Source organism: Asterias rubens, chromosome 12 (genome assembly GCF_902459465.1).
Source record: "Asterias rubens chromosome 12, eAstRub1.3, whole genome shotgun sequence".
In the NCBI taxonomy this organism is placed as follows: domain Eukaryota; kingdom Metazoa; phylum Echinodermata; class Asteroidea; order Forcipulatida; family Asteriidae; genus Asterias; species Asterias rubens.
The window spans coordinates 6,948,812-7,020,900 of NC_047073.1; the positions used below are offsets into that span (position 1 = coordinate 6,948,812).

The following is a 72,089-nucleotide window of genomic DNA, read 5'->3' on the forward strand; positions in this document are numbered from 1 at the left end:
CATTTATACCTTTCTTTGCACAGAAAACAAATGCTAAGTTTAATACTTGTTAAAGCGATGTATTTTATTAGTAAAGAGCTAACTATGTGCAAAGTTTGAAGGTTTTGTGATCCTTGTGATGTTTAACTCAAGAGTAAACTTCTTAAAAGGTTAACTGGATTTGGGGAAACTTTATACGAAACAACAGTTTACTAATTTTAGACTTGTGAAGTAAATAACTGTAAAAGACTTATTTATTAAGTATTACAGAGGTTTCGCAAGTGTACGACACGGGAACAGATACAACTACGATAACTGGGATGCACGTTAGATTTTGTTAGGCATTAAATAAACACTTATTTTGAAAAGCAATGATTTGTACACAAAGCTTTACCGTGTAGCGCGCTAAACACTGCCGTGAGTGCCGGATAGAAACACCCTTCACGAGTCGATGTCACGAATCCGGCTCCCGGTGTTTGATCAAAACATAACCAATGTTCGTCTTTTTCTGGTTGCATTTTCTCACATAATTAAAAGTCATACGTATCACTGAAGTAGGTGTCCATCTCAGCGAAGCTTCGTCTTTAATTCCGTTTTGATAATTAAGCCATGAGAAGGGCGAACAGGGGAACAATTTGACGCCGAATATGATATGAGCGGACTTCAATTGTAAAATGTTGGTACACCATTAAACTAGCGCTACGTTGTAAGTACAGTGACCTGAGACTAGTCAAAACATGAATGGAAATCCCGCGTACAGTCAAACGATGCACTATTCCAAGCAGAACACACAGGCCTCGTGGACTGATAAAGGTGTGATCAATGGAGCGGAACGGCCAGCCAAAGCGCTTTTGCAGTGTACGCAGTTATCACGCGGGTCAACACATCCGTGGGCTTTATCGTCCGATTTCGACCAGAGTTTCAGGTCAAATTGGTATCATCTCTGTGGGAAAGTTTGAGCAGGATCACTCATCTATAACGGGATGCAAAATTTATGTTGAAATGTTACGTAGTTTTAGAGATCAAAAATTGTAAAATTGTTCAACTTTTGGTTTGAACCGGAAGTCAAGGTCAAATGGGGTCATTTTGTGTGTAGCGTTTTTTGAAGTTTGATCGACCTGTCCGATGATATGTAGATTGTCAAAATCCACCATGTGGTTCAGGAGTTATGATTTCTTTAAAATATTTAACTTTGATTTGTTGTAATTCAAAACCTGATGACGTCATCATGACATCATTAAGTTTGTGTGGTCTTATTATTAAGGTTCAATTGTCTGATGAGTTTCAATGTTAAATTCCATATCAATCTTGAGTTATGACAACAAATTGTCTTTTTTCACAAAAAACACAAAGGCAGAGTTTGACCTTCCGGTACGACCGGAAGATGAGGTCATACGATTTTGGCGTTAACTTTTCAAATGTTGTACAAGTCTTTATCTATGTGATGCCCAAGTATGAACATCATAGCATTAATATTCGTTGAGATACAGCGAAAAGCAAATGTCGTTTTTCAACTTTAAAAACCTTGCCATGACGTCATCAATGACGTCATCATTCCCAAAAAGTGGCGGTTTCATCTACTCACTGGTGCCTATGTACATAGTAAGTTTTAAGTTTATACAAGCTTAACTTTTGTTTAAAAGCTCAAAAGTTGTTTTTTGATGAAAAAACACGAATAAAAAAACACGAAGGCCAACTTTGACCCAGGGTAACGACCCGGAAGTTAAGGTCGTACGATTTTGGCGTTAACTTTTCAAATGTTGTGTAAGTCTTAAACTATCTGATGCCTAAGTATGAACATCATAGCTGTTATAATCGTTGAGATACAGCAACAAGCAAAAGATCATTTTTGAACATTAAAAACCCTGTCATGACGTCATCATTGACGTCATCATTCCAAAAAAGTGGCGGTTTCATCTAATCACTATAACCTATGTACATAGTAAGTTTTAAGTATGTACAAGCTTTACTTTTGTTTTAAAGCTCAAAAGTTGTTTTTTTGATGAAAAAATGCGAAGGCGAACTTTGACCCAGGGTACCGACCGGAAGTTAAGGTCATACGATTTTGGCGTTAACTTTTCAAATGTTGTCCAAGTCTTTATCTATCTGATGCCCAAGTATGAACATCATAGCATTGATATTCGTTGAGATACAGCGAAAAGCAAATGTCGTTTTTCAACTTTAAAAACCTTGCCATGACGTCATCAATGACGTCATCATTCCCAAAAAGTGGCGGTTTCGTCTACTCACTTTTGCCTATGTACATAGTAAGTTTTAAGTTTGTAAAAGCTTTACTTTTGTTTAAAATTGCTGGAGAAGGTTCGCAGGGAAAGAAGAACGCGAGGAAAAAAAAAAAACAGAACAATAACAATAGTTGTTCGGCTGTTGGCCGAACACCTAAAAAAAAAAAAAAAACAGAACAATAACAATAGTTGTTCGGCTGTTGGCCGAACACCTAAAAAAAAAAAACAGGACAATAACAATAGTTGTTCGGCTGTTGGCCGAACACCTAAAAAAAACTAGACATGGTGTTTTTTGTTAATTACAAAAACACGGTGTTCGGTTGGACGTTACGTGATGACGTAGTTCAAAAACATTGAACCATAAAGATGTTTTTTATACAATGTGTCGTTATTTTATAGTTAAACTTGTATCACACTTTTGAACGCCTTGTTTCTTCACAAATGCAATATGTTTGTGTGAGATTGGCATAAGTTTTTTGTATGCAACTTATGAAAGCCCTTTAAAAATCTAGCTCACCCCTGCACTTGATGCTGTACACAGATTTGATAATCAACAGCGCCCTCTTTGGTGGGCAAAAAGAGAGCGCTGTTGGGAATTCCCCCAAAACTTTCGCGCCATATGATTTTTACACATTTTATTGTTATTCAATACCTGATGACGTCATTATGACGTAATTAGGCCTGTGTTGTCTTAAAAATACTAAGGTTCAACTATCTATTGAGTTTCAAGGTTCAAATCGATCTCAATCTTGAGTTATGCCGTAGATAAGCTCGAAAGTTTTTTTTTTATGAAAAAAACACGAAGGCGAACTTTGACCCAGGGTAACGACCCGGAAGTTAAGGTGGTACGATTTTGACGTTAACTTTTCAAATGTTGTCCAAGTCTTTATCTATCCGATGCCCAAGTATGAACATCATAGCTTTTATATTCGTTGAGATACAGCAACAAGCAAATGGTCATTTTTTAACATTAAAAACCCTGTCATGACGTCATCATTCTAAAAAAGTGGCGGTTTCATCAACTCACTGGTGCCTATGTACATAGTAAGTTTTAAGTTTATACAAGCTTAACTTTTGTTTAAAATTGCTTGGGAAGGTTCAGAGGTAAAGAAGAACACGAAGAAAATTAAATCTATGAACAGATTGTTGATAGCTTTTTAATTTTCACAGAAAGTAAAAGTGTAAATCTATTACATTTATACCTTTCTTTGCACAGAAAACAAATGCTAAGTTTAATACTTGTTAAAGCGATGTATTTTATTAGTAAAGAGCTAACTATGTGCAAAGTTTGAAGGTTTTGTGATCCTTGTGATGTTTAACTCAAGAGTAAACTTCTTAAAAGGTTAACTGGATTTGGGGAAACTTTATACGAAACAACAGTTTACTAATTTTAGACTTGTGAAGTAAATAACTGTAAAAGACTTATTTATTAAGTATTACAGAGGTTTCGCAAGTGTACGACACGGGAACAGATACAACTACGATAACTGGGATGCACGTTAGATTTTGTTAGGCATTAAATAAACACTTATTTTGAAAAGCAATGATTTGTACACAAAGCTTTACCGTGTAGCGCGCTAAACACTGCCGTGAGTGCCGGATAGAAACACCCTTCACGAGTCGATGTCACGAATCCGGCTCCCGGTGTTTGATCAAAACATAACCAATGTTCGTCTTTTTCTGGTTGCATTTTCTCACATAATTAAAAGTCATACGTATCACTGAAGTAGGTGTCCATCTCAGCGAAGCTTCGTCTTTAATTCCGTTTTGATAATTAAGCCATGAGAAGGGCGAACAGGGGAACAATTTGACGCCGAATATATGAGCGGACTTCAATTGTAAAATGTTGGTACACCATTAAACTAGCGCTACGTTGTAAGTACATGACCTGAGACTAGTCAAAACATGAATGGAAATCCCGCGTACAGTCAAACGATGCACTATTCCAAGCAGAACACACAGGCCTCGTGGACTGATAAAGGTGTGATCAATGGAGCGGAACGGCCAGCCAAAGCGCTTTTGCAGTGTACGCAGTTATCACGCGGGTCAACACATCCGTGGGCTTTATCGTCCGATTTCGACCAGAGTTTCAGGTCAAATTGGTATCATCTCTGTGGGAAAGTTTGAGCAGGATCACTCATCTATAACGGGATGCAAAATTTATGTTGAAATGTTACGTAGTTTTAGAGATCAAAAATTGTAAAATTGTTCAACTTTTGGTTTGAACCGGAAGTCAAGGTCAAATGGGGTCATTTTGTGTGTAGCGTTTTTTGAAGTTTGATCGACCTGTCCGATGATATGTAGATTGTCAAAATCCACCATGTGGTTCAGGAGTTATGATTTCTTTAAAATATTTAACTTTGATTTGTTGTAATTCAAAACCTGATGACGTCATCATGACATCATTAAGTTTGTGTGGTCTTATTATTAAGGTTCAATTGTCTGATGAGTTTCAATGTTAAATTCCATATCAATCTTGAGTTATGACAACAAATTGTCTTTTTTCACAAAAAACACAAAGGCAGAGTTTGACCTTCCGGTACGACCGGAAGATGAGGTCATACGATTTTGGCGTTAACTTTTCAAATGTTGTACAAGTCTTTATCTATGTGATGCCCAAGTATGAACATCATAGCATTAATATTCGTTGAGATACAGCGAAAAGCAAATGTCGTTTTTCAACTTTAAAAACCTTGCCATGACGTCATCAATGACGTCATCATTCCCAAAAAGTGGCGGTTTCATCTACTCACTGGTGCCTATGTACATAGTAAGTTTTAAGTTTATACAAGCTTAACTTTTGTTTAAAAGCTCAAAAGTTGTTTTTTGATGAAAAAACACGAATAAAAAAACACGAAGGCCAACTTTGACCCAGGGTAACGACCCGGAAGTTAAGGTCGTACGATTTTGGCGTTAACTTTTCAAATGTTGTGTAAGTCTTAAACTATCTGATGCCTAAGTATGAACATCATAGCTGTTATAATCGTTGAGATACAGCAACAAGCAAAAGATCATTTTTGAACATTAAAAACCCTGTCATGACGTCATCATTGACGTCATCATTCCAAAAAAGTGGCGGTTTCATCTAATCACTATAACCTATGTACATAGTAAGTTTTAAGTATGTACAAGCTTTACTTTTGTTTTAAAGCTCAAAAGTTGTTTTTTTGATGAAAAAATGCGAAGGCGAACTTTGACCCAGGGTACCGACCGGAAGTTAAGGTCATACGATTTTGGCGTTAACTTTTCAAATGTTGTCCAAGTCTTTATCTATCTGATGCCCAAGTATGAACATCATAGCATTGATATTCGTTGAGATACAGCGAAAAGCAAATGTCGTTTTTCAACTTTAAAAACCTTGCCATGACGTCATCAATGACGTCATCATTCCCAAAAAGTGGCGGTTTCGTCTACTCACTATTGCCTATGTACATAGTAAGTTTTAAGTTTGTACAAGCTTTACTTTTGTTTAAAATTGCTGGAGAAGGTTCGCAGGGAAAGAAGAACGCGAGGAAAAAAAAAAAAAAACAGAACAATAACAATAGTTGTTCGGCTGTTGGCCGAACACCTAAAAAAAACAGAACAATAACAATAGTTGTTCGGCTGTTGGCCGAACACCTAAAAAAAACAGAACAATAACAATAGTTGTTCGGCTGTTGGCCGAACACCTAAAAAACAGAACAGTAACAATAGTTGTTCGGCTGTTGGCCGAACACCTAAAAAAAAAAAACAGAACAATAACAATAGTTGTTCGGCTGTTGGCCGAACACCTAACAAAAAACAGAACAATAACAATAGTTGTTCGGCTGTTGGCCGAACACCTAAAAAAAAACATAACAATAACAATAGTTGTTCGGCTGTTGGCCGAACTCCTAAAAAAAAAACCCAAAAACATAACAATAACAATAGTTGTTCGGCTGTTGGCCAAACACCTAAAAATTCAATCTTGATATAAAAGCCTTTTTTTTATTACAATGTGGAAACCTTTATGGAAGCAGAGTGGATTGCTTGAGTGTATTACTTCTGTTTGCATAAATTTGACCACACAGGACCCCTTGCAACGCGCCGCGCACAGCCGGCGCATGTGCAGTCCTCCTGCTCTCAACTCGCAAACTAGTCTACCGCTGTTCCGTCACAATGATGCACATTTTTGGAAAGGGAATTTGATGATTTTTTTGGCTAACAAGAGTGTTTTTAGCAGGGCTTAAATTTAACTTTTTTAGCAACTGGTCCGCTGTTTCAACCTTACAACTTGCCTGGAGGCATTTACAACTGGTTTTGTCCAACGGACTAGTGCTAGGGTCAATGAAGTGCAATTTTTTTAAACACATTTGTTATCAAAATATCCGTGCTTAAGAACACTTTAAAGAAAGTGGAAAGTAAATTTTTGTAATAAAATTAAGATTTAATGCTTTAATTAAATTCCCAAAGATAACACGTCTTAAACTGGACACATGAGGGTGCTGTTGTGCGACTCATTAGAGGAACAGAGTCTGACAGCAGCATTAAATATGTACAAAATCAAGATCCCAAATTTTGCCATAGAAAACAGCAGTCACCTTAAAATAACATTAATACTAAACACTCATTAATAAGACTCTAAACACTCATTAATAAGACTCTAAACACTCATTAATGAGACTCTAAACACTCATTAATAAGACTCTAAACACTCATTAATAAGACAACACCCAATTATTAGTGGGTTTGCTATCTGCAGAAAAGAAAAAATCTGTGATGTAGCAGCCCTGCCTTTGATGACATTTTGCTAATGAATATGCACAGTTCAGTTTGCATAAAACACAAAATTCAGCAATAAAAAGGTGAAATTCTTTTGTCAGAATGAAAACAGAGTTGTTTTAAATCTTTAACAATTATATTTCATAGGCCCTTTAAGCCAATTTTTTTAGCCCTTTTTGGCAAATGACAAATATTCTATATGTATCTTGATAATTTTAGCAAATTTTTAAAGCTTTTTGTCAATTAATAAATTTGGTGTGCTTGTTAACAAAATTTTTGCCAAAAAATAAATAAATAAATAAAAAATAAAAATTCCTTGTTACTTCTAAAATTACATTAATACATGGTGCAAATAAATTTTGTGTTGTCTTTAAGTATTTCTTCAGGTGATTTTCGGCCTGGCGTGATTTTTGGTCACTGTAACATTGCGGAAATTGCGCAGTAATCCAGCAGAATAGCGGTAATATCGTTGCATATCTGACAAACCGACGAATAAGCAAATTAGGGTGCATATCTGACAAAAAGCAAATAAGCTTTGTTTACTGCTTATTCGCCGGTTTGTCAGATATGCGACGATATAGTGTCCAGGCTTTGCAAATACTGTTACATGACAACCACAAGTAATATATCAATCAGGCTGCATAAGATTTCAAAGTTTGAACTTAATTTGAGTCGCTGGTGGTCCAGTTTAAAGCCTCGTCTGTGAGTACACACTTGATACATTCCACCATACTCTTCAAACCTGAAACATTTAATGGACGTCCTTCTCCAGAAAGGAAGATGAAAGAACGGTAATCGGAAATTATTACCTTGACCTCTTCTGGGTCGTATGCAACTGAGGCCAAAAATGCCCCAGCCGCGTTAACTTGCAGTCCAAATATGGGACCTGATTGATAGGGTAATCGCCCAAGGAGTTCTATGGCAAAATCTTCCAGTTTATTATGAAAACCACTTTTAACGGAGATGAGTAGTTTTGTTGTTAACGGCTTGGCTAAGCAGTTTACTGACATGTTCTCAAAGACCAGAATGTCCGGTGTTTTCACTTTGGAATCATCCTCAGGTGATGAGTCAGTAGTTACTGCTGCTTGAAAACTTGGACTTTGCTTGGTTTTTCTAGGTTCGGGAGTGATGTCTCCAGCTGCAAACAACTTGGACGAATGATATTCTTCTGAACTGGTGCTATCTTCACTTGAAGACTCAGATGAGCTCTCCATTTTCTTTCTTATTTTAACCACAGTTGAAAAGTTACTAGGGTGTGATGTACTCCCTGTATAAACAACCTGCATTTCCAGTGAGCATTTCTCTATGACTGCCCTTACTAGCTCACAAACACCCCATTTTCCGTTTGTGTAAGCCATATTGCTCATAAAGGATTGGACTAAAGAAGAGCACAGTTTCGTCATGGTGGCTGGAAGTAAAATGACAAAATGTAAACAAAATGATGATGTGTATCATTACATTTCAAATTCAAATTCCCTTTTTCTATACAGTCTTCTCAAAACACTAATTTAATCTGCCAATAAAATTAATTTCCATTTTTAGACCCCCCTCATACATGTACTCATCATTAAAAGTAACAAAAGCTTCTTTTTGCACAATGTGTATAGGCACATGTAGTTACGTCCAAGCAAGGATAGAGCACTTACTCATCTAAATTAACTTTGGCAAGGTTCTTAAGTTGGTTCCGTACAGAAATCATTGAAAAAAAAAAGAAGTTGTCGGTGATCTTTGACCTTGGCAACACTTACCCACCAAGATTAATTAAACTTACACCATTTGTAAACACAGGTCCAATCTACATCTGGACCAAATTTTGTTATGGAGACTCTTCTCCTTCATGGTGAGGCAGTATTTTGAATTTCGGCATTTTGCCCATTTACAGTATTATGATAATAGTTAATACACACGTAATACATAGTACATTGTATGTACAACATGATGTGAATGTACTATGTATTACAAGAAAAGAAAACCAAATCTAAGCAGGTCTGTATGCTTGGTTTTTGAAAGGGCAAGGGCACAAAGGCACCCTATCAGGACATTGCTACTCTAGCATTTCAAGGGCACCAAGGCAATGACCAGGGGGCATGGAGCCAATCGCCTTTGTTGCCTCCGTGAAGTATCAGGCCTGCTTAGGGTATCTTTTATTACTCATATCAATTTCTTATTTTTTGGTTTGCATCAAGGTGTTGAAAAGAACTAAGCCATCTTGTTTTGAGCCTGAAAGAGTCTCCATAACGAAATTTTGTCCAGATGTAGATTGGACCTGTATTTACAAATGATGATTGGAGGTAACCAAATGTGCCTACACAATACACATTTTGCAAAAAGAAGCTTTTGTTATTATCAATTATAAGTATGAGGGGGGTCTAAAAATGGAAATTAATTTTATCGGCAGATTAAATTAGTGCTTTGAGCAAACTGTAGAGGGATAAGAGGATGACTTGCACTTGTTTTGAGGCCAGATTTGGGTTATTTGAATCAAAGTCCCCCAGGTACCAATTCATAGCTTTGTATCTTATTTTAAAGGTGCTCTAAATAAAATGTCAAAATATGCAACAACATGAATTTAGGCATTTGGGGGGCGGTACCGTTATTCTGAAAAGACGGAGTTGGGAATTTCTTTTTTTGCAAGTGCTCATTACACCCATAGATGAATGTTCGAAACGAATTTCAGCCAAATTCGAGAGGTGACACGTACAAATTTTCAGAATATTGGTTGATTTGACACGGAGTGACCCACATGTCAAATTAATTTTTATGTTCAACATATTTTATTTTTGTACATTTTTTGTTCAAATAAAATTTTGAGATGTAATTGATTTTAATCATAAAATGTTCATTAAAAGGAAGATTATGTTTTTTATTTATTAATTTTAAAGAAAAACTCAGGATAAAACGTTTTGTTGCTTTTGCAAAGCCGAACTTCAAACCTTTGAATTGCTTTCAGCCTGATATTCCAAAAATTAATTGTACACTTCCCACTCTGAATTCCAGTCCCAACCGACTGATCAACCGAGCCTACCGTATTTAGGGCATATTATGGGGGCCTTTTTTTTTGGGGGGGGGGGGGGCTTTTGCAAGTATATTTTGGGGGCAGATAAATTTCATTCGAAAGAAAAGGGAGATGAACAAAGAGGAGCAAAAATGACAGTTTTTAAAGGTAAACCCCAAACGCCGAAATATGAAGCATTCAAATTTTTCCTTCAAAGAACAAAATCTTCAGCAAGCATTAGGCCTTGTCCAAATGAATATCTTCAGCAGTGGCTTCAGCCGGATCGCTGAAAACACCTATTCTTTAACGTTGTCGTTGCAGCCAACCACCAGCCGTAGCCGAAGTCACTTCATTCAGACACAGCATTATACCCCATGCCTCATCTCAACATGCTTGTAACACTAATACAGCCAGTTTTTTGACTTTTTGGGTTGGCAGAAATTCAATGACACAACAATATGACACAACAATCTCTGCACTCTCCAGGCGCGGAGAGTGCGGGGACTTGGTGACCTGTGCAGCAATTGGTTGGGCATAACAAAATGAATATTTATGATTTCCGCACTCTTCGCACGTGGAGAGTACGAGGACTAGTTGCACACTGATGTGCAGCAATAGACCGATCCATTAAGCCCCGCCCCTAAACATATTGACCAATCACATCATTGGCTACATCACTACTGTACACACATGGGCAGCACCATGTGCGTCTCTCCATAGCCACACTGCACGAAATAAACACGCGCGCTATGAGTACGCGCACGCATGTTTACATTTTTCCAATAGGATTTTATTGTGTCAGACTTTTGTCGGACTTTCAGTGGAGAAGCCAAGGCTGTGATTAGTCAACACGTAATGGGGCGGGGCTTAATGGATCGGTCTATTGGTTGGGCATTTAACACAATAAATATTTATGATCGCCACAATTTTCACGCGTGGGAACACTCCCGGACTGTCAAAATAATCATTCTCCCGCACTTCCCACATGCGCAGTCTAGTTTCTTTCTTTCGTAACTGTAACAGTGATCACAGGTATACAATACCAGTATTGTGGTGATGAAGTAGTGATTTGGTAGTGGTGGTTTATCAGCTAAAGTGTACTAGGCCTACTACTTTTTCCTGTGACAGGTATAGAGCAGTGGGAGACTCTCCAGGATAGGTGGCAGCAGACCTACTGGGTTTTTCCATTGTTTTTGAAGATTATGCGCATGCTCACAATGATGTAAACAATGGAAATTTACCCAGTAGGTCTGCCGCCATCAGTGTCTGAAAGTCTCCTATTAAAATTCTACCCCTGCTATGAGTGACACTTATATTAGACTTACCTGTCTCAGTGACTTCCCATAGGGATGTTGTCCTTTTTTTCCCCCGACCTGCTTTTTTTAAAGCAACCAATCCCTTCAATTGCTCCAGTTCAGTAAACAGTGATTCAAGCGAATCTGAGGCACTCTGAGGTGGGTCTTTAGTCACTACAGAAACTGCAGCGTTTATCACGGTGTTTGAATTATACTTGGTGAATTTCACTGTTTGGAAGTTTCTGTAACCTTGATACTCTTGTGTAGATGGCTTTAAGAGAGTTATCTTGACACAGTTGAAATCGTCTTTCTTAAATCCCCACATAGAGGTAACCTGAAATTAAACGATTCAAATGTTAAATGGTCGCATGTTTTGAGGTGGGCATGGTACAAAGGTGGTGATGTTACACTTTTCCGCATGGTGGCATACATGTATATATAAAACAATGAATCCTCACAACCCAATCTGTTGATCTCCTATTGAGCTACTTTATGTATCATTGGGTCATTCCATGTCAAATCAACCAGTGGTTCCCAGTGACCCACTCAGATTTTGATGAAATTTTATCAGAATGATGGAATGTGGCCCAAATGAACACATTAAAAAAAGTAAAATCATACTGCTCATCATTTTCGTGATATGGTCAATTGTTTTTTGTGATATTTTCTGACTTTGAAAGCTCGTACATGTAGTGATCACAGGTATACAATACCAGTATTGTGGTGATGAAGTAGTGATTTGGTAGTGGTTGTTTATCAGCCAAAGTGTACTAGGCCTACTACTTTTCCTGTGACAGAGAGAGCAATTGAAATTGCAATAATTGCTAATATAAATTGATTGATAATGACAAAAATGTAAATAATAGCTATTTGGTTCGGTAGCCTACATATGAACAAAGCAGAATACAATAGTTAATTAAAATTAAAAAAATTAAATAAGATCACTAGTTTATAAATTGCAATAAATGCGATTAAATTTAATGATATTACGGTAATGTGCTATTGAACAAAGCTTGCGTTAAGTAATTGTAATTGTTGTCTACATAATTAGAAAAATAGAGTAAAGCGAATAAAGCAAAGAACTGTGGGTTTTGTACAAGCATGAAATTTGACACATTTGTAGACCATTGCCCAGGTAATTTTAAGAATGGGAGCCACCTGAAAAAGGTCAAATGTCGGCTATGTCAACAGTCCTAATATGGGACGTGAATCGCAGTCGTCATCAACAGAAATCATGGCTGAGCATAACGCGGTGCAAACTTTTGGTAAAAAAAAAATCGATTTGGAGCCCTGATAATGTTCGTGAGTACAATTGAATGACTAAAACACTGTATCACACAAACAACATCTTGAGAAGCCTGTAACTGTAGGCAAATTTCAAGCCGTTTTGTCATGCCTTTGTTGTAGCTTTGGATGTTGGAAAACTTTTTGTCATAGATTTTGTAGTTATTTAGTGGGGGGGGGGGAATTTTTAAAGTGTGGAATGGTCAAGGTGTCTACTTTATGTTTCTTGTGAAAATGACATGGATCTGTATGTGAGTTATATAAAACAAATATTGAGTGGCTTTAATTCGTGGAATGGGAGGAATATTATCGCTTGGTAAAATTTGGACTGTTCCATTTTACTCAGCTTCGCCTCCTGATTTGTACATGTTCGCGTGTTATTTCAAGTATAATTTTCACCGAAAGTGAACGCAGATATTTAAAACCTATTCCAGGAGTAGTTCAAAGTACATACTGAGAATAAATAAACGGACTTTCAGCTTTTACCATCAGGTAAAAATAGGTGAAAACAACTCTTGTAATTTTGGTTGCATTTTATTTTTAGCGACCCCTTCATACCCAGGACGTCAGTGGCAGTGCAACGGAGACTGACGAGTGACGTCCGACCAGGGCTAGGGATAGGGCTGGGCTCTAGCCCAGGTTGGACTCCGTCCGTTGCATACTGCGACGGAGTTCAGGGTATAAAGTTCCCCTGCCATTGCAAACAAATGTATAACTAAATATTTTCATATTCATACCTGATGGAGGAAGCTGAAACTATGTGTACATATTCCCTGTGTCGTGAATTCCAAGAATGGTGGGTTCAGAATTGTTCAGATTTATTAAATAAATCAATATGTGACATTATTTCACAAAATAAAGTTGAAATTGACGTCTCCGTTGGCTTCTGTGCCGAAATCGTTTTGAACACCCACGTGCGCTTGTGCAGAGATATGCATGCGTGAGAGGCGGTCCGGTTTCTATGCATTTCGCGCGTGCGCACATGTGCTCACACGAAAACTGCACTCAACATAATAACTGTCGTTAGCGTGGATCTGCGATTTATTTTCTAGAATAATATCATCCATGGATATATTTGTTGTCTGTAAACCCATCAGAAGTGTAGTTAAGGACACCAAAAGTAAATGGACGAAATGTCAGCTTCTTAAATCAGGTAAAAATAGGGAAAAAACCTCTTAGTCTTGTAATTTAGTTCGCATTGTTGAGAAGCTTTATACCCAGGACGTCAGTGCAGTGGCACTGACTGTTTCAATATGCTATGCTTCATACTTTAGTTAGTAAACAATGATTTAAGGTGCACAAGATTGTAGACACGAGCACTGGTTTAAGCTAACATCCGGGAACGTTTAATGCAACACACGAAAGGTCAAAGGTCAATAAACAACTTTATGCATATTGCAACATCCTCCTCTTTTTGAGGAAGGAGCATTTTTGAAAGCCACAACAATTTAACTCCAACTTGAACACTGGGAAAAACAAGTTATTTTAGACATGCATTAAATCATGTTTTCTCCAAAGAAGAAAAAAAAAAAACAGGTGGAAAAATAGAGAAACAATTTGTTTTCTCTAGTTAAACAAAATGAGGGATTTCTCCTAACTTTTTTTTTTTTAGTGAGAAACCAAAATACCCTCTCAACTGTGAAAGGCATACAACTGCTTAAAACACCTTTTTTGGTTTGAACAAAAACAATTTTTTTTTAGATATATATATAAACTCAAGCAACTGTTGTCAATTTGCGAACAGCATCTTGTTTTGCTTTGAACTCAGTTCTCAGTATTTAACTTAGTCCTTTAGTCTGCTAGGTTCTTTGATCATTCTACCAGATCTGGTTTTTGGCAAGTCTTTCAGTTCAATTGTCTCTTGTTGAGGGTTTGGGTCAATTGTTTGATGCATTCCTGGGGGGTGTTACATTTGAGGGATGCGTGTGGGTTGTTTCCGTGTGGGTTGTTTCGGTGTTCCAGACCCATCAGATACTTGTGGGTCTGGGTGACTCTGTGGTGGTAGGATGGTTTGTTTTGTAATGCATTGGTCAGTGGGGGTCGGGGCATGCAAGTGTCTCATGTTTGTGTGACCATGCATTACTGGTGGTTCTTCACGCGTTTTCTTCAGGTCAACACGATTGCGTCTCAAGGTCTGTCCTTGTTGGGTTTCGATTTCGTAGGATCTCTTGTCCAGTCTCTTGCTTACAACAGCCCGTGGCCATTGTTTTTTTCCAGAGCGGAATGGTTTCAGTCGTACAACATCTCCTTCTGCCAACGATGGCAAGTCTTTTGCATGATTGTTGTAGTTGTCCGACTGTTTTCTCTGTAGATGTTTCATTTTGGCTCGCTCACTTTCCATGATGTCTCTTCCTCTTGGTACTAACAGGCTGTTAGATGTGGGTAGAAGGGTTCTGGTTCTTCGGCTATGCAGTCTTTGTGCAGGACTGCTGCTGATTCCTTGAGTTGGAGTATTTCTCAGTTCAAGAAGTGCCATGTATGGGTCAGAGTTGGCTTTCTTGCACTTCTTCAGTAGTCTTTTTGCAGCCTTCACTGCAGACTCCACTTTACCATTACTGTAGATTGGCTATGTTTGGGGGAGATAGTGAAATGTTCAAAATCCCAAACTTTGGAGAATTTCTTGAACTCATCGGACGTGAACTGAACACCATTGTCGCTGATTACCGAGTTTGGTATGCCATATCTTGCGAAGTGAGATTTCAACTTTTTTATGACAGTTTTTGAGGTCAGGTCGTGGAGTCTGTCTTTTTCCCAGAAGTTGGACAAATAGTCAACAGTGATTAGGTAGTCCTTACCATCATACTCTCGAAGATCGGCTCCAGTTTTCTCCCAGGGGCGGTTTGGTAGATCATGAGGCATGAGTGTTTCCTTCTGGTTTTTTGTCTCATATGATCTACAAGCATCACACTTTGATACAACTGCTTTATCTCAGCAGACATGCCTAGCCAGAATAGACATTCCGAGCTCTCCTGAGGGAACTTTCAACACCAAGATGAGAGTTGTGAACTGTCTTTATCATTTCTTTCCTGAGTGAGCTTGGTATTACGATGCGCTCCCCTCGGAACACAAGACCATCAGAAAGGGAGAGTTCGTCACGAACGTTGAAGTAAGGTAGTGTTTGGGATGGAAGCAAGTCTTTCTCATCGGGGCACCCTTGTTGGATCACTACTTTCAGTAGTTGCAGTGATTCATCTTTGTCCGTTTCTTCTTTTATTTGTCGTAGTCTGTCTGGTCCCATGCTAAGGCTATCAACCAGGTTGACCTGAGCAAAGTCATCTGATCCATCAGTGTACGGTAGGTAGGATCTGGACAGCATATCTGCAAGATGCATTTCCGTGCCTTTCTTCCAGAGGATTTCTATGTCGTAGTTCAACATTCTCATCAGCATGCCTTGGAGACGTCTTGGGGCACGATGAAGTGGTTTCTTGACAATTGTCTCGAGCGGTTTATGGTCACTTTCAACTAGAATTTTTTGACCAAAGGTGTACTGGTGGAATCGTTCAAGTGCGAACACGATTGCAAGAGCCTCTTTCTCAATTTGGGCATATCTCTGTTCAGTTGGGGTCAATGCCCTACTTGCATAAGCAATGGGAGACTTTCTGGGACGATAGAGGGCAGCAGACTTACCGGGTAAATCCATTGTTCTCAGAATTATGCGCATGTTCAGAACTACGTAAACAATGGAAATTTACCCGGTATGTCTGCTGCCGCCTAGCGTTGGAAAGTCTCCTATTGGTTTTCCTTCTTGTAGGATAGCCGCACCGAGACCTGTTTTACTGGCATCACATTGTATGGTTACATCTCTCTTTGGATTGTAGTAGGCCAGTATTGGTGCAGTTGTAACCAGTGTTTTTACATCAGACATTGCTCTGTTGTGTTCTTCAGTCCACTGCCATTCTGCACCTTTTCTTGTGAGTCTTCTGATTGGTTCAATTACCTCGGATAATCTTGGGAGGAATTTGGCCAAGTATGTGACACTTCCTTGGAGTCGTTGTACTTCTACGGGGTTGGTTGGATTACTCATTTTGGTGATGGCTTCAACCTTTTTTGCATCAATTTTTAGACCTTCACTGGTGACAATGTGTCCTAGGAAGGTGATGCTTTGAGATTTGATCTCAGATTTTTCTCCATTGAGTTTGATGCCTAGTTTACTAGTTATCTCTGCATCTCTGAAGGAGTTGTTTTAGCCTTGCATTGTGGCTCTGTTCTGCCTCATCGGTTGTATCGCCAACACCAAAAACAATGATGTCATCGGCAACGCATTCAATGCCGTCAAGGTCAGCAATCGCTTGGTGGAGGCGTTTCTGAAATATTTCAGAGCTGACTTTCAGACCAAATGGGAGTTTTTTCCAACTGTATCTGCCAAACGGTGTCATCATGGTAGTGAGCAGACTACTCTGGTCGTCAAGCACGCAATGTAGATATCCAGATCGGAGGTCCAGTTTAGAGAAAATTTTAGCTCTGGAAAGTTCTGGTATTAAAGTTGTCTTCCATAACGGGCAATTCGTACAACTCTCTTTGTAGTACTTTGTTCAGTGGACGGGGATCGATACAGTATCGCAGATCATTCGAGGTTTTCTTTGCTGTCACTGCCATGCGACTACACCATTCAGTAGGTTCATCAACTGGTGCAAGAATGTCATCTTTAACCAGTTGTGCTAGTCCTGTCTTGACTTTGTGTTTTAGTGACACTGGTACTTTCTTAGGTGAGCATTGCACTGGTCTTGCGTCTTCTGCAATGTGGAGGTGGACTAGTCCTGGTAGAGAACCTGGAAACGTTTGCCTTTGAATACATCATCATCTTCTGCAAGAATGCCTTCAGTGGATGTGACGTTTACTGAGTGCAGTAGTCTGAAGTTGTCATAGTTGACCGTGATCAGTGACATGCGTTCAGCAGCATTGCGGCTAAGGAGGGGAGTGAAGGAGTTTGGTTCAATCACCACAAATTCAACCCTGTATTTCTTCTTATTTTGGGGGTTGCGCAAGATGACTTTTGTCTTGCCAACAGCTTTTAGCGTGGACAGGTTGTACATGTACATCTTAAGTGTGAGGTTGTGTGGTTGAACTGTGGATTCAGTCACATATTTCCTTGGCAAAACATTGACGGTAGCTCCTGAGTCTATTTGATACTTCATTGATTTGCCATCAAGCATCATTTCAGCAAAGAGAGCACCTTTGGTGTTTTCTACAGCATTGACAGCAATCTCTACACAGTTGATGGATTCAGTGCCACAAGAGTCTAATGATTCATTAGAGCCATACACGTGGGCGTCATCTAGTGCGTGAACTTTGAGTGTCTCTTTGTTGAACTTGCAGCATTGCTTGAAGTGGTTGTCTCGTTTGCATAAGCTACAGGTTTTTCCCCATGCAGGACTGAGTTCTTTTTTTCTCAGATGTTTGCGAGCACAGAATTTGCATGTGATGGTGGGGAGTTTCCCTGTGTGTTTAGCTGATGTATCCTTCTTAGTTTTCCAGTCACTAACTTTGTGGACAGCCTCAGTTTCGGTTTCACCAAAGGATTTCAGCTGAAATGTGGTTGCTTCAGCTGACTTGCAGATGTCAAGAGCCACCTTTAGAGTGAGTTTGCGTTTCTGTAGCAGCAGTTTACGTGTGTGTGAGTCACGGATCCCGAGAACAATTCGGTCACGAAGTAGGCTGTCTTGTAAACAATCACAAAAGTTGCATGTTTTGGCAAGTTCACGGAGAGTTGATAGATAAGCCTCTATAGATTCTGATGCTTCTTGGTCCCTCTTATTGAACATATATCGCTCATATGTTTCATTTACTTCACCAATGATGTAATGATCAAGTTTCTGCGTGATAAGGGTGATATCATCTTTATCATCATCTTCAGAGAAGGTCAGGCTATTGAAGATCTTTACCCCAGCAGGGCCCATAGAGTGAAGGAATACTGCCTTTTGATACGCCTTGTCATGTTTGCTCAGTTCAGTTATAATGCAGTAGTTGGAGTACATCTGTTTAAGCATTTTCCACTCTTCGATTGCATTTTCTTTGAGCTTTAGTTGAGGTGGGGGAGACACATGGGTGAGGGGTTTAGCACAAGCCATTTTTTTTATATATATTTTTTTTATGCCAAAACAGTAACGTAGATACGAGCACTAGTCAGTTGCGTAGATGTCAGTGAGCGGTACAGATGTAGTTTACAATGTTCATGAAGGGACCCCTCTCAAGTCGAGAGTGTGTTATTTTTTAGCATGATGAGTGAAAGTACTAAGGAAGGTATGCATTTATCATCACTTTAGTGAGATTCAGATTGCATATTTCTTGTAAGTTTTCCTACTATTTTAAGTACAATCACTTTCCCGTCACTTTTGTTGGTTTCGGTGACTATCAACATTGCTAAACATCAACACGGTTTTTAAAAGAGTTTAAACTACAACTTGCGGGCGACGTACACATCCACGGACGAGTGTCGGTCCTACTAAAAGCCGACAACTCGCCGACAACACGTCCAGAGCGCCGACAACAAGTTGCAGACACCTTAAAAACAGCAAATAAAACTATGTGCACTATTTTATATTAACATAAATACAACGGCTTTACTTCACGAAAAGTCGTAGTTTGTTACCCGGAAAAAAAGCGAACTTCCGCGGAGCACGGTTGGACGCCATCTTGGCCTACAACCCGTATTGCGACCATTCCATTATGATACAGGGGTGATACAAGATCGGGGTGGGGGGGGGGACCAGTGCGCGGGCGGGTGGGGTTGGTTGGCATTGGCCCGGTTTTATGGTAACTAGATTTATCCTCGCCTCATTCGTGACATGATTAAGATAGGGATGTTGATGATTATTATTAACAATAAAAAAACTTAGCCTACATCCAATATGTGAAATTTATTTTATTAATTTTACATCCAATTTGTGAAATTTATTTTATTAATGTTATCAATTTTTCAGAGTCACAGAAAAATTATAGGAGACAAGAAAATTGCATGTGAAAGAGCAGCATAAAAACGGTAAACTTTATGATTACTGCTGATCTTCCGATAAAACTTCTGAAAGAAATTAAACAATACTTCAACTAACAGAGAAATATCCATCTTTTTAACAAAAAAATTAAATAACAATAAAATAAATAATGATGCTCGGTAAGGTAGACCAGGTTGTTGAAAATTGCATGCACGTTTCCCAGCACAAGTAATTCAATATTTTTTTAACGTGAAAACATTCTTGTTGGTTTTACATATTTCACACAATGGAGGTATAAACACTTTTAAAATTATTTTAGGATATTACCATTCGACGTATATATTGTCAACCCACATTGGTGTGTATTTTTCCGTTCCCTCACGGACCAAATACAACCTATGTCCTCCTATAATTACTCAACTCACATTTCTTAAAAAGAACTTGCTATTGGCAGACTTCATCAGCTTTCCAGAAATGAATACCGCAAGTCATGCACTAATTAATACCTTTTGGTTCCTAGTTTAATTTTAAAAAGTGAGGGATGGCAGTCACATAACCCCAAAACTTATATTAACGGGTCTTATAATAGTTGTAAAAATATCCAGCTTATACCTTTTTTGCTATAATCTTGTTACTGTGACGTCCGTTCCTATAACTACTGACAAATATTTGATTCAACTTTCAAGTTTGAACACAATAATTAATATAAAAATATAAAGAACATCTATTTCCAATTCATTGATGTCCGTCCCTCACGCATAAAGAAAGCCGTTTAAAAATCATTTGAAACTTAGCATTGGTGGAAATACGATATGCAAAGGTTTTCATGTAATGACTATAATAAATCTTATTTTAACTATGACTTGGATGACGCTTAAGACTTCATCCAGCTCAAATTAATATAAAACACTTCGAAATTTGAACATGAAGAAATCAGCGGGCCATTGACAGCTGTCAGAGTGGCATCAACATCATCTGTCCCGTCAATCATGAATAACTATAGGAGCTCATTGAAGCACTTTGATTGGCCGAAACCACTTTAGTGAACAAACTACGCCGTGTGACCATGATATGTTGTGTAGATTACTTCTCAAGTTGGCTAAATCAGAAATGCCAAAACTGTTTCTTTTTCTCACTAGACATGCCACGGGTCCTTGTGCATTGTCTTCAGCATTGAATGCTGGTCAAAGAAAATAAATATTAACAATATTAACTATTTTATTTCAATCATTGCTAACTTATATGTTCTACTATGTTTAAGGTTACTTCTCGAATTGTATTTAAATGTAATTCTGTGTGAAGTGAATTAATGAAAAAATCGAATTCCATAAACTTTTTCATTTCAATTGTTGCCAACTTAGTTCTCGAAGTGGATTAATCTATCCTTTTATTTCACTTAGTTAACTTATATATACTACGGGTATAATTTTTAAGATTACTTCTCAAATTGGCTAAATCTAATTGTTGAATTTGATAACGCTCCATGTTACTAATTTGCTTATATTTTTGATTAGAAACAAAAATATTCAATTATAATAAAACAATTACAAAATTAATTTGAGTGGATTTTCAAGTGTATCTTGTATGTGCCTCCACCCCCACCAGCTTTGAAAGCCCTAAATCAAATAGCCGACGAATAAACAAAATAGTATTAATACTGTTAAAATAGTCTACAAACAACAAGGATCTCACCTGTTGGTAACTCTTTCCACAATTGTGAAAGCCCTTGAAATAGATCAAACAAAAATAGGTAATGTAAGTCTTGTTTTGTTATCTAGTCATGTAAAACTGACAGTGCGAGACAGAAGCACTTTCTAAAGTTTTTCTTACCATGACAAGCACTCAGCTGGAAATGCCAAACTATTGAATGCTGTCAAATCAAGTAGGGAATCCTAAGATTAAGAAAGTAATATTTATTTAAAAAATAAAAAATTTAAAAAAATAAAATAAAAATGTGGAAAAGTAAAAATATTAATAGAATCTTTAAAAAACTCAACTGAGAAACAAATTGGATTCTCCACCTGGCCCACAAGTCTTATCCCGTTTAATTAAAGGTATTTTCAAATTCTATCTTATTTCCCCCCCCCCCCCCCAAATAAAAGAGAAAAAAAAACTATAAAGTATTTTCTAAAAAAAAAATATTCTGCACTGTTCTAGCTAGTCTAGGACTCTAGGGGGATTAAATTAAACATTTAACTAATCAAGAATTTATGTATCAAAAGTTGTCTGGTACTTACAAATCCACACACACTCACACACAACAATGTGCCATCTCTGAACTGCTGCTGTGGTTTTCACAGGACGCCCGCCCTCTGTTGTTATGGAAGTGCTAATTCATCTCACCCCTGTATCATAATGGAATGGTCGCAACACGGGTTGTAAGCCAAGATGGCGTCCAACCGCGCTCCGCGGAAGTTCGCTTTTTTCCGGGTAAAAAACTACGACTTTTCGTGAAGTAAAGCCGTTGTATTTATGTTAATATAAAATAGTGCACATTGTTTTAATAAACCGTTGGTTAGTTTGCTGTTTTTAAGGTGTCTGAAACTTGTTGTCGGCGAGTTGTCGGCGCTCTGGACGAGTTGTCGGCGTTGTCGGCGAGTTGTCGGCTTTTAGTAGGACCCACGAGTGGAGTGTAGTGCAGAACGGTGGTTCACGGACGCATGTAGATAGATGGGCTCACGGACTGATCGGTTGTCCTTTTTTGCTTTTCTCCTGGACGGGTTCTCTTCAGTTTTTCATTATAGAAAAGCGTAACTTAGAGTTCTATGATGAATACTTCACCGCTGCCACCATGTTTCAATATGCCATGCTTCATACTTTAGTTAGTAAAACAACTTTATGCATATTGCAACACTGACGTCCTACCAGTACCAGGGCTAGGGATAGGGCTAGCCTTCGCCATGAACACTTAAATAAATTCAAAAATTAATTATTATTATTACTATTTTATTCGCCATAACAGTACAAAACAAAATACATTGACAACATTATACCCCAACCAAGATGGGCAAGGGACAACAAAAGCAAATACATACTATGTTTTATGATCCGTAGATCTGTTGCCCCACATTTCAACTAACCTTAGGTTTTCTCGTTGCTACTGCCATATTTTGCTGAAAACGGAAGTCGAAAAACTACATCCACTCAGCCTCGAGCCAGTCAGTTTCGGCAAATTTTTCAGCGCAAGGAATGCCAGGACCAAACGTACACACAGGGACGCGATTATACCAAGCTGAAGCTAGCCGCGAATTCTCTCAGCCGCGAATTCCCAGCCGCTAATTCGAGTCGCCGCGCCAGCCGCGCTTTTCCCGTTTCACGAAGCGACAACATTTCCTAAGTTGTTCACCCACACTTTAGCCACTGTTTCTTTAGTTTGGTAAATTCATGGCAATTTTGAATATTGGTTTTGTAAAATTTCGTTCATTATAACAAAATGGAGGCCAAATTAGGGTAAGATAATTGATTGTTTAATGCTTTATTCGATCCATCAATCTTTATTAGTAACGTAGTCGACTCTCTGCAGTTGTTTTGAAAAAGACAAACGTTAAACCAAAGTACCGTACGTAATTAACAAATAATTTAATCATTAAGACCATTTCATAACACATCTAAATATTCCGTTGAGCTAATTAGAACAACAAATTTGTTCCTAGTTTTACCATTTAATATATTGTGTGAGGTTTGTCTATTTTGAAGGGAATTTTTACTAACTAAATCAACGTACTTAGTCACTTTAAAACAAAATGTACCTCACATAATTGACAAATAATTAATTTTGAGTGTTTGATCATCAAGACCATTTCATAACACATCGAAATATTCCGTTGCAGCTAGTTACACCATCTAATTAGTTCTTAAATAAACCACTTTATATGTTGTGGGTTTTGTCTCATTTGAAGGGAATTTTTAGCAAAGAAATAATGTAAGTAGTCACTTTAAAACAAAATGTACCTCACATAATTAACAAATTGTTAGTTTTTAGTGTTTAATCATTAAGACCATTTCATAACACATTAAAATATTCCGTTGAAGCTATTTACACCAACTAATTAGTTCTTAAATAAACCACTTTATATGTTATGGGTTTTGTCTCGTTTGAAGGGAATTTTTATCAAAGAAATAACGTAAGTAGTCACTTTAAAACAAAATTTACCTTACATAATTAACAAATAGTTAATTTTTAGTGTTTAATTGTTAAGTCCATTTAATAACACATCGAAATATTCCGTTGCAGCTAATTAGACCATGATTAGACCAACTAATTGGTGCCTAATTATACCACTTTAAATGCGGACCGCAATTTTAAAGCGCTATTTACGTTATTTCTATGATATAAGAATACGCTTTAAAAGAGACAAACCCGTTACGGGTTTGTCTCTTCTATGATATAAGAATACGCTTTAAAAGAGACAAACCCGTTACGGGTTTGTCTCTTTTAAAGCGTATTCTTATATCATAGAAATAACGTAAATAGCGCTTTAAAACAAACTGCACTTTACATATGGTTTACAAATGGTTAATTTTTAGTATTTAATCATTAAGTATGGTGGCTTTAAAGGGACATCGCAAATATATATTGACGCCAATATTGACGCCAATATTTGCGACTTTTACCCCAAGTTGCAAATATTGACGCCAATATTGACGCCAATATTCACGACTTGGCCCAAAGTCGCAAATATTGACGCCAATATTCACGCCAATATTCACGACTTGGCCCAAGTCGCAAATATTGACGCCAATATTGACGCCAATATTCACGACATGGGCCCTATGTCGCAAATATTGACGCCAATATTGACGCCAATATTCACAACATGGGTCAAATGTCGCAAATATTGACGCCAATATTGACGCCAATATTCACGACATGGGCCCTATGACGCAAATATTGACGCCAATATTGACGCCAATATTCACGACATGGGCCCTATGTCGCAAATATTGACGCCAATATTGACGCCAATATTCACGACATGGGCTACATAACCCGAGTTTTTGTATGCTGTATGCAACTGCAAGTCAGGATGAGATGGTTGCCAACTTCTTCCACTATACAGCTTTTATTGGTAATGGTAACAATCTTTTTTAAGTCTTCTAGTGTACTGTATTACCATGATTACTAGTATAGTACTACTACTAGTTGTTATAAAAAAATTGTTATTGTTTGTCATGTTTTTTTATGTTAACGAATGTATACATGGTATAGGCCTACCTAGTTTGTTGTAGTGTACCAGAGTCCCTATACCAAAGGGAGGTGTCGTGGCCGAGCGGATAAGAACACTGGACTCAAGCTCTGGTGTTTCTGATCAGCACTCAGCAGAGTGTGGGTTCGAATCCGGGTCGTGACACTTCTTGTGTCCTTAAGCAAGACACTTAACCTCTATTGCTTCGTCCTTAGGATGGGGCGTAAAGCCGTAGGTCCCGTGTGTTGTATTGAGATTTAGTAATGCACGTATAAAAGAACCCATAACACTCTTCGATAAGAGAAGGGGGTTCGCCCCGGTGTTTCTGGCAGTGCGTTTATCTTCAGGTATTTAAAGCTGCACTTTAATGAAGAAAGGAAGGAAATGTAGGAAAGTACTCTTTCCTTGACCTTTTGCTCAAGTTGGCAGTAGACCCTCCCCCTTCCCCCACACACAATCAATCATTCTATTTCAATCCTGGATGCATACAGAATTTAAATTAAGGTTGTGCCTTGGCGGAGAAGAACACTGGACTCAATCAAGCTCTGGTGTTTCTGATCAGCAGTGTGTGGGTTCGACTCCTGGTCGTGACACTTTCGTCTTTAAGCAAGACACTTATCCATAATTACTGTGCCCTTCGGATGGGTTGAAAAGCTTCCGATCCCGTGTTTTGTGAAATGCATGTAAAAGAACCCAGTGAGTCGAATGACACTTATTGCAAAGAGGAGTTCACCCCACAGTGTACCTGGTTGGTTGATTGGCTGCATATTGCACCACTGCATCTTGTAAACTGTTACATCGTGCAATGTAAAGGAACAGGTCTTCAAAAACGTACATGTGTGTAACTCATCATACCTTGCAGGAAAAACATCAAAAGGCCCATGAGTTCCACTTCCATGTGGTGGATACCATACTAACTATTGTGGTTGTGATACATGTATACTATTTTACTGTAGGCCCATCATGTTAATCATTTTTTATTTTACGTTTTATTTATTTTTTCATCCTGGGGTGGTGGTGGTGGGGGGGGGGGATGGTACATGCATGCCGCATGGAAATAATTACTAAAACGTTATAATACACATAACTACATACTTGTTTCATTAGTGCACTGCATTGGGAGTAGTAATGGTGGTAGTAGTAATAATAATAATAATAATAATAACCAGTTTTATATAGCGCTTTATCACAGTATACTGTATCAAAGCGCTTCTGACACTTTTACCCCTGCTCACAGGGCCATTTATTTCATTCCTTTAAACCATCTCAGCTCCGTGGGGAGTATACAGCGGGTGCTGCGAGTAACCGCGCTCCAAGCTAATCATTCACATAAACCATCTCTGCTCTCACAGGTACCCATTTATTTGTGGGTGGAGAAAAGCAATTACAGTAAAGTGTCTTGCTCAAGGACACGAGTGTCACGACCGGGATTCGAACACACACTCTGCTGAACAGAAATCACCAGAGCTTGAGTCCGGTGCTCTTATTCGCTGGGCCAAAACACCCCATCTAGCATTGATACATTCCCAACACAGTGTAAAAAGTAATAATACAATATAAAAACAGCATATAAATTTGACTACCACAGTTTTGTTACATTGTGCATCTCATTAATGTTTGCGGACATTTGGTGCATACATTTGTTATTGTATCAATTGACCTTTGCAATTTAATTTATAATGTTTTTACATTGTGACAGATTTATTCTTCATTTTCTTACACATAGCTTTTGCTGTTCATGTTGGAAGTTGAAGGAGTTCTCCCAGTGTACTGTCCGGCTGCTGAGGAAATGGAAGTGGGTCATGCTGTGGGTATCGTTCGATGTGTCAACGACTCCAAAGATATCATCACCTACATGTAAACCGGTAAATATGGTGTAGTTATTGAAAACATTGGCTGGGGAAGAGGTTGTCTTATTGTAGTTATTATTGTATAACACAATAGACTACTTTTAACAAGTTTATTCACATTTTTTAACAGTTTCTTAATCAGCACACAGTCTTTCAAATCTGGTATAAATGTGTTTTGTATACTAACAAAATTCTTTTTTGCACCACCCTGTTACTTTAAGTTTGCCCGCCGTTACATAGTCAGTTCTTTACATGTTCTAAGAAGACATTTTATCAATATGGTTTACCCACAAATACTTCACAATTATTGCTTTCCACCATGCATTCAAAGCTTAAAATCCATTTTTAAGCTAATCTGTTTCCTTCACTCACCAATCTGATGGAACCCAATAGGTACCTTTCAATGTTGTTTCCTAAAATGAAATGTACACTTATGTAAATGTTTTGCAAATCAAATCAATAGCCTCATTTAAATTTCCATATCTGTATCTGTTTTCAATATTTTGGGTGGGACAGAGAAACTGTTAGTCAGTTCTTGCAAGTGCTTGATCCACAAGGTGTGGAAGCTCGGAAGCACCGTCGATTTCGCAGAAGGATGTATTTCAATAAAGGACCCCACTACCTCATCCACATTGACGGATACGACAAGCTTAAGCCCTATGGTTTTGCAATTCATGGTGCTATTGACGGGTCAGTATATTATGTTTATCCTGTAAAAATTGTATTTTTCCACTAATTGCCATGTATTTACCCATTGAATGGCCACCACGCCTGATACTTCACTGAGGCAGCAATGGAGCTGATCTCCTTATAGACATTTATCACAGGTGCAGCCATCTTATTTTGTTGCCATTCAAATCACTGTGAACAAATCATGGTTGGAGGGACAAGTAGAGTCTGGTACCTTCGACATTATTTACTATATTAGTAAATGGGCATACATAGAACAAGACATAAAAGCTTACAGTATCACAAAGTTCTTTTGCCTTGATGCCCCCTTTAAAGTATTCAAATAGACCTCTATATTTTCCTCTTGGAGGTGCCGTGCTAGAATGAGATATCATATGACTTGACCATGAATACAAGTAGGCTGTGTCAGTGAAGATGTTTGCTAGCATCTAGGAAAAGTTTTTTTTTAATTTTACACACAAATATTGACAGTGCAACCATACTTTGATTTTTTTTCCCTTTAGGTTTTCTCGGCGAATCCTGTGGCTTGAGGTTGGACCGACAAATAATGACCCAAAGGTTGTTGCTCAATATTTTGTGGACTATATACAACAAATAAAAGGTAAATTGTATTCTTAAAATGTGTTGCATGGTTACATGCAAATGCAATACACATTGGTTCATGTTTTTGATGGGACATTATGCAAGTTTCAAACATAGTGTTAAAAACAATTGAAAAAAGGAAGAAGAAAAAATGTGATTAATTGAGTGTGAAGGCCATTTCACATTTGTTTTTTACCAAGCTACACAGTATGTACTTGTTTTACAATATTATTTTGTGCAGCAAAAACAGGTTTCTGTTAATATAGAACATTATTAGTTGCACTGTTTATGCAAGAGCTTCAGCTACAGGATTATGTATTTGCCAGCCTCATTTCTTTGGAGTGTCCTGGCTCATTATTGTGTATTACCATACATACAAGGTATATGGCCTAATGTCTCATCTGAATGATGGAGCAATGATAGTAGTGTGTGTTAGTTAAGCACACCAGTGCAATGACTGGGCCAATATTAACCCACACTATAAAAGCACCAGATTTTTGATCCAGTGCATTAGCTTATCCAGTAAGCCTACAATTCTGCGGCAAGCTAAGACGTAAAAGTGGACTGGTTGATCAGTTGCCATCCTCCTCTAATAGGTTTGTCATTTCTTGTTTTGCTCGATTTTTTATAGGGGTTCCACATGTCATAAGGACAGATCGCGGCACAGAAAATACACTGATTGAGGATATACAAATAGCATTTCGCTACTACCATGAAGATGAGCGAGCAGGATTCAATAGCTTCTTATACGGGAAGTCAACCTCAAACCAGGTGTGTTTTCTCTTCTACTTTTAAATTGGTTATAGTCTGTACAAAACCACCGAGTGTCACAATTGTTTGTAATAGTATTTCAAAGGATTCATGTGATTGAGCATTTAGGTACATGTATTTTTCTGCTAAATACCTTTGTCTGTAGCTATCATGGGAGGAGGCAGCATAATGTATTTCCCAAGTGTTTTGGTTATGAGAAACCTTAATGAAATGTTATATCTTATACATGAAATGATCTTGATTTATTGTAAATAAGAAAACACATCCTCATTTAGTGTGAAATTTCGTTTTACAGCGAATTGAGCGGTGGTGGGGTAGTATGAGACATGGTTCAATTGATTTCTGGCTCATGCTCTTCAAAGATATGCGTGACTCTGGGCTTTTGGACAATTCATCTGCGTGGCAACTGTAAGTACCTCAGTCTACTTTATGGTACTTTGACAGAAGTTCCTTAAATTTGTTCAGTATAAAACTATGACCAGTTCTGGCTACTTTTCGCTTTGAATCTGATGCCATTGTAATTTGAGATTGCCTTATTCCAAGTCATTTACGTTTTAGTAAGTTGAAATGGTTTTATTTGATGATACTCATTATTCTAGTTGTCATTTTGTTTTGCTTTTTACAATTCAGAGAATGCATGAGATTCTCTTTCACTGGGTTGCTGCGTGCAGAACTGCATCAAGTTGGGCAACTATGGAATGAACATCACATCCGTCCATGCCGTAACACTGTTGCTTCCAGTGGGAAACCAGATGAGATGTATTTCTTACCAGAACTTTATGGTATGTAAGCCTTCTGCAGGTCAATTTCAAAGTTTCAACACAAACACAATTAAGTGGAGTTTACAGTACCAATTAAAATACATAATCTCAACAATAAAATGTTTTTATCATTTCAGTCTCATTTGCATAACTAATGATGGAGTAATTATACTTGTGGAATATAATATTTGTTCACTCCACACATTCATGTATTCAAGGTTGATTTAGCTGTAAATGATCAGTCTATGTTAAATAAAACTGACTGTGTATACCCTGCATTAGCCATTAAACTGTTGCAGATTAACATTAAAAAATGCGAACAGTCAGTGAATCAAGCTGGCATCATACCCTATAGGGTTTTTACTGTGAACAACTGTTTATTGTTGTCTTCTGAACATTCTGGTATTGATTTTAACGATAACAAGAATGACTTTATTATTCAAATCATAGATACCCACGACTTCAAACATAATGTACCAATGACAGATGTGGAAGCAGTGCAAGGCATCTGTGTACGACTTGACAGATTTGGTTGTTCTGAAGACTTTGTGGAGGTAGCAGAATTTGTCATGCAACATAAGGGACTTGTCATGCCACATACTCCACAAGAAGGTGTTCGTTTTTATTTAGATATAAAAGAAGGAATTCTCAATTTGGCACGTTGAATGCAAAGAGAGATTTTCATTTTGTTCCTCTGTGTAAGCCATCTTATCTGTAAATTGTTCATTTGTTTTACTTGCGACTTTGTTATACTCAGTTTACAAAACAATAGAAGCAAATACTATACTTGGGCTACACAGAATGTTAAGTAGTTACTACTGATATACCCTTAGTTGAATCTGTTCATAACAGAGCCACACAAAATATTCTTTGAAAAATGCCTGGTCTGTGCACTGGTAGGAACATGGAGGTAGAAATAGGAGATACAGATACAGACTACAGCCCATTTGACATCCTCACCCACTCGTAGTTCTGGAGTTAAGAGCTCTCCTCATTATATTGTATAACAGTGACAAATGGGAAACTATGGGCAATTATTTGGCAGGATTTTTGAGGGCCCATGTCATCCCCGCACTGAAACTTTGATGTGGAGCAGTTGTCTTTTGTTTATTACAAATTCCACATAAATGTAATGACCATGACGTGGAGTTTAAACCTTTGATCTGTTTCAAGTTGTGTCTCCTTCTGTTTCTACCTCCATGGTATGATATACTGTTTTTTTTTTTTTTTAAACTTTAATAACCGACAATCATCTGGTGTTATTTGTATTATAGGCCTTCACATACCCCATGTCCTGACACAGGATTTGCGGTCAGTGATTAAAGGAGCCAATTTAATGACATTTGCCCAATAATATTAAGTATGGACCTAAAAAGGCTTGGACAATTTTTTATTTGAATTCTTTGTACCTATTTTCAAAGTTAGAATTATAATTTGTATTCCTCAATCTATTTGATCCTTGTTTTTCCTTTTTGGTTTGTTGGTGGGGTTAATAGTCAATGAGAACAGTTGTACAAGAAAAGCAAGCATTTTGTTGCCACTTGATGTTGATGGCGATCCCATTGCAGTATTTCATGACTTATGATTGCAAAACTTATTATTTGCAGGCGTGAAGGTACTCAAAAACAGGTTAATAAAGTTTTACTTCCCAAATATGTTTTTTCAGATTGTATTTTTTTATTTTTTCGGGGGCATATTGTTTGTAGAGTGTACTTAAATGCAACAATTTGCAGTGACTGGCTCATATGACAAATTTATATCTGCAAATGCATTTTTGTTACAAATGGTATGTAATGAAAAACAGCAGGCTAACAGTAAGTTAAAAGAAGTGTTTTTACAATGATACTGACGGAAATTGGAACTTCAGTTAAAAATAAAACACTTAACACTAAAAAAAAAATACAAGAATATAAAATGTTCAAAAATATCAATCACAGATTTTTGAGTATAAAAATATAATTTACTGATCTAAAAGTCACTATAATTTTTTCATATCAGTGTCAGAAAATAGTTATAAATTTTAGTGATTAAAAACATGTTAATAAAGTTTGATATGTAATATAAAACATCGGGATAACATTTGGACAAGTGACTGTTACTAAATGTAACAGTGTGAGCTGTAACACAAATTGATCAAATCAACTTACTTTCAGAAGACTGTCTAAATCACCAACCCCAAAAGGAACATTCCACAAAGAAATATACACTGCTAATCGACTTGTGCACATGACATGAAAACCCCCCTGCTTACTTACAGGGCCCAACCATAGAGCTGTTTATGCTTAGCACACGACTTTGCTAAGTACAGAACAATTTTGATTAGCAGAATGAGGTTCCAAACCAAAATCTTAAGTAATATAATATTACATGTAGTAACAAGAATCTAAACCATACATGTATACAGGACCATCTGTGAAACAGTTAACAAGCCACTTTGACAGATTTAGTTGTCCCAAATTTACTGTTCCGTGAGAATACCTAGGGGAAATCTGCCATTTTGAATTTCAATATGGTTGCCATTTCTAATCTTGTTCTGGTGCCATCAATTTGTGTCTGTGAGCAATGTAGAACAGTAAAATGTTGTAAATACCCATGTATGTGATACCAGGGATTCCATTAAAACCACTGCCTTACTTGTATCTAATTTTTTTTTGGCCGCCCAAACTAACTTCAAAATGTGGGTGCCATACATGTATTTTATACACTTTTGCTTATAATTTACCGAGTCGGGTAACTAAAAAACCTTAAAATTGTTGTCTTTGATTGACAATCCAAAATTAAACAGAGATACCATTTTTACCATCAACTTTATGCATCAAATGTTGAATCTCCAAATTGCCACAACTTTAGTATTTTCTAAAACTTCATTCATTTATAATTGATTGTTTATTTTTTCCTTTTTAGGGAGTGGAAACTAAAAATGTAAGATTTCCCATGGATTTTTACTGGATAAAAAATTGTTGAAAAACTAAAAGCCCTATATTACCTAAATCTGTCAAAAGTGGCATGTTTTTATTTTTCACAGATGAAATTAGATTATATATGACTGTAACTGGATCCCAGGTAGATTTGCTAAGTGAAAAAATGTATTGAGTTTTATTTTTCTGCTTAGCAGCTCTATGAAATTATTGTCGTAAACCAGTCTTCACACTGAAACTGAACACATATTACCGAAACTTAACACATATTAAACATCATTTTCATCTAAGTATTTGGCAAAGTATAAAAACCATAACTTTTGTAACTGGCAGTAAAAGAAACAAAACAAATAATTAAATGGAGGTGCAGTAATACAGTGTAGGTAAAACAAACAAAAAATCACAAGATGATCTGACATTGGTTATAAATAATCTGAAATTATTGTTTTTATAGGCAAGGCATGGGGCAAACTGGATCTTTTGGACCACCATAAAGCATTCCGTAATTGAAGATTGTTATGATTTCAAACAAACATGGTAAAATAACAAATTTAATAGCTTCAATACACTGTACCACTGGATATTTGGAGACATACGGGCACTGTAATGTTGTACATTGAACGACTGTTGTCCGCTGTGATGTGGTACATGCTGTTTTGGACAACCTCGGGGGCAGATGGCACCCTCGGCTACACCTTGGGCGCCATCTGCTCCCCGTGGGTGTCCAAAACAGCATGGACCACATACACATATCATAGCATACAAGTTTTGTTATACCATGGTATTAGATTGAAGGATTGTTAAAAAGGCCCTTAATAATTTATTTTGACATTAAAGCTAAATTGGTGGATTATCTCAACCTCATTTTTTTATTGCAACAACTTAACAAGTAGTTCATTTTTTCACATTAACATGTACTGGTCCCTATCACGAGCATCATATCGAAAGTACAGGACTGTGTATTACCAGTGGTTGCATACCTCCATGCATATAGTAACCTCTCTCTCAGGTAGTACCACTAATGTGTTTGTGTAGATCAATGGGGATGATGAAACAATGTTCTGAGAACGATGTAGGCAATGTACCCTGGCACCATTACCTACCTCTTTATCAGGTGTATTGCTAATTTTAATGTCAATGGGGACAATGAGATGAGATGTTCGCAGACGATCTAGGTAATGGACCCCGACAACATCACTTTTTTGGCAATACATGAAGTTTTGTATTTTTTCACGTGATTGGTTCTCGACCAATAAAAGATCAAAATCTTATACCAGGGTATAACAAGTATGTGTGTGCAGTAACTGTATCATTTGTGCATGCACAACATCAATGTTCAATGGGAGTTACTAACATGAACTTAAAGGTTCACTGAAATACAAAGTATTGATGCTTTTATGTTTCACCTTGTAATTTCTGTACAATAATTCAGGTGAAAATAATCATTTTGTGCACTCTTGTGTATTTTCACATGATTTATTCATGAGCTATTCCAGTGAACAGTTGTTCTGTGGACAAGGTCGGCCAAAGGAATGACAAATATGTGTTCTTTCTATTGACAAATTCACAAATTATTCCATGTTATGCAATGCATGTGATGTCACTGAGAGAATCTGTGATGTCAGCAAGTGCCCTGCTTTATGAAGACTATTATTTCTAAATCAAAGAAATCATGTAAAAATACAAAGAAGTACAAACAATTACTTTTTCTTAGGTACTGAATCATTTTACAAATTTTTCAAGGTGTAAGATAAAAGCATTAATACTTTGTATTTCTGTGAACCTTTAAATGGCATAGTTAGAGTGGCTTTAAAGGGACATCGCAAATATGTATTGATGCCAATATTGACGCCAATATTCACGACATGATCGAGCCCCAAGTCCCAAATATTGACGCCAATATTGACGACTTGGCTTCAAGTCGCAAACCCACTCTGGCATGAATATTCAATATTCACGCCTGTGCGGGTTTGCGACTTGGGCAAAATCATGAATATTGGCGTCAATATTAGCTGCAATATTCACAACATGGGGCCCATGCTGTGAAAATTGGCATCAATATATATTTGCATTGTCCCTTTAAAGCCACCATACATAGGTCCATGGGCCCAGATCCTACACAATGTACATGCCCAGATCCTACATGAGTGGCATTAATTCGAAAGAAGGTCATAAATTTACAATTTAATTTGGGAAACAAATTCAGAAAAATTCAACATAAAAATCACTTTAAAGGAACTTGTCTGAGATAAACTTAAACCTGTCCAAAGCCTTTACAATACGAAATGGCTTGGGCAAAGGCTGTCTGAAATGAGATATATGTCCTGAAGTGAAGCGGGAGCGTCAAGATAAAAGTACATGTTGAAGCAGTTGGATAACAATTGCAGGGTTGGTCTTCAAGAGAAAGGTGGCTCACGAAGCAATCATGTTTAAATCTAACAGTAGGTTGTGCTGGCCATCCTGTCACTGGGCAGCATGGGGACCCAGTCAAAAAAGACAGTAAATCTTTCATGAGTACTGATTTTCCATCAACAGTGATTACCCCTAAGGTAAAACAACATAAAAAGGGTGCCGTTGAAACCACTCCGCTCATAATAACATTCCAAAGTTACGTTCAAAAGTGGGAGTCATCTAACAGGACTGGACATGAATTTTTATTGAAAAACTCGGGTCAGTACTCACTGGATTGGAAAGGAAAACTTTTGAACATCATCTCTGTTATCTGAGCAGGATTTAACAAGGTGTGATCAGGCGGTTTACAGTGCCACTGCCTGTGAGTTTTCTGAAAAAGAAATATCCTACAAGATTCTTGTGTATACCCTAATGTATTGCAGAATGTGTCAAAGTAACTAAGTGAGAAACTTTGAGTTATAAAATTTGTCCAATATCTCAAATTTTATAAGAAGCAAATGGTCCCGGTCAGTCCCTTCCAGGTGTGTAGTGACATGCTATAATGGATGCCCTTATGGATCCCCTCAACCCTCCCCAACACACCTACTAGAAGAAATAATGACCAAGAACAAATAATTTAACAAAGTAATCCTAGGAAGCAAAAACAATAAAGTATTTACATTCTCTTCAGCAGCAACTTGGAGAGTGGTACATGTACTTGTGGTTGTAGAACGAAGACCCTTTTTAGATTTCCTTTTACCAATTTGGCTTATTAAACCCAAAATGTCTTTTGATGGGGATGAAGTCCCTGGAAAGAAAAACAAATGTATTCCATTATAATAAACTTTGCACCTGCGGTTCAGTTAATAAGGGTTCACTTGTTTGATTTTGAGTACATCTATAATAATAATAATGGTAACTTATATAGCGCCAGTATCCGACAAAAAGGCGTTCATGGCGCTTTTGTATAAATTTACAACAAAGAAATATTTATAACCAAATTAGATTAAACACAAATAAATACATAATGAGAGAGGAGTCATATGAGCAAATGTCAAATATAAATATTATGTCCACCCTCAAGCCTCAGTCGAATGCTTCCTTGAACAAGTATGTCTTCAACCGAGTGTTGAAAACAGACATGCTAGTTAATGTCCTAAATAAAGAGTTCCACAGTTTGGGCGCTGAATTCATGAAAGTTCTGTCCCATATTGGGTGTTGGTGATCTGTACCTTGAAAAGGGCTTTGTGTGACGATCTGAAACCACTACGAGTGGGCGGTAATTTTCTACTAAATCGTCAAAATATGAGGGTGCTTGACCATTGAGAATTTTGAAAATGGTCAAGCACAGTTTGTATTTAATACGTTGCTCAATTGGCAGCCAATGTAGATCTGCCAATTCAAGTGATATGTGTTCAGATTGCTTTGTAGACGTTGTAATTGTGTCTTATTAATAGAACTTAACTACATTAAATGTAATCAAGTTCTATTCCAAAATAACAATATTTTAGCAAGCATTTGACAAACGGTTGTCCGTATCAGGAAACCTTGAACATGATGATATTAATAAACCACCTGTAAATGTCACACACTCAAACGACGCCCCTATAATGAGGCAAAAACAAGCAGAACACTAGACGACAGCTGCCTGGTGTAAAAAAAAGTGAACATGACATCAGCATACCAACAGTGCTGCATATTATGCAAGGGTTATCCAAGGGGGTCTATTGTTAAATATCCCTCTTCCTTGATGAAAACTCACCTACAGCTTGGCAATGTTTTCTCAATTCATATCGATCACCAATCTTGATCACTCCCAGTGATTTTAATTCATCATCGGACATAGCGGGAACCATAGAGGAAGTCACCTTTAAGAAGAACAAAATCTTTAGTAAACATGCTGAACACAAGCCACCGAAAAGGGGAATAGTGGATGAGAAGGGGATAGGAGGTAAAAAACTACTTCACTTATGCATCGTGGGAACTGTCACTCAAGTCCAGGCTCGACTTCACAAAGGGCTAAGATTGATCTTAACTGTGAATCACTCTTAATTGCTAAGCAAAGTGTGATGTCACAATACAAACTACTATGGTAATACTGACAACTCATCTTAAGATGAATCTTAGTGCTTTGTGAAACCACCACAGGACTCAGCCTCAAGTTGCAATTTTGATGACTTGGACTCGACTTAAGTCTTGAGTTATGTTAGGCGAAAGACTCTGACTTGACTAGTATGACTCGAACTCAACACTAAGTGACATTTAAAATGTATTTGCCTTTTAAACAACCATCTCAAAATTTTGTCTATGATTTCACATCTGAGAGCATCAGCAGCATTGTGAACATAACTATGACTTACGAGTACTGTACCTTGCACTGATCAAAATGGAACAACCTAAAACATATTGATGGGTTTACGTACTTCAAGTTGGGGGCTGTCATCTCGTCCCCCGCTCTCACCACAGCAAGCTCGGCCCAAACAAGAAGTCGCCCCCAACTAAGTCGCCTCCAAACCAGCTGGTTTAAGGGCGAGTTTGTTGGGGGCATCTTTGTTGAGAGCAACTTTGTTGGGAGCAAGCTTGCTGGGGTGAGATGACCAGCATTCTTCAAGACAACATGTGTGTGTAAAAACGTGGTTCTGGTAGGCCTAAAACTCATCATAATAACACACACACACACAAGTGTGTATTCACCTGCAATCGGGGACCTCCTATTGTCCCTCTTTTGTTTGTACTCTAACTTTTTAGCAACAGCTCCCATTGGTTTTGTACACGATTTCCAACTTGGGACCTTTTTCCAACCAGGGACCCTATTGTCCTCTTTTGTTATTATAAGTCCCCGGTTTGAATGTACATACACATGTACATGCACACACAACCACACAACATTGACATACCTTTTGCTCTTCAAACTTGTGTAATATATCCTCTAAGCCCATTTGTAGAAGAATATCAGCAATCTACGCAAAAATCATAAAAAAACATAGCTTTAAAAAAGTTAGAAGCAAATAAAAAAACACAAAACAATTAGAATTTGTTGAAGAAACCAGGATCTGTTTGACTTTGGGCAACTGAGTATTAAAAAAAGTTAACTTAAACAAACACTTACTGAAAGACTTAACTAAAGCCTGCAAGTCAACAATGATGGGGGGGCGGGGTGGCCGGGTAAATGAAAGTAATGATAGTGGGCTTTAATAAGAAATACAATTATATTTACCCGATTTTCAGTCTCCATTTTTGTTAGTCGAACTTACATACTGGCAGTCGTCAGTGCACGCAAATCACAATGCTGAACGATATTATTGTCAGAGCGCGCGAGCGAGATCGGGACCAGTGCGCCAGACTATTTTCTTGCCCACCCAGCTACCTAGGTTGCTAAAAAAACAATGAATATTCACGCCTGAGCAGGTTTGCGACTTGGGGCCCATGTCGTGAATATTGGCGTCAATATTGGCGTAAATATTTGCGACGTGTAGCCCATGTCGTGAATATTGGCGTCAATATTGGCGTCAATATTTGCGACTTGGAGGCAATGTCGTAAATATTGGCGCCAATATTGGCGTCAATATTTGCGACTTGGAGGCAATGTCGTAAATATTGGCGCCAATATTGGCGTCAATATTCGCGACTTAGGTCATGTCGTGAATATTGGCGTCAATATTGGCGTCAATATTTGCAACTTGAGGCTATGTCGTAAATATTGGCGCCAATATTGGCGTCAATATTCGCGACTTAGGTCATGTCGTGAATATTGGCGTCAATATTGGCGTCAATATTTGCAACTTGAGGCTATGTCGTAAATATTGGCGTCAATATTGGCGTCAATATTTGCGACATTTGACCCATGTTGTGAATATTGGCGTCAATATTGGCGTCAATATTTGCGACATTTGACCCATGTTGTGAATATTGGCGTCAATATTGGCGTCAATATTTGCGACATAGGGCCCATGTCGTGAATATTGGCGTCAATATTGGCGTCAATATTTGCGACTTTGGGCCAAGTCGTGAATATTGGCGTCAATATTGGCGTCAATATTTGCAACTTGGGGTAAATGTCGCAAATATTGGCGTCAATATTGGCGTCAATATATATTTGCGATGTCCCTTTAAAGCCACCATAATTAAGACCACTTCAAAACACCACTGATGTCTGCCTTATTGTTGACATCATCTTGATATCGTTAAGAAGCATCGTCTTGGTCAGGATACTCGTCAACTTTTCGGTCGCTAGTGTACCTTCAGTTAAAACAACAAGATTATGTTATATCATTACAAATAATTGTACTGTTCTCTGCTGCAGAAGAATGCCTCTGGTCCTCAGTTATATTAAAATAGCGAATAAAGAGAAGTGTACTTACTTGGCTTCATATATTTTTTTTTGCGATCGCCATCCAGAATGTCGTGCTCACAGTTAGGATACAATTCTGAATGGCCATGGTGAACTCCTTGAATGTGGTTTACTAACGAGAGCCATTTGGCAGCACGCAGTGCCGACTGGTCATCTGTGGTGCTGGATGCGCACCAGTAAATATGGTGGTTTAAACTCTTGGACCATTCAGTCACTGCCCCACAGTTCTTCACCTTTGAAAGTTTATCCACTTTTTTCTTCAATCCTGTGAGAATAATACAATCAATGAACTGTTCACGCGTACCTTTGGCGATGTGCCACACGTCAAACATGTGGCTGATGTCAGTTTTCTCCCGCACATATTTCGCAAGCTGCCTGTGCCTGTCTGATACCAGCTTACTAACAACTAGCCCACTGGTGTTGAGCTTCTCTAGAGTTCGTTTGAAGCCTTCTAGCTCCATATGGTAGCTCCCTTTCACTTCGTTGCTCTGAATAAAAAGTAAGAACAATAACATGAATAAAAGTAACGGGAGTTAAAAACTTTACTTTGCTAACTTGCACACAAACCATGAAGTAATTGTTTATTTACCTGTACCAGTTGGATATCAAGAATCTTGTTCCGTTCGAGATCAAGGGCTGTGTATGATCCATACTTAGCGCTGTGTCCAGGGCTGTCTGCCCTACCATCCCCTCCAATAACCAGAGGGTCACCCTCTGCTGCAATTTCCATAATCAGTCTCGTCTGCTTACTGACAAATACTGCATTCACAGCTGGAAGCAGGAACTGCTTCTGATGCTTAAAGAAGTTTCGTTGCGTCATGGTAGCAACACCCATATATTGGAGCACACGAAAAGTCTGTGCTACTGTTCCACCTGCAAACAAGATGGATGCTGAGAGAAGGATGTTCCCAGCCGGTGTATTGTTTAACCAGGGCTGGCTATCCCAGGTGGTTCTGTCGTCACACAACTCACAGGACTGCCGAACCCTTAACATCCCTCCTTTCCTATAGCTCTTCATTGTCACCAAACAACCACCACAGGAAATGCATCTGTTGAACAACTTCATCAGTTGGGATTCAAACACGATGAACTTTCTCTCCTTGTGGATATTACTGGAGCTGTGAAATGAAACGAAGACATGACAATCACTTTAAATGGCACGTGATTTTTATAAATTGCTGTCTGTTTTTATGTTGGTGTAAAAAAGAAAAAAATAAAGAAAATAAAAAATAAAATAAAATTCTCATTAATTTTGTGTTACAAAAAGCAAGTTGTACAAATTTGGTTCCCAGTTAATTTGCATTTAAAAATCTTAAAAGGAAGAAAAATCATGTAGTGATCCGTACCCTTCATTATTGTGAGTGGAACTTGAACCATCCGAGTCTGACGATGGACCATCATAACAGGGCTGGTATTCTGGATCTCTCCCATCATCATCATTGCTGCTGTCTGAACTGGACTCCTGAGTTGGGACATCATCAAGAAGTTTACAGATGACTCCACATGAGACAGTTCTTGGCTGAGCCTGGATCCCCGTACAATGCATGTGAGCAGATGCTTGCACCACTTAAAAAAAAATGCATTGAAACTTGTTGAGCCAAAACATTGATACATTGGTCAGTAAATTTTTGGTCATACAAATAATTGGATCCAACGTATTATCAAGCCTCACTAATCATGATTGTTAATATGAATTTCCTTAATGACAAATTCTCTTAGAAAACAGCACCTCAAACACGGTAAATTTTGCGAGCTGTGCTAATTTACTCCGTAGTTTTTGGGAAACATGTTTCAAGGTGCCACAAGCTTATCGGGAGACTTTCATGCAAATTAAACTGAAAAAAATAAAATAAAAAATAAGTGAATAAAAATAGTTGCATTTTACTTTTAGGGAGACGGGTTTGAGTTGCAACGTGTGTGGTGCATGGTGTTGTCTGGCATTGTACGGATACACTGTGTGAAGCTGAAGCCACCTAAAACAAAAGGATTGGAAATCAAGAAATTACATTCAATGAATATGTAGGAAGATGTATGTAGTTTTTGGTAAAAAAAAGGAACATGATATAAAAAATAAAAAAGTGTGCAATTGTTCAACCCCAAAAATCATTTGCAATATTTTTCAAACAGATTATTATAAATTCAAGTTTTTGATTCATCGTGTTTAAAAAAATTCTCATTCCATAAATTGTTTAATGCAGAATGCCAACAATTGTCCCACTTACCGAGTTATTTTCGTTATTTGATTGCTTCCCCTTTCATTCTATTGTTTCAATTTAGCCTTAGCTACAATCATGTACATTATTGTAATAAACAAGGTTCATAGTATATTATCAACAACAAACATCCACGGAATAAGTAAATGTGCAAGTCTTGGCAGCTGTATGATAGATGAGATATGTAGTCTAGTCAAATGTACAGAGTATAGCATTCTTTCAGCAGGTATACTTACATGATCAATTTCTCCATAACTTTGATCTGAATCCATGTCCTGATCTGTGGAAGTGGATGAGGTGCATGCTGACGTGGACTCTGCAACAGGACTTAGTTGCGATAATCGTAACCCTCCATCCTCCCGACGGTCGGAGACCGGAGGGTTACGACACAAGACTGATATTATCGGTGTAACTAGCAGTTTTGACCAGTTTTTGCCAGACTTCGTGATCAGATTCGTCCTTTTTTTCCACTTTCCAAAATCATGACAGACATTCTAAACACATGGAGTTGATCTTTATTGTATGACAACGTCATCTGGAACCCTTAAAACAACATCATGAAAATATTTGGCAGAAAAAACGACAAAAACTTACCAAAAGACTGACCGAATAATTTTTATATCCATAATCCATAGCGGGGTCAACTAGTGATTTTGAACGTCGCACTTGCTTGGCAACAACCAATCAGCGTGACCCAACCATGTGGGGGTATGGAGCAGCACACGGTACTTACGAGCTGTATAGTTTGTGCACACACGATGTTCATACAGTACATGTACATGTACATGTACATGCCTGCATGCTGCGCAAGTACCGTGTGTTGCTCCATACCCCCACATGGTTGGGTCACGCTGATTGGTTGTTGCCAAGCAAGTGCGACGTTCAAAATCACTAGTTGACCCCGCTATGGATTATGGATATATTCGGTCAGTCTTTTGGTAAGTTTTTGTCGTTTTTTCTGCCAAATATTTTCATGATGTTGTTTTAAGGGTTTCAGATGACGTTGTCATACAATAAAGATCAACTCCATGTGTTTAGAATGTCTGTCATGATTTTGGAGAGTGGAAAAAAAGGACGAATCTGATCACGAGTCTGGCAAAAACTGGTCAAAACTGCTAGTTACACCGATAATATCAGGCTTGTGTCGTAACCCTCCGGTCTCCGACCGTCGGGAGGATGGAGGGTTACGATTATCGCAACTACAAGAGGACTGAGCAACTCTTTCAGGAGCTGAAATTAAATAATGATTTTATGATTACTGGGCTGGAAAGTCAGTGTGAAGTTATGTAGCCAACAGCCAGCAAAAAAGATGTGCTGAAAGCTACTTCAACCTTCTAGATGTATTTTATTTGTACTATTTAATTAACAGGTTGGAAATAAAAACTACTGTACTATGGTTGGTGCATTTTTTTTTTTTTTTTTTTTTTGAAAATTTCTTGCATCCTTTAAATTTACCACCAATCAATTAAAAAAAAAATAACAGTTTCATCAAATCTATTAGTTTTCAATCATTAGTTTCAAGGTCTGGTTGGCATTTCCAACAAACTAAGCGAATTGTGTGCGACTAAAGCTGGCCGCGTATTCCGGGAAATATGAAGAAATAGACCCCATGCAGTAAAAGGTGGTACAATTTTGGTCTCCCATCCTTTCTGATTTTAACGAATTTTTTAATCATGTGTAATCAAAATTAAATTGGATTCACATTTCTGAAAGAATGTATCAATGAGCAAATCCAGAGGTTGAATAGGAATAATTGGTTGCGTAATAAATTAGTAATTACCCGCCGCAATTAAGACATCATAATACAGACCATAAAAAAACAGCTGATAAAAAACTTGCACTCACCCCAAAGTAAATGTACCCTTCATAATGCAAAAAAAGTTTTTTTTTTTTTCAATAATCTTATAGATCATACTTCTGGGCACACTTAGTTTTGGAGGAAGCTAAATCGGTTCACTAATTAGTACCCAATTAGCCACTTGAAGACACGCCTTTTTTCACCATACGTTAACCATATAGCACCTGTACAGTCATCATACTTTTAAGACTGCCTTCACAGTAAAGTAAATGTACCCTTCATGATACCGAAAAAGTGGAATTTTATTCCATTATCTAATAGAACATACTTCTGGGCACACTTAATTTTGGAGGAAGCTAAATCGGTTCACTAATTAGTACCTAATTAGCCAGTTGAAGACACGCCTTTTTCTACTTTACGTTAACCATGTAGCACCTACACAGTCATCTTATTTTTAAGACTGCCTTCACGGTAAAGTAAATGTACCCTTCATGTTGAATAAAAAGTGGAATTTTATTACATAATCTGATAGACCATATCACTGGGCACACTTAATTTTGGAGGAAGCTAAATCGGTTTACTAATTAGTACCTAATTAGCCAGTTGAAAACACGCCTTTTTCTACTATACGTTAACCGTATAGCACCTGCACAGTCATCTTAATTTTAAGAATGCCTTCACGGTAAAGTAAATGTACCCCTCATGTTGGATAAAAAGTGGAATTTTATTACATAATCTGATAGACCATACCTCTGGGCACACTTAATTTTGGAGGAAGCTAAATCGGTTCACTAATTAGTACCTAATTAGCCAGTTGAAAACACGCCTTTTTCTACGATACGTTAACAAGATAGCACCTGCACAGTCATCTTAATTTTAAGAATGCCTTCACGGTAAAGTAAATGTACCCTTCATGATACCGAAAAAGTCGAATTTTATTCCATTATCTAATAGAACATGCTTCTGGGCGCACTTAATTTTGGAGGAAGCTAAATCGGTTCACTAATTAGTACCTAATTAGCCAGTTGAAAACACGCCTTTTTCTACCATACGTTAACCGTATAGCACCTGCACAGTCATCTTAATTTTAAGAATGCCTTCACGGTAAAGTAAATGTACCCCTCATGTTGGATAAAAAGTGGAATTTTATTCCATTATCTAATAGAACATACTTCTGGGCACACTTAATTTTGGAGGAAGCTAAATCGGTTCACTAATTAGTACCTAATTAGCCGTTTGAAGACACGCCTTTTTCTACCATACGTTAACCGTATAGCACCTGCACAGTCATCTTGAACTTAAGAATGCCTTCACGGTAAAGTAAATGTACCCCTCATGTTGGATAAAAAGTGGAATTTTATTCCATTATCTAATAGAACATACTTCTGGGCACACTTAATTTTGAAAGGAAGCTAAATCGGTTCACTAATTAGTACCTAATTAGCCGTTTGAAGACACGCCTTTTTCTACCATACGTTAACCGTATAGCACCTGCACAGTCATCTTAATTTTAAGAATGCCTTCACGGTAAAGTAAATGTACCCCTCATGTTGGATAAAAAGTGGAATTTTATTCCATTATCTAATAGAACATACTTTCTGGGCACACTTAATTTTGGAGGAAGCTAAATCGGTTCACTAATTAGTACCTAATTAGCCGTTTGAAGACACGCCTTTTTCTACCATACGTTAACCGTCTATAGCACCTGCACAGTCATCTTAATTTTAAGAATGCCTTCACGGTAAAGTAAATGTACCCCTCATGTTGGATAAAAAGTGGAATTTTATTCCATTATCTAATAGAACATACTTCTGGGCACACTTAATTTTGGAGGAAGCTAAATCGGTTCACTAATTAGTACCTAATTAGCCGTTTGAAGACACGCCTTTTTCTACCATACGTTAACCGTATAGCACCTGCACAGTCATCTTAATTTTAAGAATGCCTTCACGGTAAAGTAAATGTACCCCTCATGTTGGATAAAAAGTGGAATTTTATTCTATTATCTAATAGAACATACTTCTGGGCACACTTAATTTTGGAGGAAGCTAAATCGGTTCACTAATTAGTACCTAATTAGCCGTTTGAAGACACGCCTTTTTCTACCATACGTTAACCGTATAGCACCTAGACAGTCATCTTAATTTTAAGAATGCCTTCACGGTAAAGTAAATGTACCCCTCATGTTGGATAAAAAATGGAATTTTATTCTATTATCTAATAGAACATACTTCTGGGCACACTTAATTTTGGAGGAAGCTAAATCGGTTCACTAATTAGTACCTAATTAGCCGTTTGAAAACACGCCTTTTTCTACTATACGTTAACCGTATAGCACCTACACAGTCATCTTAATTTTAAGAATGCCTTCACGGTAAAGTAAATGTACCCCTCATATTGGATAAAAAGTGGAATTTTATTACATAATCTGATAGACCATATCACTGGGCACACTTAATTTTGGAGGAAGCTAAATCGGTTTACTAATTAGTACCTAATTAGCCAGTTGAAAACACGCCTTTTTCTACTATACGTTAACCGTATAGCACCTGCACAGTCGTCTTAATTTTAAGAATGCCTTCACGGTAAAGTAAATGTACCCCTCATGTTGGATAAAAAGTGGAATTTTATTACATAATCTGATAGACCATACCTCTGGGCACACTTAATTTTGGAGGAAGCTAAATCAGTTCACTAATTAGTACCTAATTAGCCAGTTGAAAACACGCCTTTTTCTACGATACGTTAACAAGATAGCACCTGCACAGTCATCTTAATTTTAAGAATGCCTTCACGGTAAAGTAAATGTACCCTTCATGATACCGAAAAAGTCGAATTTTATTCCATTATCTAATAGAACATGCTTCTGGGCGCACTTAATTTTGGAGGAAGCTAAATCGGTTTACTAATTAGTACCTAATTAGCCAGTTGAAAACACGCCTTTTTCTACCATACGTTAACCGTATAGCACCTGCACAGTCATCTTGAACTTAAGAATGCCTTCACGGTAAAGTAAATGTACCCCTCATGTTGGATAAAAAGTGGAATTTTATTCCATTATCTAATAGAACATACTTCTGGGCACACTTAATTTTGAAAGGAAGCTAAATCGGTTCACTAATTAGTACCTAATTAGCCGTTTGAAGACACGCCTTTTTCTACCATACGTTAATCGTATAGCACCTGCACAGTCATCTTAATTTTAAGAATGCCTTCACGGTAAAGTAAATGTACCCCTCATGTTGGATAAAAAGTGGAATTTTATTCTGTTATCTAATAGAACATACTTCTGGGCACACTTAATTTTGGAGGAAGCTAAATCGGTTCACTAATTAGTACCTAATTAGCCGTTTGAAGACACGCATTTTTCTACCATACGTTAACCGTATAGCACCTGCACAGTCATCTTAATTTTAAGAATGCCTTCACGGTAAAGTAAATGTACCCCTCATGTTGGATAAAAAGTGGAATTTTATTCTGTTATCTAATAGAACATACTTCTGGGCACACTTAATTTTGGAGGAAGCTAAATCGGTTTACTAATTAGTACCTAACTAGCCGTTTGAAAACACGCCTTTTTCTACTATACGTTAACCGTATAGCACCTACACAGTCATCTTAATTTTAAGAATGCCTTCACGGTAAAGTAAATGTACCCCTCATATTGGATAAAAAGTGGAATTTTATTACATAATCTGATAGACCATACCTCTGGGCACACTTAATTTTGGAGGAAGCTAAATCGGTTAACTAATTAGTACCTAATTAGCCAGTTGAAAACACGCCTTTTTCTACTATACGTTAACCGTATAGCACCTGCACAGTCGTCTTAATTTTAAGAATGCCTTCACGGTAAAGCTAAATCGGTTCACTAATTAGTACCTAATTAGCCGTTTGAAGACACGCATTTTTCTACCATACGTTAACCGTATAGCACCTGCACAGTCATCTTAATTTTAAGAATGCCTTCACGGTAAAGTAAATGTACCCCTCATGTTGGATAAAAAGTGGAATTTTATTCTATTATCTAATAGAACATACTTCTGGGCACACTTAATTTTGGAGGAAGCTAAATCGGTTTACTAATTAGTACCTAACTAGCCGTTTGAAAACACGCCTTTTTCTACTATACGTTAACCGTATAGCACCTACACAGTCATCTTAATTTTAAGAATGCCTTCACGGTAAAGTAAATGTACCCCTCATATTGGATAAAAAGTGGAATTTTATTACATAATCTGATAGACCATACCTCTGGGCACACTTAATTTTGGAGGAAGCTAAATCGGTTAACTAATTAGTACCTAATTAGCCGTTTGAAGACACGCCTTTTTATACCATACGTTAACCGTATAGCACCTGCACAGTCTTCTTAATTTTAAGAATGCCTTCACGGTAAAGTAAATGTACCCTTCATGTTGAATAAAAAGTGGAATTTTATTATCAAATCTGATAGACCATACCTCTGGGCACACTTAATTTTGGAGGAAGCTAAATCGGTTCACTAATTAGTACCTAACTAGCCGTTTAAAAACACGCCTTTTTCTACTATACGTTAACCGTATAGCACCTGCACAGTCATCTTAATTTTAAGAATGCCTTCACGGTAAAGTTAATGTACCCCTCATGTTGGATAAAAAGTGGAATTTTATTCCATTATCTAATATAACACACTTTTGGGCACACTTAATTTTGGAGGAAGCTAAATCGGTTCACTAATTAGTACCTAACTAGCCGTTTGAAAACACGCCTTTTTCTTCGCTATACGTTAACCGTATAGCACCTGCACAGTCATCTTAATTTTAAGAATGCCTTCACGGTAAAGTAAATGTACCCTTCATGTTGAATAAAAAGTGGAATTTTATTATCAAATCTGATAGACCATACCTCTGGGCACACTTAATTTTGGAGGAAGCTAAATCGGTTCACTAATTAGTACCTAACTAGCCAGTTGAAGACACGCCTTTTTCTACCATACTGTGACGTGAGACGGAGTTCACGTCTATTTTGTCTCATTTAATTATTGTGTATTTCTCCCTAAACAAGTAGAAAACTTACCTTTGAGATGTAAAATTTAATTCATGTAAAAACAAGTGATATAGATCCGTACAATTCTCATAGATTACTTTAGTTCTATGCGACGAGATGATCGTTGTATGGGCGCCGACATTGCACACTCAGTTCATTAATATTCATTAGGTCTAGGACTCGTGATTCGTCATACCAAATAAGGGAGACGCTGTTAGGACTTTCTTTCCTTAAATTAAGCTTGTAAAAGTGCAGAAAGACCTGGGGTTATTCATAAATAAGTTCACAATCATTACTTGTCTTAATCTCGATTTATAAAACCTTACAACTTTCCTTTTATTAAGGGTTTTATTGCAAATGTTGTCTGCTTTTTTCGTAGCGCGCGAATCCTATTTTGCGTTCAGCCAATCAAAAGGCGGTAAGAAATTCGCGGCCTATATAAAGGGAAAGTTTTACAATGTATGTTCAGTTGCTGTAATAGAAGCTGTCCTAAATTATCAGGTTAGTGTTGGTTTGCTTATAACTTGAAATGAAATGCACCCAAAATGATTTATTTACGACAAAATGTTTGACGATTGCTGGAAATTATAGTGTCATATTATTTTACATCTCAACACTCAATATAAAAGATTTGTGGCTTTTTGTGTGCTGTATTTTACGTGAATATTGCTTAAATAAATCTCTCTTTATAAATATTGTGTGCTGAATTATAGGATATTTTGGGCCACTCTTTACTGAATATCAGGAGAAAATTATCGGGTTATTGTGCATAAATTATGCTAATTATTTAGTCAGTTGCTGTAATAGAAGCTGTCCTAAATTATCAGGTATGGGGACAGTGGCAGCAACTCACTCACTCACCCTTAAGTACGGACTCCGCATTTGGAGTTACTCAGCAACCGACTCCGCATTGCGAGTCGTAATATCAACTATATGCTTTGGGGCCGAACGTTAATTTATATACAATGTATCAACTCTGCATCGAGTCATTTAGCTACTATGGGGTCGGCGAAGCCACAGTATAAATCCAGCCGGGGGCTGAAGGTATAGCTTAGGCTAATACTCGTCATAATGACTCCGCATCAGTATCATTAACTACTATGGGGTCGGCGGAGCCACAGTATAAATCCAGCCGGGGGCTGAAGGTATAGCTTAGGCTAATACTCGTCAGTAATGACTCCGCATCAATATTAACTACTATGGGGTCGGCGGAGTCACAGGATAGTTGCAGGCGGGGCTGATACTCGTCATAACTTGACCCGCATCGGTATTATTATAACTACTTGTTTAACGGCTCAGGGAGTCAAGGTTTAATTCCAGTCAGGGACTGAAGGTGGAGCTTGGAGCTACTACGCGTTTAACGACTCGGGGAGTCAAGGTTTATTCCAGCCTGGGGCTGAAGGTATATTAGTTATCATAGAAACTATTAGTACTCGTCTTTTACTCCGCATTTTGAGTCAGACTAGATGATTCGGCGGAGTAAACACAGTTAATGGAAAGGGGATCGGCACTAGCCATCTATAACCAGTCCAAGAACTAGAAGAGAGTAATCCCAGCAAGGAGCTGATAGTAATATGAGTCAAGGTTTAATTCCAGTCAGGGACTGGGTGAAGGTGGAGCTTGGAGCTACTACGCGTTTAACGACTCGGGGAGTCAAGGTTTAATTCCAGTCAGGGACTGAAGGTGGAGCTTGGAGCTACTACGCGTTTAACGACTCGGGGAGTCAAGGTTTATTCCAGCCTGGGGCTGAAGGTATATTAGTTATCATAGAAACTATTAGTACTCGTCATTTACTCCGCATTTTGAGTCAGACTAGATGATTCGGCGGAGTAAACACAGTTAATGGAAAGGGGATCGGCACTAGCCATCTATAACCAGTCCAAGAACTAGAAGAGAGTAATCCCAGCGAGGAGCTGATAATAATATGGGCGGAGTAACACGTCCTACACTTAGTGTGTGCCAGTGGTTTTTATTATAAATGATGTAAATAGAGAGACGTCTCACAGCAGTTTCAGAGTTAATAATTTTGATGGTTTTATGAGTTAAATAAATAATTGTTGAAACTGTTAGACATGTGTCAATTCCAAGTTTTTGAGTCCATTTCTTCACTTAATAATTGTAAGCTGCCTGGTTATATATTTTAGCCCAACGGACTTGGGGAAGTTAAATTTATTTGTATCACGGTGTTAAGTGGTAGGAGATACTGTAGAGAGAGACAGCGCCCCCACCGACCGCCGCGTCACAATACGTTAACCGTATAGCACCTGCACAGTCATCTTAATTTTAAGAATGCCTTCACGGTAAAGTAAATGTACCCCTCATGTTGGATAAAAAGTGGAATTTTATTCCATTATCTAATAGAACATACTTCTGGGCACACTTAATTTTGGAGGAAGCTAAATCGGTTCACTAATTAGTACCTAATTAGCCGTTTGAAGACACGCCTTTTTCTACCATACGTTAACCGTATAGCACCTGCACAGTCATCTTAATTTTAAGAATGCCTTCACGGTAAAGTAAATGTACCCCTCATGTTGAATAAAAAGTGGAATTTTATTATCAAATCTAATAGACCATACCTCTGGGCACACTTAATTTTGGATGAAGCTAAATCGGTTCACTAATTAGTACCTAACTAGCCGTTTGAAGACACGCCTTTTTCTACTATACGTTAACCGTATAGCACCTACACAGTCATCTTAATTTTAAGAATGCCTTCACGGTAAAGTAAATGTACCCCTCATGTTGAATAAAAAGTGGAATTTTATTCCATTATCTAATAGAACATACTTCTGGGCACACTTAATTTTGGAGGAAGCTAAATCGGTTCACTAATTAGTACCTAATTAGCCAGTTGAAAACACGCCTTTTTCTACCATACGTTAACCGTATAGCACCTGCACAGTCATCTTAATTTTAAGAATGCCTTCACGGTAAAGTAAATGTACCCTTCATGTTGAATAAAAAGTGGAATTTTATTATCAAATCTGATAGACCATACCTCTGGGCACACTTAATTTTGGATGAAGCTAAATCGGTTCACTAATTAGTACCTAACTAGCCGTTTGAAAACACGCCTTTTTCTACTATACGTTAACCGTATAGCACCTACACAGTCATCTTAATTTTAAGAATGCCTTCACGGTAAAGTAAATGTACCCCTCATATTGGATAAAAAGTGGAATTTTATTACATAATCTGATAGACCATACCTCTGGGCACACTTAACTTTGGAGGAAGCTAAATCGGTTCACTAATTATTACCTAATTAGCCGTTTGAAGACACGCCTTTTTCTACCATACGTTAACCGTATAGCACCTGCACAGTCATCTTAATTTTAAGAATGCCTTCACGGTAAAGTAAATGTACCCTTCATGTTGAATAAAAAGTGGAATTTTATTATCAAATCTGATAGACCATACCTCTGGGCACACTTAATTTTGGATGAAGCTAAATCGGTTCACTAATTAGTACCTAACTAGCCGTTTGAAAACACGCCTTTTTCTACTATACGTTAACCGTATAGCACCTACACAGTCATCTTAATTTTAAGAATGCCTTCACGGTAAAGTTAATGTACCCCTCATGTTGGATAAAAAGTGGAATTTTATTCCATTATCTAATATAACATACTTCTGGGCACACTTAATTTTGGAGGAAGCTAAATCGGTTCACTAATTAGTACCTAACTAGCCGTTTGAAAACACGCCTTTTTCTACTATACGTTAACCGTATAGCACCTGCACAGTCATCTTAATTTTAAGAATGCCTTCACGGTAAAGTAAATGTACCCTTCATGTTGAATAAAAAGTGGAATTTTATTATCAAATCTGATAGACCATACCTCTGGGCACACTTAATTTTGGAGGAAGCTAAATCGGTTAACTAATTAGTACCTAACTAGCCGTTTAAAAACACGCCTTTTTCTACTATACGTTAACCGTATGCACCTGCACAGTCATCTTAATTTTAAGAATGCCTTCACGGTAAAGTAAATGTACCCCTCATGTTGGATAAAAAGTGGAATCTTATTCCATTATCTAATAGAACATACTTCTGGGCACACTTAATTTTGGAGGAAGCTAAATCGGTTCACTGATTAGTACCTAATTAGGCGTTTGAAGACACGCCTTTTTCTACCATACGTTAACCGTATAGCACCTGCACAGTCATCTTAATTTTAAGAATGCCTTCACGGTAAAGTAAATGTACCCCTCATATTGGATAAAAAGTGGAATTTCATTCTATTATCTAATAGAACATACTTCTGGGCACACTTAATTTCGGAGGAAGCTAAATCAGTTCACTAATTAGTACCTAATTAGCCGTTTGAAGACACGCATTTTTCTACCATACGTTAACCGTATAGCACCTGCACAGTCATCTTAATTTTAAGAATGCCTTCACGGTAAAGTAAATGTACCCCTCATGTTGGATAAAAAGTGGAATTTTATTCTATTATCTAATAGAACATACTTCTGGGCACACTTAGTTTTTGAGGAAGCTAAATCGGTTCACTAATTAGTACCTAATTAACTGTTTGAAGACACGCCTTTTTCTACCATACGTTAACCGTCTAGCACCTGCACAGTCATCTTAATTTTAAGAATGCCTTCACGGTAAAGTAAATGTACCCCTCATGTTGAATAAAAAGTGGAATTTTATTCCATTATCTAATAGAACATACTTCTGGGCACACTTAATTTTGGAGGAAGCTAAATCGGTTCACTAATTAGTACCTAATTAGCCGTTTGAAGACACGCCTTTTTCTACCATACGTTAACCGTATAGCACCTGCACAGTCATCTTAATTTTAAGAATGCCTTCACGGTAAAGTAAATGTACCCTTCATGTTGAATAAAAAGTGGAATTTTATTATCAAATCTGATAGACCATACCTCTGGGCACACTTAATTTTGGATGAAGCTAAATCGGTTCACTAATTAGTACCTAACTAGCCGTTTGAAAACACGCCTTTTTCTACTATACATTAACCGTATAGCACCTACACAGTCATCTTAATTTTAAGAATGCCTTCACGGTAAAGTAAATGTACCCCTCATATTGGATAAAAAGTGGAATTTTATTACATAATCTGATAGACCATACCTCTGGGCACACTTAACTTTGGAGGAAGCTAAATCGGTTCACTAATTATTACCTAATTAGCCGTTTGAAGACACGCCTTTTTCTACCATACGTTAACCGTATAGCACCTGCACAGTCATCTTAATTTTAAGAATGCCTTCACGGTAAAGTAAATGTACCCTTCATGTTGAATAAAAAGTGGAATTTTATTATCAAATCTGATAGACCATACCTCTGGGCACACTTAATTTTGGAGGAAGCTAAATCGGTTAACTAATTAGTACCTAACTAGCCGTTTAAAAACACGCCTTTTTCTACTATACGTTAACCGTATGCACCTGCACAGTCATCTTAATTTTAAGAATGCCTTCACGGTAAAGTAAATGTACCCCTCATGTTGGATAAAAAGTGGAATCTTATTCCATTATCTAATAGAACATACTTCTGGGCACACTTAATTTTGGAGGAAGCTAAATCGGTTCACTGATTAGTACCTAATTAGGCGTTTGAAGACACGCCTTTTTCTACCATACGTTAACCGTATAGCACCTGCACAGTCATCTTAATTTTAAGAATGCCTTCACGGTAAAGTAAATGTACCCCTCATATTGGATAAAAAGTGGAATTTTATTCTATTATCTAATAGAACATACTTCTGGGCACACTTAATTTCGGAGGAAGCTAAATCAGTTCACTAATTAGTACCTAATTAGCCGTTTGAAGACACGCATTTTTCTACCATACGTTAACCGTATAGCACCTGCACAGTCATCTTAATTTTAAGAATGCCTTCACGGTAAAGTAAATGTACCCCTCATGTTGGATAAAAAGTGGAATTTTATTCTATTATCTAATAGAACATACTTCTGGGCACACTTAGTTTTTGAGGAAGCTAAATCGGTTCACTAATTAGTACCTAATTAGCTGTTTGAAGACACGCCTTTTTCTACCATACGTTAACCGTCTAGCACCTGCACAGTCATCTTAATTTTAAGAATGCCTTCACGGTAAAGTAAATGTACCCCTCATGTTGAATAAAAAGTGGAATTTTATTCCATTATCTAATAGAACATACTTCTGGGCACACTTAATTTTGGAGGAAGCTAAATCGGTTCACTAATTAGTACCTAATTAGCCGTTTGAAGACACGCCTTTTTCTACCATACGTTAACCGTATAGCACCTGCACAGTCATCTTAATTTTAAGAATGCCTTCACGGTAAAGTAAATGTACCCTTCATGTTGAATAAAAAGTGGAATTTTATTATCAAATCTGATAGACCATACCTCTGGGCACACTTAATTTTGGATGAAGCTAAATCGGTTCACTAATTAGTACCTAACTAGCCGTTTGAAAACACGCCTTTTTCTACTATACGTTAACCGTATAGCACCTACACAGTCATCTTAATTTTAAGAATGCCTTCACGGTAAAGTAAATGTACCCCTCATATTGGATAAAAAGTGGAATTTTATTACATAATCTGATAGACCATACCTCTGGGCACACTTAACTTTGGAGGAAGCTAAATCGGTTCACTAATTATTACCTAATTAGCCGTTTGAAGACACGCCTTTTTCTACCATACGTTAACCGTAGCACCTGCACAGTCATCTTAATTTTAAGAATGCCTTCACGGTAAAGTAAATGTACCCCTCATGTTGAATAAAAAGTGGAATTTTATTATCAAATCTGATAGACCATACCTCTGGGCACACTTAATTTTGGAGGAAGCTAAATCGGTTCACTAATTAGTACCTAACTAGCCGTTTAAAAACACGCCTTTTTCTACTATACGTTAACCGTATAGCACCTGCACAGTCATCTTAATTTTAAGAATGCCTTCACGGTAAAGTTAATATACCCCTCATGTTGGATAAAAAGTGGAATTTTATTCCATTATCTAATATAACATACTTCTGGGCACACTTAATTTTGGAGGAAGCTAAATCGGTTCACTAATTAGTACCTAACTAGCCGTTTGAAAACACGCCTTTTTCTACTATACGTTAACCGTATAGCACCTGCACAGTCATCTTAATTTTAAGAATGGCTTCACGGTAAAGTAAATGTACCCTTCATGTTGAATAAAAAGTGGAATTTTATTATCAAATCTGATAGACCATACCTCTGGGCACACTTAATTTTGAAGGAAGCTAAATCGGTTAACTAATTAGTACCTAACTAGCCGTTTAAAAACACGCCTTTTTCTACTATACGTTAACCGTATGCACCTGCACAGTCATCTTAATTTTAAGAATGCCTTCACGGTAAAGTAAATGTACCCCTCATATTGGATAAAAAGTGGAATTTTATTCTATTATCTAATAGAACATACTTCTGGGCACACTTAATTTCGGAGGAAGCTAAATCAGTTCACTAATTAGTACCTAATTAGCCGTTTGAAGACACGCCTTTTTCTACCGTACGTTATAACCGTATAGCACCTGCACAGTCATCTTAATTTTAAGAATGCCTTCACGGTAAAGTAAATGTACCCCTCATGTTGGATAAAAAGTGGAATTTTATTCCGTTATCTAATAGAACATACTTCTGGGCACACTTTATTTTGGAGGAAGCTAAATCGGTTCACTAATTAGTACTTAATTAGCCAGTTGAAGACACGCCTTTTTCTACCATACGTTAACCGTATATCACCTGCACAGTCATCTTAATTCTAAGACTGTCTTCACGGTTAAGTAAATGTACCCCTCATGTTGGATAAAAAGTGGAATTTTATTCCATTATCTAATAGAACATACTTCTGGGCACACTTAATTTTGGAGGAAGCTAAATCGGTTCACTAATAATTAGTACCTAATTAGCCGTTTGAAGACACGCCTTTTTCTACCATACGTTAACCGTATAGCACCTGCACAGTCATCTTAATTTTAAGAATGCCTTCACGGTAAAGTAAATGTACCCCTTATGTTGGATAAAAAGTGGAATTTTATTCCATTATCTAATAGAACGTACTTCTGGTCACACTTAATTTTGGAGGAAGCTAAATCGGTTCACTAATTAGTACATAATTAGCCGTTTGAAGACACGCCTTTTTCTACGTTAACCGTATAGCACCTGCACAGTCATCTTAATTTTAAGAATGCCTTCACGGTAAAGTAAATGTACCCTTCATGTTGAATACAAAGTGGAATTTTATTATCAAATCTGATAGACCATACCTCTGGGCACACTTAATTTTGGAGGAAGCTAAATCGGTTCACTAATTAGTACCTAACTAGCCGTTTGAAAACACGCCTTTTTCTACTATACGTTAACCGTATAGCACCTACACAGTCATCTTAATTTTAAGAATGCCTTCACGGTAAAGTAAAAGTACCCCTCATATTGGATAAAAAGTGGAATTTTATTACATAATCTGATAGACCATACCTCTGGGCACACTTAATTTTGGAGGAAGCTAAATCGGTTCACTAATTAGTACCTAATTAACCGTTTGAAGACACGCCTTTTTCTACCATACGTTAACCGTATATGCACCTGCACAGTCATCTTAATTTTAAGAATGCCTTCACGGTAAAGTAAATGTACCCTTCATGTTGAATAAAAAGTGGAATTTTATTACATAATCTGATAGACCATATACCTCTGGGCACACTTAATTTTGGAGGAAGCTAAATCGGCTCACTAATTAGTACCTAATTAGCCAGTTGAACACACGCCTTTTTCTACCATACTTTAACCGTATATGCACCTGCACAGTCATCTTAATTTTAAGACTGTCTTCACGGTAAAGTAAATGTACCCCTCATGTTGGATAAAAAGTGGAATTTTATTACATAATCTGATAGACCATACCTCTGTGCACACTTAATTTTGGAGGAAGCTAAATCGGTTCATTATTTAGTTTATAATTAGCCGTTTGAAGACACGCAATTTCCTATCATATGACCTTCATTTGTTTTAGGGCATGAATGACTATATATTATATACAGCATTCCCCCTAAAGTTGATACCTTTTTATTTTATTAAAACGTTCCAAATTCCTTTTCTTTGCAGCGACCACCACAACACGCTTTCTCCTCCGCACCCTCACTATCTTTGGGATGATGGACAAGGTATAACCAACTTTGAAGTGTTGAGAAAGACTGTCGTCAAATACATATTTTGTATTCTCGGCCAATTCAGACTCACATCAGAGAATGGTTGACATTTAGGATCACAAAGGACATAGGATTCGAACTGCCTCTAGCTACCGGGCAACCTCGGTAGTCTAGTTGGTAAGACACTGCTCTGGAATTGCGGGAGTCGTGGGTTCGAATCCCACCCGAGTAACATGCCTGTGATATTTTTTTCACAGGACTCGGGAAAGTACTGAGTATACAGTGCTAACACACATCGGTGTATGGGTAAAAAAAAACAAAATTAATAATCTTTATCCCCGATGTAAATTTAACATCTATCACAAAGGACATGCTCACCGGATGAGCTAAAAACGCGGAAAGAAGGAAGGATGATATTACTTTACGCTCAAGGAGGCATACAAAAAGATCTGCAGGGAAGTGTTCCATAATACCACTTTTGGTTTATAATGAATTGCTTGAATGATTACCTGTCAGCAGAGTTGACATTGTCAGTCGCAAGAGATTCAAGCTACAATAATCTTATTGTGTGATCATTGTTCTTTTTTGTGTAATACCCATTTTATTTATATAAATTATCGCCGACAGGGGTCCGGTTATAGGCTTAAAGGAACACGTTGCCTTGGATCGGACGAGTTGGCAGTATAAAAAGCATTTGTAACCGTTTGGTATAAAATGCATATGGTTAGAAAGATGTTTTAAAAGTAGAATACAATGATCCACACAAGTTTGCCTCGAAGTTGCGTAGTTTTCCTTTTACTGTGCGAACTATCACGGTCGGCCATTTATGGGAGTCAAAAATTTGACTCCCATAATGGCCGACCGTGCTAGTCGACGAGGTAAAAGGAAAACCACTCAATTTCGAGGTATATTTGTGTGGATCATTGTATTCTACTTTTACAACATCTTTCCAACCATAATGCATTTTATAGCAACCGCTATACAAAGGCTTTTTAAAGACCAACTCGACCGATCCAAGGCAACGTGACCTTTAAGGTCGGTTTATAGTCATTGTTTAAAATGAAGTGCAGTTTGTTGTGTGCCATTGATTCCGTGTTTTCTTTAAAGCCTCTTAATAAATAAATGCCTGGTGAACACTGGTCACTTATGAAAATTAGGCTGCGCATGAGTTAACCTTTTGTGAGCTTATACAATAATTATTGATGGTGATATGATGATCATCACTTGCAATCAGTATGGATTTGCTGAATGAGTTATTTTATGGTTTATTAAACCATTTGTTTTATGCATGAGTAAACAGGAATTGCATTTGTTATTTTAGCATAGTAACTTTCTCAGTGGTGTGTTCATAGGAGTCAGGATGGGGTGATGGTATGCCCCCCACAGTCATGTTGCCACTTCCATGTTACAAACTTGTTTTTTCCGCATCTGTGACTTTGAATAAAAACCTTCAAAAAAAAAATGACACTGGCAGAAAATAAACAGGGAAACCAGGAAACAGGGAAAGAACCACTATAAGGGACCCGCGCGAAACTGGGGAAAACATGGCCAGCAAAGAACAATGTCAACGCACAGGGTTGTGGGGATGGGGAGGCACGGAGGCGCGGGTATAGATGGACTCAGGCACACGGTGGGTCAGTATGGGGGTGGGGGCGGCGGCAAAATAAATAACGTGTACGATTTCACAAAGCACTAAGATTCGTCTTAACTTAGAATGGGTGGTTTGCGACTTTGATTTGTACTGTGACCCTGGTCCCCACTTATAGTCTAGACCAGATTTCCAAAAAGGGCTCTAGTTAAGGAAGTGAGCGGCATGGTCAGGTATCCGTAACAAACTTTTGATTCTACAACGGAATTCTACAACCGAATTGCACTTTCAGAGGGGCCAACATGTGCTTCCAATGTCAATTTGAAAGTATTTTAGTTTTTTTGTTTTACCCAGTACACTCAAAAGTTTGTTACGGATACCTGACCTGCACCCGGATACCTGCTCTGTATGGTATCCTGACAACATCAATATGGAACCACAGCAGAACCTGACTATTTTTCATGTGAGAAGTCCGTCGTCTGCTAGGTTTTCTGTATTGTTTTTAATTTGATTTTTCAGGGTGAAGGACTAAAAATTAGCCTTGGTATCCATCATTTTCGGATTCAGCACCCCCAAATTAGTTAAATCGGGTATGTTAACACCAACTTTTACTCAAAAATGCCGCTCGAAGTTGTTTTTTTTTTAAATATGGTCTAGACTATTACCCTCCCTGAAACACGCTACATTTGCGGAACTTTTTACGTAGCGCTTTCTAGCGGGGTTGCCGCACAAAGCGGGGCATCCCGCTAGTTGTAAGTCAGCCAATGCTCGTGGTAATTAATTTTTCCGATCACCGTCAGCTGGGTCCAGTTTCATTAAGCCTGTAAGCACAAAAGCTCAATCAGTTAGCACTGTTGTGACTGATGCACTAAACTTTTGCTTTCCAACAAATTTGGCCAACTGCTTACTGCTTACTGAACAGCTTTCGGAGCCATGTTATTCATCACAAGTTAAGGCTGATGTGGCAGGAGCGACGAGCGTAGGCCTACTGTCAAGCACATCCGGCGAGACTGATAAGTTATAACGTTTAATCGTTAACAAAAGTAAAAATGGAGAATGGTCCGGGTTACCGCGCTAAGGCTGTACGTTGGAAAACTGGAGTATGTGGAAAACAAAACAAAATTTGTTTACCACCTTCAAACACAGACGACTGCAATACAAAACCAGTAAGTACTTATTATTTGACCATTCATTGTCAACAAAATCATAAAATATATCACCATAATCTTAATTAAATATCTGTGAATTATTTCGTTTGTATAAAACAGATAAGTCTTAGTCTAGATTCCTTTGAAATAGAAGTATTGCGTTGTGTCTCACCACTAACGATGAAGTCAAGTTTAATTACTAATTGTTTCACCAAGGGCCGTGTTCTTTCTTTCACTTGTCATGTCAGCCTCTCGTTGTTTTTCCCAAACCACGTGATAATGTCAAGCTAAATTGTAGATATTTATAAGTAAATAATAAATTGTAGATATTGTATAATAATTTGTAGATATTGTATATAAGTTTATATTTATGTTTTTTTCTATTTTGTTGTGTTTTATTTCGAGGCCACACCCTAGCCTGTATTACTATTCCGATTGGAGTATCTTAATAGTGTGTTTGTTTGATGTATGATTTTGTTGAATAAAGGTGTAGCGTAACTCCACATCAGGAGAAAAATAAATTAAACAAGTTAAATTAAATAAATAAATGAATACGAATAACACGAACAAATATATCCATGTAGGCTTATAAGTAATTTCTTTTTCCATTATGTTGGCGGACGAAAAGTGGTCACTTGCCTTTCTCTTTGCTATAGGAATAAATAAAAATGTAGATTGAACTGTGCTTTCCAGCAATCTGACACAATGGTGGTTCCTGGTGCAATGCATTGCTAAATTAAAGGCAACAACGTCGCCTCGTCACGCTTGTCAATCGCTATGATAAAACATCCTTGGGACTCTTCCTCTATACCTCCAAACACCCACTGCCCCTCAACTCTGTGACCTCTGTGATATTTACGTTTCCCTATCTTGCTTTCATCAATGTGGACTCTTTTGCCGACTCTTTCTATCTGCTTCTTTTGCGCGTCCATCATCATCTTCTCCCACGTTTCTAGACAAAACATGTCCCAATTGACCGCAGTGTGTGCACCAAGTCCAAATTGTTTCTTAATTTGATCTTGCTTCAAATCACACGATCACCAATATGTGAACTGCACTGTTTCTTCCAATGTTAGATTACTGTCAGCAAACCAACTCATATATCTTAGGGATGTTCTGCCACCTGAACAACCCGTGAAAAAGTTGCGCTTTGAAAACTGTGCTCTACTTTTCTGCTAATAATTATTTTTGGGAAGCTTGATCGGTTGACTAATTTGTACCTAACTAGCCGCTTGAAAAACAAAGGGAGGGGGAGGGTCGAAACTTTTTTTGTCTTGGGGAGGGGGGTAGACTTTATTCAAGTCCATTCTCGCGTGAGAGGTCCCTAAGCATATCACCTAAGTTACTATGAAACAACCCGTAGCACATATAGACCGTGGGATGATCATCAAAAAGGGCTCTAGTTTTCGAGTTTTGTGGTCTACCCTCTGCAACTACCTGAATTTTTCCCCAGATGTTCTTATGGTAGTCCTGAATAACATGTGAAAGTCGTCAAGGGCAAAACTTGCACATTAATGAGTTATTTTAATTAGAAAATAATTATAGGAAAATAGCGCCCTCTATTGGTCAAAACTGGAGAACTATGCACAAACTCTATGGGCAAATCACCAAGTGCACAAACGAATGGGGAAAATATACTGGCTTATTTATTTTGCTTTCATTTACAGGTTTTCAGCTCTTTTCTCCCAGATCTCAATTAATTAATTATTTAACATCCCTGGACATCAATCATTTCCCCAATTGAGTTATTTCAATTGTTTCAAATTAATGTCACTAACAAACTGTCTGGGCCTCATTTTGGTCATTTACTAAGTCTTCAGAGCTTAGACAGGCCTTAATTAAATTTTAATCGAATGAATGAATGAATGAACTTGACAAAAAAAGGATATTGTTGACAAGAGACACACATTTAGATTTTTTTTATTTCTTCTCTTCATATCATAATGACACATTTCTGGTACAATAATCATTGTTACTATAAACATTGAAAGTTAATATTACCCTCATGATAAATTATGTTACTTTCTTGAAAAGGCCCTTTTTAAATTCCCCCAAACAATTCAATTTAAAACAATTCAAACTCAAATTTAACAGCTGAACACTCATCGTTTGTTCTCCCAATTGTGTCCACTAGTCATTGGTTTGGAACACAAAAAGCTAACCAAGAAATTATGCCCATTGGATCTTCTTTGCAATTTACAAATTGATGATCATTTATTTAGTCTCTCAAAACACAGAGTTCTTTTAATTAAGGGCTTGCCACACCATGGCGTATCACCTGCTTGTATGTTAACGTTTGCGAATGTTTGTGAAATATCAACATTACGTTGGTGTACGCTGATATAGGTTAGGGGTAATATGTCGCTAATGTTATTAGAGCACGCTGTGATACGCTGTTAAAATTTGGAGCATGTAGAGCCCGCAACAAAATATTGAGCATGTTCAAAATTTCTTGTTGCCCGTGGTACGTTAGACATACGTCAGCGGTACGTTACTTGTTGGCTAGTATAGGGCTCTGTGATGTACTTTTGCTGACGAAATAAATACGTTTATGTGCCTTATAACCTATGCCTGGCGTATCCCCAAAAGGTCTTGACGTATTCTGACGTATCCACCTGTAACATACATAACTTCATTTTAAGTTAGTGATACGCTATCAATTCATTATTCATACGCTTTGTATACGTTCAGTACACTATGGATGCGATTCTGGGAAGTTGGGCACTCTTGGACTTTTAAAATGCTCGAACTAGTTTCTGTAGGCCTATACGCCGGCATACGTTAGTCGATACGCCATGGTGTGACAGGGCCTTTAACAATTTCAAAGATATAAAGATTTTACAAAATTGAATGAAAATAATATAAATCTAGTTCCCAAACTGTCTTTCTGGTACCAAAGTAACTGATGGGTTAATTCAATTCTCAAATAAATTGTTGCACATTTATTTTAAGGTTTATGTTTTGGTAAGCCAAAAGCTTACTTTTTACACATTGTACTTGTGCAGAATTCTCTTCTTATTTTTCTACCCTTCTTTTGAAAATGATGATTCAGACAACATTTTGTTTAAATTAGTTATCATCAGAATAAACATCTTTGAAGCCACTCCACAACTGGCACAAAAGCATAAGTCTGTGCAGGGGAAATTGATTTGTTGACAGGAACATCTTCTGTGTGATATTTTCCTTTACATACTTTCTTCTTCAATCTGCATGATACACTGTACGGGGAGCACGTTCAGCTGAGGCGTTTCAGAATCACCAATGTCAGAGCGTAGTAACCTTTTGATCGTGGTTCACCTTCAGTTGTCTCGTTGCTAATGGCATCACTATTCTCGCGTTCTGCAAGCGAACTAGAAAAGCATACTCGATGACTGAACAGACAGTACACAAAATAAAAACAATTTGTAGGAAAAGCAAACATGTACAGTTTTGGTGAAGGTACAATATTACAATAACAACATAGACTAGACATAGTGCTTTTTGTTAATTACAAAAACACGGTGTTCGGTTGGACGTTACGTGATGACGTGGTTCAAAAACATTGAGCCATAAAGATGATTTTTATACAATGTGTCGTTATTTTATAGTTAAATGTGCATTACAGATTTGAGAATCCCCTTAAAATGTTTTAGAAAAGTGTGCCATAATGCGATCGTTAATGCAAAGCCACTCCGGATTTTTAGGTTTAGTTTTTCAACTGAAAATCTTATGTCACGATAAAAAGCCGGTTCTAAACGAAAGCAAGGTCAAACACTAACAAAAACATTTTGTCGTGGAAAAGACCATAAAAATAGCTTATTGGTAGCATTAATTTTGTGATTCTCAAGATATAAATTTTCTAGCTATTTAATGTAATGACTTCATCAATGACGTCATCAATTCAAAAAAGGTTGTGGTTTTGGTGCGAGACGTTATCACTCAACTATTGCGATTTTCCGCTCTGCACATAGCGCTCAATGTTTCTAAAATCTTTATACCCAACAGCGCCCTCTTTCGTTGGACCAAAGAGAGCGCCGTTGGATATTCCCCCCAAATTGCGCGCCATATGATTTTTACAAATTTTAAACTTTGATTTATTGTAGTTTAATGCCCGATGACGTCATTATGACATAGTTAGGTCTGTGGTGTCTTGATACCAAGGTTCACCTATCTGTTGAGTTTCAACGTTCAAATCAATCTCAATCTTGAGTTATTCCGTAGATAAGCTCGAAAGTTTTTTTTTATATAAAAAAACACGAAGGCGAACTTTGATCCAGGGTAACGACCCGTAAGTTAACGTCGTACGATTTTTGCGTTAACTTTTCAAATGTTGTCCAAGTCTTTATCTATGCGATGCCTAAGTATGAACATCATAGCTTTTATATTCGTTGAGATACAGCAACAAGCAAATGGTAAATTTTCAACATTAAAAACCTTGTCATGACGTCATTAATGCTGCATCATTCCAAAAAAGTGGCGGTTTCATCTACTCACTATTGCCGATGTACACAGTAAGTTTTAAGTTTGTACAAGCTTTACTTTTGTTTAAAATTGCTTGGGAAGGTTCAGAGGTAAAGAAGAACACGAGGAAAATTAAATCTATGAACAGATTGTTGACGTCATTACGTTAAATAAACGTTAAATAAACCTTAAATAATTTGAAAAATCATATCTTCAAAACCAAAAGAGCTACGTTCAAGATTCTTTTTTTACATAAAACCTCTTATAAAGATCTACAAATGCGGTGCACAACGTGACCCCATTTGACCTTTACTTCCGGTCGAAACCGGAAGTTAAAGTAACAAATCATGTTATTTTGGGCTCTAGAGCCTAAGTGAATAAAAATATGAAAAAATGTCCAATGCATAAAATTTTTTTAAACTCAAGAGCATTCTAAAAATATAATGTGTGACGTCATAGCTACGTCACAACGAAAATGGTACACGAGGTCGAAAAAAAAATTATTTTGCTATCTCAAAAAATACAGCATGTACGGACTTGAAACTTACCACGTACTTAGACCAAAGCGTGTATATGACAAAGAACAAAATTTGGAATGATGACGTCATCGATGACGTCATTATACTAAATTGAAGTTTTTTATTAAAATACTCATATCTCCAGAATCAGATATGCTACATACGTGATCTTTACACCATATGAAAGGTCATGAAGTATTAAACAAATCTTACACAGGGTGTGACCCCATTTGACCTTTACTTCCGGTCGAAACCGGAAGTAGTAGTTTGTTTTATAAAAAATCGTATCTGAATAATATTATTTTGTGTATTAATATAATAACTTAATTTTAAGGCCCTTCGACGATTCTACAAATGTTTACAATGTGTGACCTCATTTGACCTTCATTTCCGGTCGAACCCGGAAGTATAAGTTTGTACATACAAAATTGTGTATCTTATTAATGAAACGTGGTACATTAATAATCATTACATCAATTTTGAGCTCTCTGGCAATTCTATATGTTTTGCACAAAGTGTGACCCCATTTGACCTTTAAATCCTGTCAAACCGGAAGCTGAAGTTTAATATGACAAACCTTCATTTCTCCGTCTTCTTCTGCCTGAACGTTCTCCGCCAATTTTGAGAAAAACTGAAACTTGTATGAACTTGAAACTTCTCATGAACATCAACCTCGGTGAGTAGACGGCACCGCAACTTTTTTGGAATGGTGACGTCATTGATGACGTCATTACGTTAAATAAACGTGAAATAAACCTTAAATAATTTGAAAAATCATATCTTCAAAACCAAAAGAGCTACGTTCAAGATTCTTTTTGTACATGAAACCTCTTATAAAGATCTACAAATGCGGTGCACAACGTGACCCCATTTGACCTTTACTTCCGGTCGAAATCGGAAGTTAAAGTAACAACTCATGTTATTTTGGGCTCTAGAGCCTAAGTGAATGAAAATATGAAAAAATGTCCATTCAAAATTGTGTATTTTATTAATGAAACGTGGTACGTTAATAATTATTACATCAATTTTGAGCTCTCTGGCAATTCTAGATGTTATGCACAAAGTGTGACCCCATTTGACCTTTACATCCTGTCAAACTGGAAGTTGAAGTTTAATATGACAAACCCTCATGCATAAAGATAAAAAAGTACAAATAAATATTTCGCCCGTCAGCATAGCACAAAAAGACAAAAAACCTGCACACAGTAATGACCTCCCCTCAACTGAGCTTTTCAAATTGCTCTAAAAGTGATTTATTGTGACCTCGTTTATTAACCCTTCTTTGTGTCCAAACCGGGAGTTCCAGTGAAATGTTTAGCGATTTACCGCCGACGCGTGTAAGTGTAGTGTAGCGAGGTCTGCACTTTAATAATGAATGTTGCATTTTCTAAATTATTCTGTCTTTATTGACATTCTTAGAATAACCATGTAGGCCTTCACCAAAATTAATTATACATCATCACCATACTGCAATTCCTAAATTATTCTGTCTTTTATTAGTGACATTCTTAAACTAAAGTGATGGCTCGTTAATTCAGGCCAGAAATCCGAACACCTCGAATTTGTTATCAAACAAATTCTTATGTCTAGTTTTTTTTGAAGTTGCCAGAGACACAAAGCCTGAAAGCCGCTTTAATATGTGAGCTACAAATCAACTGTTTTCCAGGGGCCGTTGCCACTTATTCCTGGGGTTGAAACAGGGTTACCCTTTTACAGTCCATAAGGATGTAGGTTTGGGTTCTTTTATCACTATTTTCTATAGCACTATCTCCCTGACTTTTACGAAGCAATATGGTTAAGTACCTTTGCTCAAGGACACAAGTGTCATGACCAAGAATCGAATCTACACCCCAATGACTAGACATCAGAACTTGAGTTCGATGTGATAAACCAGTTGGCCCTGTCTTGCCACGAGTGCAGGAATCTAAGTTCATCACAATTTATAAACATCACCATCATCATCAAGTGGACCAATCCATATGAAAGGGCTCCACATACTTCACAAAAAAGAATATGTTGATGACCTTGTATTGACCTTTTCACCTGTCTAAACTGGAAGTTCTAAAAAACGCTTAGAAAAAAGGTTATTTAATAGCTATTCACTTTGTTTTCACAATAACACACAGCATAGCTCACTATCTCCCCAGTCAACTAAACTTAAAAAGTGATGGCTCGTTAATTCAGGCCAGAAATCCGAACACCTCGAATTTGTTATCAAACAAATTCTTATGTCTAGTTCTCCGTCTTCTTCTTCTGCCTGAACGTTCTCCGCCAATTTTGAGAAAAACTGAAACTTGTATGAACTTGAAACTTCTCATGAACATCAACCTCGGTGAGTAGACGGCACCGCAACTTTTTTGGAATGGTGACGTCATTGATGACGTCATTACGTTAAATAAACGTGAAATAAACCTTAAATAATTAGAAAAATCATATCTTCAAAACCAAAAGAGCTACGTTCAAGATTCTTTTTTTACATAAAACCTCTTATAAAGATCTACAAATGCGGTGCACAACGTGACCCCATTTGACCTTTACTTCCGGTCGAAACCGGAAGTTAAAGTAACAAATCATGTTATTTTGGGCTCTAGAGCCTAAGTGAATAAAAATATGAAAAAATGTCCAATGCATAAAATTTTTTTAAACTCAAGAGCATTCTAAAAATATAATGTGTGACGTCATAGCTACGTCACAACGAAAATGGTACACGAGGTCGAAAAAAAAATTATTTTGCTATCTCAAAAAATACAGCATGTACGGACTTGAAACTTACCACGTACTTAGACCAAAGCGTGTATATGACAAAGAACAAAATTTGGAATGATGACGTCATCGATGACGTCATTATATTAAATTGAAGTTTTTTATTAAAATACTCATATCTCCAGAATCAGATATGCTACATACGTGATCTTTACACCATATGAAAGGTCATGAAGTATTAAACAAATCTTACACAGGGTGTGACCCCATTTGACCTTTACTTCCGGTCGAAACCGGAAGTAGTAGTTTGTTTTATAAAAAATCGTATCTGAATAATATTATTTTGTGTATTAATATAATAACTTAATTTTAAGGCCCTTCGACGATTCTACAAATGTTTACAATGTGTGACCTCATTTGACCTTCATTTCCGGTCGAACCCGGAAGTATAAGTTTGTACATACAAAATTGTGTATCTTATTAATGAAACGTGGTACATTAATAATCATTACATCAATTTTGAGCTCTCTGGCAATTCTATATGTTTTGCACAAAGTGTGACCCCATTTGACCTTTAAATCCTGTCAAACCGGAAGCTGAAGTTTAATATGACAAACCTTCATTTCTCCGTCTTCTTCTGCCTGAACGTTCTCCGCCAATTTTGAGAAAAACTGAAACTTGTATGAACTTGAAACTTCTCATGAACATCAACCTCGGTGAGTAGACGGCACCGCAACTTTTTTGGAATGGTGACGTCATTACGTTTCATCTAACCAACGCTTTTTTACGACCAAAACTTCATCCAAAAGGTCACCCACAACTGCGAACCCAATTTGACCTTGCGGTCTTCAGGTTGAACAAAATTTCAAACATTCCTATCTCAACAACTGCTCGTCATATTTTCACAATGTTTGCATCAGTTTGCAAATTGTTGACCGTGCTCAAACTTTTGCATTGACATGACCCCTGTTTGACCTTTATTTCCAGTCGTTTAAGCGCACCTGCGTATTATCCCCATTGGTACAGCACTAAAACCGTATGTACAACGTACAACGTGTTACACCTATACAAACCCCAAGTGTGCTGCAACTTCCTGTATAGTTTCTGCTCAAAGCGTTTTGTCACTTAATCCTTCCCTTCGGTTAAATCTAGTCTCTTCTACAGTCGTCAATATTCATAAATTCATATTTCCTTAGCTACACAAGCCATCTCGACAATATACACCATATGAAAGGGCTCCACATACTTCACAAAAAAGAATATGTTGATGACCTTGTATTGACCTTTTCACCTGTCTAAACTGGAAGTTCTAAAAAACGCTTAGAAAAAAGGTTATTTAATAGCTATTCACTTTGTTTTCACAATAACACACAGCATAGCTCACTATCTCCCCAGTCAACTAAACTTAAAAAGTGATGGCTCGTTAATTCAGGCCAGAAATCCGAACACCTCGAATTTGTTATCAAACAAATTCTTATGTCTAGTTTTTCTGTTTTTTTTTTTTTTTCCTCGCGTTCTTCTTTCCCTGCGAACCTTCTCCAGCAATTTTAAGCAAAAGTAAAGCTTGTACAAACTTAAAACTTACTATGTACATAGGCAATAGTGAGTAGACGAAACCGCCACTTTTTGGGAATGATGACGTCATTGATGACGTCATGGCAAGGTTTTTAAAGTTGAAAAACGACATTTGCTTTTCGCTGTATCTCAACGAATATTAATGCTATGATGTTCATACTTGGGCATCACATAGATAAAGACTTGGACAACATTTGAAAAGTTAACGCCAAAATCGTATGACCTCATCTTCCGGTCGTACCGGAAGGTCAAACTCTGCCTTTGTGTTTTTTGTGTTTTTTTGTAAAAAAAGACAATTTGTTGTCATAACTCAAGATTGATATGGAATTTAACATTGAAACTCATCAGACAATTGAACCTTAATAATAAGACCACACAAACTTAATGACGTCATGATGACGTCATCAGGTTTTGAATTACAACAAATCAAAGTTAAATATTTTAAAGAAATCATAACTCCTGAACCACATGGTGGATTTTGACAATCTACATATCATCGGACAGGTCGATCAAACTTCAAAAAACGCTACACACAAAATGACCTCATTTGACCTTGACTTCCGGTTCAAACCAAAAGTTGAACAATTTTACAATTTTTGATCTCTAAAACTACGTAACATTTCAACATAAATTTTGCATCCCGTTATAGATGAGTGATCCTGCTCAAACTTTCCCACAGAGATGATACCAATTTGACCTGAAACTCTGGTCGAAATCGGACGATAAAGCCCACGGATGTGTTGACCCGCGTGATAACTGCGTACACTGCAAAAGCGCTTTGGCTGGCCGTTCCGCTCCTTTGATCACACCTTTATCAGTCCACGAGGCCTGTGTGTTCTGCTCGGAATAGTGCATCGTTTGACTGTACGCGTGATTTCCATTCATGTTTTGACAAGTCTCAGGTCATTGTACTTACAACGTAGCGCTAGTTTAATGGTGTACCAACATTTTACAATTGAAGTCCGCTCATATTCGGCGTCAAATTGTTCCCCTGTTCGCCCTTCTCATGGCTTAATTATCAAAACGGAATTAAAGACGAAGCTTCGCTGAGATGGCCACCTACTTCAGTGATTCGTATGACTTTTAATTATGTGAGAAAATGCAACCAGAAACAGACGAACATTGGTTATGTTTTGATCAAACACCGGGAAGCGGATTCGTGACATCGACTCGTGAAGGGTGTTTCTATCCGGCACTCACGGCAGTGTTTAGCGCGCTACACGGTAAAGCTTTGTGTACAAATCATTGCTTTTCAAAATAAGTGTTTATTTAATGCCTAACAAAATCTAACGTGCATCCCAGTTATCTTAGTTGTATCTGTACCCGTGTCGTACACTTGCGAAACCTCTGTAATACTTAATAAGTAAGTCTTTTACAGTTATTTACTTCACAAGTCTAAAATTAGTAAACTGTTGTTTCGTATAAAGTTTCCCCAAATCCAGTTAACCTTTTAAGAAGTTTACTCTTGAGTTAAACATCACAAGGATCACAAAACCTTCAAACTTTGCACATAGTTAGCTCTTTACTAATAAAATACATCGCTTTAACAAGTATTAAACTTAGCATTTGTTTTCTGTGCAAAGAAAGGTATAAATGTAATAGATTTACACTTTTACTTTCTGTGAAAATTAAAAAGCTATCAACAATCTGTTCATAGATTTAATTTTCCTCGTGTTCTTCTTTACCTCTGAACCTTCCCAAGCAATTTTAAACAAAAGTTAAGCTTGTATAAACTTAAAACTTACTATGTACATAGGCACCAGTGAGTTGATGAAACCGCCACTTTTTTAGAATGATGACGTCATGACAGGGTTTTTAATGTTAAAAAAGGACCATTTGCTTGTTGCTGTATCTCAACGAATATAAAAGCTATGATGTTCATACTTGGGCATCGGATAGATAAAGACTTGGACAACATTTGAAAAGTTAACGCTAAAATCGTACCACCTTAACTTCCGGGTCGTTACCTGGGTCAAAGTTAGCCTTCGTGTTTTTTTCATAAAAAAACAACTTTTGAGCTTATCTACGGCATAACTCAAGATTGAGATCGATTTGAACCTTGAAACTCAATAGATAGTTGAACCTTAGTATTTTTAAGACAACACAGGCCTAATTACGTCATAATGACGTCATCAGGTATTGAATAACAATAAAATGTGTAAAAATCATATGGCGCGAAAGTTTGTGGGGGAATTCCCAACAGCGCTCTCTTTTTGCCCACCAAAGAGGGCGCTGTTGATTATCAAATCTGTGTACAGCATCCAGTGCAGGGGTGAGCTAGATTTTTAAAGGGCTTTCATAAGTTGCAAACAAAAAAACTGATGTCAATCTCACACAAACATATTGCATTTGTGAAGAAACAAGGCGTTCAAAAGTGTGATACAAGCTTAACTATAAAATAACGACGCATTGTATAAAAACATCTTTATGGTTCAATGTTTTTGAACTACGTCATCACGTAACGTCCAACCGAACACCGTGTTTTTGTAATTAACAAAAAACACTATGTCTAGTTTCCTCGTGTTCTTCTTTCCCTACGAACCTTCTCCAGCAATTTTAAACAAAAGTAAAGCTTGTACAAACTTAAAACTTACTATGTACATAGGCAATAGTGAGTAGACGAAACCGCCACTTTTTGGGAATGATGACGTCATTGATGACGTCATGGCAAGGTTTTTAAAGTTGAAAAACGACATTTGCTTTTCGCTGTATCTCAACGAATATTAATGCTATGATGTTCATACTTGGGCATCGGATAGATAAAGACTTGGACAACATTTGAAAAGTTAACGCCAAAATCATATGGCCTTAACTTCCGGTCGTTACCCTGGGTCAAAGTTCGCCTTCGCATTTTTTCATCAAACAACAACTTTTGAGCTTTAAAACAAAAGTAAGGGCTTGTACAAACTTAAAACTTACTTGGTACATAGGCACTAGTGCGTAGATGAAACTGCCAC

At 37.4% G+C, this 72,089-nt stretch overlaps 4 protein-coding genes and 1 non-coding gene across 16 annotated transcripts; 2 read left to right on the plus strand and 3 right to left on the minus strand.

Moving 5' to 3' along the window:
* Positions 1 to 6,102: 6,102 nt before the first annotated feature.
* LOC117297841 lies at positions 6,103 to 22,693 on the minus strand. 4 transcript variants are annotated; one of them, XM_033781000.1, is made up of 4 exons: positions 21,706 to 21,793; positions 21,161 to 21,193; positions 11,283 to 11,586; positions 6,103 to 8,370 (listed from the first exon to the last, which is right to left on the minus strand). In XM_033781000.1, exons 3-4 carry the CDS (start codon positions 11,575 to 11,577, stop codon positions 7,625 to 7,627), a joined length of 1,041 nt encoding a protein of 346 aa, XP_033636891.1. In that variant the 5' UTR covers positions 11,578 to 11,586; positions 21,161 to 21,193; positions 21,706 to 21,793; the 3' UTR covers positions 6,103 to 7,624. The 4 variants fall into 4 exon arrangements, with proteins under 4 accessions (XP_033636891.1, XP_033636889.1, XP_033636892.1 ...); XM_033780998.1 differs by lacking the exons at positions 21,161 to 21,193; positions 21,706 to 21,793 and adding an exon at positions 22,549 to 22,693; XM_033781001.1 differs by lacking the exon at positions 21,161 to 21,193 and having other exon boundaries at positions 21,706 to 21,799.
* Positions 22,694 to 22,784: 91 nt separating this feature from the next.
* Positions 22,785 to 30,961, plus strand: LOC117297843. Of its 5 annotated transcripts, none has more exons than XM_033781005.1 (9): positions 22,785 to 22,918; positions 23,368 to 23,390; positions 26,381 to 26,519; positions 27,021 to 27,194; positions 27,698 to 27,795; positions 28,408 to 28,547; positions 28,843 to 28,955; positions 29,178 to 29,329; positions 29,759 to 30,961. In XM_033781005.1, exons 3-9 carry the CDS (start codon positions 26,476 to 26,478, stop codon positions 29,971 to 29,973), a joined length of 936 nt encoding a protein of 311 aa, XP_033636896.1. In that variant the 5' UTR covers positions 22,785 to 22,918; positions 23,368 to 23,390; positions 26,381 to 26,475; the 3' UTR covers positions 29,974 to 30,961. The 5 variants fall into 5 exon arrangements, with proteins under 5 accessions (XP_033636896.1, XP_033636897.1, XP_033636893.1 ...); XM_033781006.1 differs by lacking the exon at positions 23,368 to 23,390 and adding an exon at positions 23,570 to 23,592; XM_033781002.1 differs by lacking the exon at positions 23,368 to 23,390.
* Positions 30,540 to 38,088, minus strand: LOC117297844. 2 transcript variants are annotated; one of them, XM_033781009.1, is made up of 5 exons: positions 37,835 to 38,088; positions 37,515 to 37,577; positions 36,380 to 36,485; positions 35,298 to 35,425; positions 30,540 to 34,770 (listed from the first exon to the last, which is right to left on the minus strand). In XM_033781009.1, the coding sequence occupies exons 1-5, from the start codon at positions 37,850 to 37,852 to the stop codon at positions 34,765 to 34,767; spliced, it is 321 nt and encodes a 106-aa protein (XP_033636900.1). In that variant the 5' UTR covers positions 37,853 to 38,088; the 3' UTR covers positions 30,540 to 34,764. The 2 variants fall into 2 exon arrangements, with proteins under 2 accessions (XP_033636900.1, XP_033636899.1); XM_033781008.1 differs by having other exon boundaries at positions 30,540 to 35,425.
* A 578-nt stretch (positions 38,089 to 38,666) lies between these two features.
* LOC117297835 lies at positions 38,667 to 41,513 on the minus strand. Of its 4 annotated transcripts, XM_033780989.1 has the most exons (7): positions 41,412 to 41,513; positions 40,854 to 40,941; positions 40,315 to 40,534; positions 39,558 to 40,086; positions 39,273 to 39,456; positions 38,979 to 39,233; positions 38,667 to 38,856 (listed from the first exon to the last, which is right to left on the minus strand). In XM_033780989.1, the coding sequence occupies exons 1-7, from the start codon at positions 41,451 to 41,453 to the stop codon at positions 38,753 to 38,755; spliced, it is 1,422 nt and encodes a 473-aa protein (XP_033636880.1). In that variant the 5' UTR covers positions 41,454 to 41,513; the 3' UTR covers positions 38,667 to 38,752. The 4 variants fall into 4 exon arrangements, with proteins under 4 accessions (XP_033636880.1, XP_033636879.1, XP_033636882.1 ...); XM_033780988.1 differs by having other exon boundaries at positions 38,979 to 39,456; positions 41,418 to 41,513; XM_033780991.1 differs by lacking the exon at positions 38,979 to 39,233.
* A 15,806-nt stretch (positions 41,514 to 57,319) lies between these two features.
* On the plus strand, positions 57,320 to 57,392 carry Trnas-gga. Its single transcript has one exon. It is a non-coding gene; the product is annotated as a tRNA-Ser (tRNA).
* The last annotated feature ends 14,697 nt before the right edge of the window (positions 57,393 to 72,089 follow it).

Coding starts and splice junctions, on each gene's coding strand:
- LOC117297841 (XM_033780998.1), bottom strand. CDS start 22,575: ATGGCAGTAGCAACGAGAAAACCTAAG. Junction 11,587..22,548: donor TAGCAACGAGAAAACCTAAG/GTTAGTTGAAAT, acceptor GTTTAATTTCAG/GTTACCTCTATGTGGGGATT. Junction 8,371..11,282: donor ATGGGAAGTCACTGAGACAG/GTAAGTCTAATA, acceptor TTTTACTTCCAG/CCACCATGACGAAACTGTGC.
- LOC117297843 (XM_033781005.1), top strand. CDS start 26,476: ATGTGTCAACGACTCCAAAGATATCATCACCTACATGTAAACCG. Junction 26,520..27,020: donor CATCACCTACATGTAAACCG/GTAAATATGGTG, acceptor TGGGTGGGACAG/AGAAACTGTTAGTCAGTTCT. Junction 27,195..27,697: donor ATTCATGGTGCTATTGACGG/GTCAGTATATTA, acceptor TTTTCCCTTTAG/GTTTTCTCGGCGAATCCTGT.
- LOC117297844 (XM_033781008.1), bottom strand. Junction 36,486..37,514: donor ACAAGTTTGAAGAGCAAAAG/GTATGTCAATGT, acceptor TTCTTCTTAAAG/GTGACTTCCTCTATGGTTCC. Junction 35,426..36,379: donor AAAACATTGCCAAGCTGTAG/GTGAGTTTTCAT, acceptor TTTTCTTTCCAG/GGACTTCATCCCCATCAAAA.
- LOC117297835 (XM_033780987.1), bottom strand. CDS start 41,453: ATGGATTCAGATCAAAGTTATGGAGAAATTGATCATGTAAGT. Junction 40,535..40,853: donor TCAAACCCGTCTCCCTAAAA/GTAAAATGCAAC, acceptor TTTTTTTTTAAG/TGGTGCAAGCATCTGCTCAC. Junction 40,087..40,314: donor TCCACTCACAATAATGAAGG/GTACGGATCACT, acceptor TTCATTTCACAG/CTCCAGTAATATCCACAAGG.